General features: G+C 32.0%; 4 protein-coding genes and 1 long non-coding RNA gene across 8 annotated transcripts; 3 read left to right on the plus strand and 2 right to left on the minus strand.

The window, feature by feature from the left end:
- Nucleotides 1-24,827: 24,827 nt before the first annotated feature.
- On the minus strand, nt 24,828-27,205 carry LOC115702514 (uncharacterized). Its single transcript, XR_004008906.2, has 2 exons — nt 26,678-27,205; nt 24,828-25,076 (listed from the first exon to the last, which is right to left on the minus strand). It is a non-coding gene; the product is annotated as an uncharacterized LOC115702514 (long non-coding RNA).
- A 558-nt stretch (nt 27,206-27,763) lies between these two features.
- Nucleotides 27,764-51,964, plus strand: LOC115713148 (2-acylphloroglucinol 4-prenyltransferase). Its single transcript, XM_030641645.2, has 10 exons — nt 27,764-28,200; nt 28,624-28,748; nt 28,850-28,996; nt 29,968-30,196; nt 30,341-30,411; nt 30,555-30,647; nt 30,751-30,868; nt 40,151-40,213; nt 40,319-40,351; nt 51,643-51,964. The coding sequence occupies exons 1-10, from the start codon at nt 27,952-27,954 to the stop codon at nt 51,715-51,717; spliced, it is 1,203 nt and encodes a 400-aa protein (XP_030497505.2). The 5' UTR covers nt 27,764-27,951; the 3' UTR covers nt 51,718-51,964.
- A 2,829-nt stretch (nt 51,965-54,793) lies between these two features.
- On the minus strand, nt 54,794-56,635 carry LOC115695501 (uncharacterized). The gene is made up of 2 exons (XM_061106017.1): nt 55,989-56,635; nt 54,794-55,895 (listed from the first exon to the last, which is right to left on the minus strand). Exons 1-2 carry the CDS (start codon nt 56,633-56,635, stop codon nt 54,794-54,796), a joined length of 1,749 nt encoding a protein of 582 aa, XP_060962000.1.
- Nucleotides 56,636-57,019: 384 nt separating this feature from the next.
- LOC133029030 (uncharacterized) lies at nt 57,020-59,827 on the plus strand. Of its 3 annotated transcripts, none has more exons than XM_061106378.1 (5): nt 57,021-58,336; nt 58,493-58,696; nt 58,776-58,868; nt 58,961-59,062; nt 59,158-59,822. In XM_061106378.1, exons 1-5 carry the CDS (start codon nt 58,067-58,069, stop codon nt 59,332-59,334), a joined length of 846 nt encoding a protein of 281 aa, XP_060962361.1. In that variant the 5' UTR covers nt 57,021-58,066; the 3' UTR covers nt 59,335-59,822. The 3 variants fall into 3 exon arrangements, with proteins under 3 accessions (XP_060962362.1, XP_060962361.1, XP_060962360.1); XM_061106377.1 differs by having other exon boundaries at nt 57,022-58,378; nt 59,158-59,818; XM_061106379.1 differs by lacking the exon at nt 58,776-58,868 and having other exon boundaries at nt 57,020-58,378; nt 59,158-59,827.
- Nucleotides 59,828-63,880: 4,053 nt separating this feature from the next.
- LOC133031795 (uncharacterized) lies at nt 63,881-65,083 on the plus strand. Of its 2 annotated transcripts, none has more exons than XM_061105473.1 (4): nt 63,881-64,068; nt 64,290-64,373; nt 64,469-64,708; nt 64,816-65,083. In XM_061105473.1, exons 1-4 carry the CDS (start codon nt 63,883-63,885, stop codon nt 64,858-64,860), a joined length of 555 nt encoding a protein of 184 aa, XP_060961456.1. In that variant the 5' UTR covers nt 63,881-63,882; the 3' UTR covers nt 64,861-65,083. The 2 variants fall into 2 exon arrangements, with proteins under 2 accessions (XP_060961456.1, XP_060961457.1); XM_061105474.1 differs by having other exon boundaries at nt 63,881-64,062.
- Nucleotides 65,084-72,089: the final 7,006 nt, after the last annotated feature.

Raw genomic sequence — 72,089 nt, forward strand, 5'->3', positions numbered from 1 at the left:
AGCTAACAAACCATGGTTAACAGTTCTAGCTTTTCTTAAGATTTTGATTAGGTCATCCATGAATCTAGTAATGATTTACATTAAGTATACAACCATTACATCATTCTGAAATTGTATTACCATAGAAGGAATTAGGCAACGACTAGTAACTAATCATCAACATGCAACTCGAAATTTTTGGGGAGGTAAGTTTGGATATAATTCAAAAATCAAATTAATGATCTTTGAACTGCATATCTACTAACTATTTCTCCACCCCTATCAGTTCGCAAGACCTTTAACCACTTATCTTAATGGTTTTAACCATTGCTAGAAATTAATGAAAATTTTCAAACATTTCAAATTTCTTTGCATAAGGTATAATCTAGAGTGATCGTTTTAAGAATACAACGAAAAACTCATATCCACCCCGTAATGTACATCCATCTGCGAATGAGATGAACTACTTTCAGTGGATATAGGCATATTAACTCTTTGCAGAGATTGATCTTGTCAAATCCACCATGAACAAGATACAAATTCCATAGATTAAAAAAATGTGGTAGTGTCTATTGATGACAAAGGTTTAGTTACATCAAAGAGTTCTTAGAATACTGCAAGTGGATCCTGGTCACAAAATACCTAACTCATATTCCATACAGTTTTAATCCATTAATAGAAGATGGATATTAAACACTTGAGAAAGTGTAACTGTATTGTATTCTGGAATTAGAAATATAAGAAAATTTCTATTTGGAATCTAAAATTAAAGTCAAAGACTTAAATTTATACCAAATATAATGAGTAATTCTATCTTGGACCAGCACTACTAATACAAAATCTAAGTCAGATTTGCCCATACAAGTAGGAGATTTTAAGATTGAGGATTTATATCAATTGGGAATAGAATTTCGGGATTATAATCATATGCATCATTTAATTTCTTAAGAGAAAATATAATGACATGAAATGATTTATAGACCATTCATCCAATGATATATTATTGAGCTAATTCGAAATGAATAAGCTAAGAGGAATTAGGATAATTTCGTTTATAAATAAGAATCCAACGATGCTTCGATTAGCGAAAGACAAAGTAATCTTATTTATGTAATCTTCTTGTTTCATATTGTAAAAATACTAGTCTAAGGTGTCATCAATTGATGAACAGCTAGATGTTGCATATACAATATTTATCTTTCGAGATCTTACACTATTATGTATGTCTAATGGTGAAAATCCATTAGGGATTTATCTCATTAGAAAAACAAATATGTTAGACCAACAATGAAGATTCGAAATTAAACTACAACTTAATAACAGAAATTAACATGGTTCAATATAAATTCATACACAATTCAGAAATTATTAACATATAGCAAGTAGGAATGACTAGTGAAAATACTAAAACATACAATCCTATATAATTTACAAGGTTTTCAACAAACTGATACAGTGTCCCGGTAGGCGAGAGTCAAAGTATCATTTATTGAATAGAGTTGTCAGCTCATCTAAAATAGAAACCATTTTAGCAACCTTTTATTCGATCAAAATAAGAATCCAACGTTGTCCCGGTAGGCGAGAGTCAAGGTTATTCTTATTTTATGAGCTTCCACCATTGTTTCATGTTTTATGAGTTTATCTCTCAGTAGTCACCGTAGGGGACAGTCTAAATAGAGACAAAAACTCAAAAAACACTTATCAAATGAAATCTTACGGTGTTAAATGCGTTCAACGAATAACCATCCATAGGGGGACGAAGTCTAGCGTCTCGAGGTTATATTGAAAACATTTAACTTTTGTAAGACCAACAATGGAGATCGAATATCTTAATAATAATCAAGCTCATTATTTAAAGTGAGTTGTATTTTCTTTGATTCTCTTTATTTAATTTATTTATTTTAAATATATATTTATTTAAAATTTCTAATTTAGAATGTAAAATTCTAAATATAAATTTTAATTTAATATTTATAAATTTTACTTAGATGTATATGAAAATAACATGAATTATTTCCATCTTAGTAATAATTTCCAATAAATATTTAGAAAAATATTCAATTTAAGTTGTTACAAAATTAATTTAAATTAATTTACAACTCAAATTTAATTTTCTATAAATATATATTGCATTTCGAAAAATTAAAGTATTCAAGGATACAATTTTCAAAAATGCATGTTAAAATAAAAAATTAATCCTGGAAAAATTATTCTAATTTATTGTTGGCCCAAAATTAATTAATAAAATTAATTTACAACAAAAAATATAATTTTCCTATTTAATTAAATATATAAGAAAAATTTCAAATATTTAAGTATGATGATGAAAATCAACTTAAATATTAATTTTCTATTTAATTAAATAGACTAGAAAAATACTTCAAGCAAAAATATCATCGATCTAGATTTTTCTTTGACTAATTAATTCAATTTCTAATAATATACTTTAATTCAATTTATTTTAATTAATCATTAAATGAAAAAATTATTGATTTAAGTTGGTCTAAAATTAAAATAAATAATTTACAACTTTAATCTATTTTTCAAATAAAATTCGAAATTCCAGCATTTAAGAAATGCAATATCGAAATTTGATTAATAAAATAAAGAAAAAATATATTTTGAAAATTATTTAAATTTAGTTGAAAAAATAAATTTCAACTAAAAATAATTTTCTATTTAATTAAGTGTCATGAAAAAGAAATATTTAAGTATCATGGTGAAAATCAACTTAGATATTTAATTTTCAAATTAATTAAATGTATTAAATTCAAGAAATAAATAATTAAGTGTAAAGAAGGCTTAATTATTAATCTCTAGTTTAATACTAGGAAAAATATACTTAAAATAAATTGTACCAAAATTAATTATTTAAACAATTAATTTCACAATTTATAATATTTTCCTATTTAATATTAGAAATAATAAGTAGTCTAGAAATAACTCTCTAGAAAATATCTTATTTGACTAAGTATCTTTTCCACAAAATTTGAAAAAGTATCTAATTTAAGTTGTATTAGAAAAATTCTAGAACTTAAATATTTTCAAATTTAAATTTAATTAAATATCAAAAATTAAGTTGTAACCACTTAATTTGAAAATATTCCATTTTAAGTTAATATTGGAAAAGATATTAACATAAAAAATATCTAAAATATTCCATTTTAAGTTAATATTCGAAAAGATATTAACTTAAAAAATATCTAAAGAATCTTAATAACCAATGCCTAAAATTCCTCAACTTAATTTTGAAATTTGAAATTCAAAAGATATTCAGATTTAAGTTGGTTAGTTGTAGAAAACTAAATATCAACTTAAATAGGAATATTTAATGAAAAATTTAAATTAAGCTCCAGAAAGAATCTAGATGGTTATAATTCTATATTTAATTAAATACAAGAAAATACACATAGTTTAGCTTAGAATAAAATTCTTTAAACTATGATTTTCTTAAATTAATTTCAAGATAAATGAAATTAATTATGTTGCTAATCAATTTTATTAGGTTAAATTAGTTTAATTAACCTAGTACAGTCATTCAAATCAGGCAAATGGGCCTTCACAATTGGGGTGGTTTATGTGAGGGGGTGCTGGGTTCAGTATGTCGTACCCACTACTATGGCTCCCAACTCTCACACAAGGCCCAAAAGAGAGGAATTTAACCTTAATAAGAACAACTGTTATTAATTGAATAAGCCCAATAACTAAATGGGCCTAAATAAATTCTATCAAGAACTATGATAATTTATTTTAGCAACAACAACCTATATGCATCTATAATAAAATTAAACATATAGGCTCACACAGGCACACTTTGGATGGGTCCTATCATGTTGCTAGGTCATACACAGATGAAAGAAGATTGTAAATATACCTGTTACAATTTATTATCTTGACCAAGGGAGCCATCAGATCAATAGATCTGGCAAAAAGTAACCATGGCTATTTGCAATCAAGTAATAATAGGTTTTGAAAACTTACAAACAAGCTAAAACACATACTCCTGCAACAAGGTTAGCTGGATAGTTGGATGTAGGATTTATTTAATTTTAAATAAATAATTTCGAAAAATAATTAATTAAATAAATAATTTATTTTCGTAAAAAAAATTTAAAAAAATTTAAAATTTTTTCGAAATTTAAAAAAAATTTAAAATTAAACTTACAATTTTGAAAAATTAGGTTTCAACCAACCTAAATATCATTTCAAAATTTGCTAACTACTTTTAAACTTTAAATGTTATTTTATAAATAAAAATTAAATAAAAAATTAAAAAAGATAAATGAATATCTTTTTTCAGATTTTAAATGTAATTTAAATAAATAAAATAACAAAATTTAAAAGTTAGCAAAATATCTTATATCTATTTAAAATTACATGATTATAGTTATCTTATTTTAAATTTAAATAGGGTCAAATTATTTAAAAAAAGATTTAATTTAAAATTTTAAAATCTGACCTTAAATTTAAAAATAATATAAGATATAATCAAATTTAAAAATAAGATAGATTATTAAGCAAAAAAGATAGATACTAACTATTTTCAAATTCAAATTACACTAATATCTTGAATTAAATTTAAAAAATATTAAATTAATTCAAAATGATAATTAGAATTGAATTAGGAATAGTAATAGTATAAATACAGAACTACACAAAAAATCGGAAGTTAATTTCATGAAAAAGCATGAAAAAACAAAGAAAAACGAAAAAAAATGTGAGCTGTACGGACAGTTTTCGTGATCGCAGGAAAATTTCAGCACAGCTCCATTTTTTTCGAATCTTCAAAAAATCATAACTAATTCAAATTAAATCGAAATTGAGTTCTGTAAAAAAAGTAACTTGCTTAATTTTTTCCATACTATCCAATAAAAATAATTCTAGAAACAGAATCGCAATTATGTTTCACGAAAATTCACAAACATCAATCAATCATCAAATAACACTCAATACAACATGATACCATCCAAAAACAAACAAACAATCGTTTTAAAGTCCAAATTTCTTGCAAGTAAATCAATTACCATGGCTCTGAGGCCAGTTGTTGGAAATTATTTTACCAGGATCTTAGATCTACTCACAAGTATGTTGATTAACACCCTAAATATGAACTTTCTAAAACGATGAAATAAACACATATAAAATTAAGGAACCTTACATTGGTTGCAGCGGAATATAATGACTCCTTCCGTTCAGATATCTAGCCCTTGATTCCTTTCTATAGCAGAGCATTATCAATATCTGAACCTGGATCTCTTTCTCTGATTCTTTGATGCTGAAACTCCTTCTTGCTGAAAGTCTTTCTTCACGATCTTCCTCACTATGATTGAGGTATCACTTGCTGTGTGTGGGCACTACTCTCACACTAATATTTTCGAAATTGAAGAGGGAAGGAGAAAGAGAAGGGTCAGCCAAAGATAGGGAGAGAGAAGGCTCAGTTTTTTCTGAATCAGAAGTGTAGAAATTTAAGTGTAAGTTTCCTGAAGCCTTCACTGTCTATTTATAGCATTCCACTAGGGTTAGGTTTGAATTATTTGGCATTAAAAAAATGAAAAAATCAGTTTAAGTTTCCTACAAAAGTGGCTGGCCCTATACAAGTGGATTTGGGCCTCACTTTTTGCAATTTTGCAGTTTTATCTTTTCTGCATCTGATTTTCTCAAAAACGTCAATTTTCTAATTCAACCATTTAAATGCCAATTCTAACTATTTAATAACTATAAATAATTATTAAATAATATTGTCATTTATCATATTTATTTATTGAACCATACAAAGTATCATAATTAACAAATATGCCCCTAAAACTCTTTCTTTACAATTTCACCCTTACTTAGTGAAAAATTCACAAATAGACATAGTCTAATTTGAGAATTATAATTGATTAATCAAAACCAATTACATGAGTCTTACAAGCAGTATTATCTCAACTAGTGCGGGGACCATGGGTCTATATAACCGAGCTTCCAATAAGTAGATCAAGAATTTAGCACTAAAATTCACTAACTTATTAATTCTTCGTTGAATCCACGCATAGAACTTGGAATTGCACTCTCAGTATATAGAATGCTCTATATGTTCCACCATATAGACACATCATTAGTTATCCATTGTTATAATCCTAATTTGATCAATGATCCTCTATATGAATGATCTACACTGTAAAGGGATTAGATTACCGTTACACCCTACAATGTATTTATTCCTTAAAACAGTTGACCCCGTATAAATGATATTTCAGCTTATGTGAAATGAGTACTCCACCATTTATGTTCGTTTGGTCAAGCTCGAAGGAGATCATCCTTTGCTTACTATTCGCCAGATAGAAGCTATAGATTCCATGTTTATGCTAGCGCTCCCACTCAATTGCACTACCGTGTTCCCAAAATGTACGTATCACCCTGACCTAAAAGTAGGCTTAACTAACAAATCAAAGAACACGAATAACCTTTCAAGATTGAGCCTAATCATAACAGGATTAAGAACATTTGATCTAGGATCAACTAGGCAATATTGACTTGAATAAATATTACGGTAAGTTTAATAAATCTAAGTCAAAGTTCAATATCGGCCCCTTCCGATGCATACTCCATGCATCCAACCTGAGCTTTACTTTAACCAATGCTCTGGAAAGAACATAGCATTTCTCCAAATGCAAGTAAACTCTGTTGTAGATTATCATATCAGTAAAACCCTATGTCTGATAAATCTAGGAAACTTTATTCACATAGTCATGTTTACTTTCCAATGTGTTGACGGCACAATAAATAGGATCAAGTATGTGAAAAGGGTTTCAGATGAATTTATACATTATGTACATATAATCATGAGATAAATCATGTGAACCATGTAACATTAAATGTTATTTCTGATCTATATTAATAATTAAATTTGATTATATTGAAATGAGTTTTATTTAGGGCATAAAACCCAACAATTTTTACATTCTTCTTTCATCTGTGTATGACCTAGTAACATGATAGGATCCATCCAAATGTGTGTGCTTGTGTGAGCCTATATGTTTAATTTCTGTTATAGATACATATAGGTTGTTGTTGCTAAATAAAATATCATACCTGATAGATTTTATTTAGGCTCATTTAGTAGTGAGCCTATTCAATTAATAACAGTTGTTCATTTTAAGGTTAAATTCCTCTCTTTTGGGCCTTGTGTGAGAGTTGGGAGCCTTAGAAGTGGGTACGACATACTGGACCCAGCCCCCCTTCACATGAACAACCCCAATTGTGAAGGCCCATTTGCCTGATTTGGATAACTGTGCTAGATTAATTATATTAGTTTGACCTAATAAAATTGATTAGCAACATAATTAATTTCATTCTTCCTTGAAATTTATTTAAGAAAAACATAGTTTGAATAATTATATTCTGGAAAACTATATGTATTTTTCTTGTGTTTAATTAAATATGGAATTATAACCATGTAAATTCTTTCTGAATCTTAATTTTATAATTTCATTAAATATTCATATTTAAGTTGAGATTTAGTTAAATCTGTCAAATCAACTTAGATTTGAATATTTTTTTGAATTTCCTATTATAAATTAAGTTGAGAAATTTTAGAAATTGGTTATTAAGATTCTTTAGATATTTTTTAAGTTGATATTTTATAAATATGAGAACTTAAAATGGAATATCTTCTAAATTAAGTGGTTACTACTTAATTGGTAATATTTAATTAAGTCATTGATTGAAGAATATTTAAGTTGGATATTTAGATTTTTCTAAACAACTTAAATAAGATATTTTTCAAAATTATTCTATTTTTGAAATTTAATTAAAGTTTTTACTTTAATTTGTAATATTTCATTATTGAGATATGAAATATAAATGATTAAACAAAATACATTTTTTTTTTAAATAATGAGCTTTAATCAAGAGAAATTCGATCTCCATTGTTGGTTTTACATAGCTATTATTTTAGTGAGTAATCCTCCCTAATGGAGGAACATTCATTGGCAAGTTAGCGCCGTTTAATCTCGAAAGATAAGTATTCTTATAAGTTTTTTATATGGTTTATGACCACCCTAATGGTGGCGACTGTATAAGAGTTACAAGAGTATGAAACAATGGTAGAAGCTCATAAGATAGAATTTCCTTGACTCTCGCCTAAACGGGACAACGCTGAGTTCCAATCTTGATCGAATAAAAGGTTGCTAGAATGTTTGACATTTTAGATGAATTGACAACTCTATTCAATGGATGAGGCTTTGACTCTCGCCTAAACGGGACATTGTATCAGTTCGTTGGAAACCTTGGAAAATAAACTATGTTAGATTTAGTATTTTTATAACATATGTGATTATTTATTTTCTGAACTTGTGTATGAATTTATAGAACCAAAACCTTACTTCTGTTTATTGATATGTTGTAGTGCCAATATGAATAACCCTCATCCCGATCCACTCCTAGTTAGTATCCTTGCAAAAGAACTCAATAGTGTGAAAATGCATCCTGGTAGTTGCATTAACTCGCACCTATTGTTGATGAATTTGAAATTCCAAAAGGCAAATCTACTAGGAATTGATTTATCAAAGGAACAATGGGTACGACTCATACTTAATAGTCTTCCTCAGGAGTATGATAGTTTTGTTCTATATTACTTATTGGACAATCCTCACTCCTCCGACATGGACAAACTCGAGACTGAGTTGAGGGCCCATGAGCGGAATCTGATTGCAATGGGACCTCCTGGTATTGCAAACTTTAATCAGAGGAAGAAGATTAAGCATGAGGGCTCTAACAAAGCTGCTTCTTCAAGTACAATTATCAGACATCATGTTCTATCTGCGAATTATAATGGAAAGGGACATAAAGAAGAACAATGTCACCAGGCTTCTAGACAATTCAAACGAAGGTGATGCTTTTGTCTTTGAATCATGTGTTTTAGAGAATGACAAATCCACCTGGATTGTTGATTCTGGATCTACGAACCATGTATGTTCTTCAATGCAGCTGCTTGAAACTTGGGAGAATCTTCACCCAGATGAGTTAAAGCTTAAAGTTGGAAATGGCGAGTTGGTATCAGTTAAAGCAAGAGGAACAACCCGAATCAAGTTTCATTCAAAGAAGTTTTTACTTTTAGAGAATGTTTTATATATTCCCAATTTTAGTAGAAACTTGATTAGTGTTTCATATTTACAGAAACAATTTTATATATTGAGTTTTTTGAGTTCAAATTGTTCCATTTCTCGTAATGGATTTCATATATGTGTTGCAAACATGGAACAAGGGCTTTATGTTTTAAGACCTGATACTCAAATCTCACTGAATACTGAACTTTTCAATGTAGCTAAACCTAGATCCCTTAAGAGAAAAGAGATTGATAATGATGATCAAACTTATCTATGGCATTTACGTTTAGGTCATATAGGGTTTGATAGACTCAATAGGCTAACCGAAGACGGTCCATTGAAAAATGTCGTCTTAGGAGAACTGCCAGTATGCGAGTCTTGCCTAGAAGGAAAAATGACCAAACGTTCTTTCTCTGCAAAGGGAGAGCGTGCCAAACAACCCCTAGGGTTAGTGCATTCAGATGTTTGCGGACCTCTGAACGTAAAAGCCCGAGGTGGTTATGAGTATTTCGTCACTTTCATTGATGATTTCTCTAGATACAGTTTTCTTTACCTAATGCAAAGGAAATCTGAAACGTTTGGAAAGTTTCAGGAATTTCATGCTTTGGCTTAAAATTAATTAGGTAAAACATTAAAGATCTTGCGAACTGATAGGGGTGGAGAATATATGGATATGCAGTTCAAAGATCATTTAACTGAACTTGGAATTGAATCCCAATATACTGCCCCAAGCACTCCACAGCAAAATGGAGTTGCAGAAAGAAGAAATCGCACTCTCTTGGAAATGGTTAGGTCTATGCTAAGTTATTCAATTCTGTCTACGTCCTTCTGGGGATATGCTATTCAAATGGCAAACGACATTCTAAATGTTGTACCATCTAAAGTAGTCCCTAAGACACCCGTCGAACTATGGAATGGTCGTACACCTAGTTTACGCCATTATAGGATTTGGGGGTGCCCTGCTCACGTCTTGAGAAAGAAAGAAGGCAAACTGGAATCGCGAACTAAAGTTTGCATGTTTGTCAGAAATTCTAAAGAGACTAGGGGTGGACTATTTTATAGTCACAAGGATAACAAAGTGTTTGTTTCTACAAATGCTACTTTCCTTGAAGATAACTATATGAAAGACAACAAACCGAAAAGTGAAATTGTATTAGAGGAAATGCTTACAGATACTGTTCCTTCAAATGTTCCATCCTCTTCTACTCAAGAAGAGGAACATCCCACTCCCTCAGTTGTAGCAACTGAGAAAACTACTACCAAAGCTCCTGTTCAGAAGGTCACCGCTCCTCGTCGTAGTGGGAGGGTTTCTACAAAACCATCTCGTTATGGCTTGGATGGTGAAATCAATAGGGTCGTTGGTGACGGTATTGATGACGACCCATTAACCTATAAACATGCAATGGCAAGTCCGAACCGGAAGCGATGGTCAGCCGGCATGGATTCAGAAATAGATTCCATGAAAAAGAACAAAGTCTGGGAATATGTAGAACCACCTGATGATTATCGTCCAATTGGATGTAAATGGGTCTACAAGAAGAAAAGAGGCGCTGGAGGGGAAGTCGAAACTTTCAAAGCTAGACTGGTTGCCAAGGGTTATACCCAAAGAGAAGGTGTGGACTATGAGGAAACTTTTAGTCCGGTTGCCATGCTCAAATCCATCCAAATTCTTCTCTCCATTGCTGCCGCTTTAGATTATGAAATTTGGCAAATGGATGTCAAGACAGCTTTTCTTAATGGGCTTCTTGAAGAAACCATCTATATGGAGCAACCAGAAGGTTATGTTCTTCCTGGGCAGGAGAATAAAGTTTGCAAATTAAATAGGTCCATATATGGACTTAAGCAAGCTTCTCGCTCGTGGAATAAAAGGTTTGATGAGATCATTAAAACCTATGGCTTTCATCAGAATGAAGATGAACCTTGTGTTTACGAACTCAAGGAAGACCAAATAGTAGTATTCCTGGTCCTTTATGTTGATGACATTTTGATCATTGGCAACAATGTCAAGAAAATGACTCACATCAAGGAATGGCTTGACACTCAATTCGACATGAAAGACTTGGGTGAGGCAGCCTATGTTCTCGGTATTCAGATTATCAGAAACCGGAAGAATAGATCCCTAGCTCTCTCTCAAACAACTTACATTGACAAAGTTCTAGAGAGATTCTCCATGACTAATGCCAATGGGGCAAATATTCCTTCTAGATATGGTATTCGTCTATCTAAGGAACAGTGTCCTACTGATCCTTAAGAGATAGAAGACATGGCAAAAGTTCCTTATGCTTCTGTAGTTGGAAGTCCAATGTATGCTATGCTATGCACTAGACCTGACATCTGCTATGCAGTCGGAATCGTGAGCAGGTATCAGTCAAATCCAGGAAGGGAACATTGGAATGCTGTTAAGTATATTTTGAAATACTTAAAGAGTACAAGAGATTATGTATTAGTCTATAAGGGTGGTGCTCTGAATCCCTTAGGCTATACAGACTCTGATTTCCAGGGATGTCTTGAAGATAGGAAATCTACATCTGGGATGGTGTTTACTCTTGGGGGTGGAGCAGTGGTTTGGAGAAGTGCTAAACAAACTACGATTTCGAATTCTACCATGGAGGCAGAATACATAGCTGCGGCTGAAGCAGCTAAAGAGGTTGTCTGGCTTAGGAAGTTCTTCACCAGTCTTGGTGTGATTCTTGGAATGGAAAAGCCTCTAGTCCTGCTTTGTGATAACAGTGGAGCTATATCCAACAGTAAGGAACCTCGGAGCCACAAGAGAAGTAAGCATATAGAAAGAAAATATCATATTATCAGAGAATATGTGGCAAGAGGGGATGTACTGGTGGAGAAAGTGGACACGCAGGACAACTTAGCTGATCTATTCACCAAAGTCTTGGCAGTGACTGCATTCAAAAAGCACCGTCAGAATTTAGGGTTAATTGAAATGTACTGATTTATTTTATATTAGTGCAAGTGGGAGTTTGTTGGGTTTTATGCCCTAAATAAAACTCTATTTCAATGTAATCCAGATTATTCAATATCAGTAAAGTAACAGAAGTATTTTTCATTCATTTGTGTGTGTTTTGGTTCACTTAATCAATTGTTTGTCTATTTGATTTATAAATTCATCCAAACCCCTTTCACATACTTGATCATGTTTATTGTGTTGTCAACACAGTGGAAAGTAAACATGACTATGTGAATAAAGGATTCCTAGATTTATCAGAACACTGGGTTTTTACTGATATGATAATCTACAACAGAGTTTACTTGCATTTGGAGAAATGCTATGTTCTTTCCAGAACATTGGTTAAAGTAAAGCTCAGGTTGGATGCATGGAGTATGCATTGGAATGGACTGATATTGAACTTTGAAATAGATTTATAAAACTTACTGTAAATATCTATTCAATTCAATATCACTAAGTTGATCCTAGATCACATGATCGAAATCCTGATATGGTTAGGCTCAATCTCAAGAGTGTTATTCGTGTTCTTTGATTTGTTAGTTAAGCCTACTTTTGGGTCAGGGTGATACGTACGTTTTGGGAACACGGTAGTACGATTGAGTGGGAGCGCTAACATAAATATGGAATCTATAGCTTCTATCTGGCGAATAGTAAGCAAAGGGTGATTTCCTTCGAGCTTAACCAAACGAGATAAATGGTGGAGTACTCATTTCACTTAGTTGAAATATCATTTATACAGATTTAAGTGTTTTAAGGATAAAATACATTGTAGGGTGTTACGGTAATTAAGTCCCTTTACAGTGTAAATCATCCATATAGAGGATCATTGATCACATTAGGATTATAACAATGGATAACTAATGATGTGGTTATATGGTGGAACATATAGAGCATTCTATATACTGAGAGTGCAATTCTAAGTTCTATGTGTGGATTCAACGAAGAATTAATAAGTTAGTGAATTTAAGTAGTAAATTCTAGATCTGCTTATTGGAAGCTCGGATATATAGACCCATGGTCCCCCCACTAGTTGAGATAATATTACTTGTAAGACTCATTTAATTGATTTTAATTAATCAATTATAATTCTCAAGATAGACTGTGTCTATTTGAGAATTTATCACTTATTAAGGGCAAAACAGTAAATATAGATTTTGAAGGGCATATTTATTAATTAGGAAACTTTAATTAGTTTTATTATTAATAAAATAAATGACAATAAATTATTTGATAATTAATTTTAATTATTAAATAATTAGATTTGACATTTATGTGGTTGAACAATGGAATTGGCAGTTTTTGACAAAACAGGAAACTATCAATGTAGGAAAAGGAAAGTTGGAAAAGTGGCAAGCCTTGTTTCCACAATGCCTAGGCCGGCCACTATGCTTCCCTTTTCTCATTGATTTTTTCAATTTTAAATGTCAATTAATTCAACCATAGCCCTGGGTGGTCTTCTATAAATAGAAGACAAAGGCTTCAGTTTTAAAAACACATTATTCTGACAGAATTTTCTCACTCAAAATTCTCTCTGAGCCGCCACCCCCTCTCTCTCTCTATTTCTTCACTGTTTCGAAATCTATAAGTGTTAGAGTAGTGCCCACACACATCAAGTAATACCTCAATCATAGTGAGGAAGGCTGTGTAGAATTCAGAAACAACAAAGAAGGACTATCGGGCTCAGATCTTGATTATACTCTGCGACAGAAAGGAATCAAGGGTTAGAGATATGAGTGGGAGGAGACATATCACTACTACAAAAATATACTTTTTATCCCGATTTTTAGGGGCATTTTATCTCGGTTTTCGCTAAAATGAAAACCGGGATGTATGCCAGTGGGATAAAAGCTCTGATAAAAACCGGGATAAAAAATCACTTTTAATCCCGGTTATTATAGAAAAACCGGGATAAAAGACTATTTTTAATCCCGGTTTTCCTTTAAAAAGCGGGATAAAAAGTAATTTTTTATCCTGGTTTTTCTATAATAACCGGGATTAAAGGTTAAGAAAAATAAAAAAAATATATACTAAAACTAACAAGCAATGAACCACTACAGAGATTTTTTTTCCTTAACAATATTTTTGGTAAAATATACAATCAGTACAGATTTATAAATCCCAAAGTATCAGTACAACAAAAGCTACGAACCACCTTCGACAACCACGCGAACCACCTTCGACAACCGTGAGTCATTATCAACGACCAAAAATAGCGACCACAAAGCTTTGTCCACCATGAAAAACCATGACCCGTCGACCACGAACCTTCACACCTGAGGAAAGAGAGAAGGAGAGAGAGTTGATCGGCATTTCAAAAAAATAAAGAAAAAAAAAAAGAAAAAAAGAAGTAGAACAAGATTAGAGGACGTGGAGCATAGATCTCTCAAGAACAAAAAAGAAAAAGAAGTACCTGGAAGTTTCAAAAGGCATGGAGGTCGGATCTGAACTCCGTTGACTCGTCCTTCGCCAGAAAAGGGCCGCTGGCCTGTGATAATGCACGAAAAATATAAAACATGGAAGGATTGCAGCTTAGAGACACCATAGAGCCTATTTGATCTCCATGTGGGAAGCCGCTTAGACAGAGATAGAAGAGAGAGAGATTGGCTGGGAGGAAAAATAAGACAAACCCTAATAAAAATAGGGCTATTTACAAAAATATGGGAAAATGAATGTATGTTTTGATATATATGGCATAAAAACTTAATTACCCTAAATATGACATTTTTTTAAAAAAACTTACAAATATGAGAAAAAGTAATGAGGAATGCCATAAAAAACTTTAAATTTGTGTTTCTTTTTATTTTTTTTTCTTTTTTTAAAAAATAAAACACTAAAATAAAGAACAAATGATCTCAAGTGTAGATGTTGTTTTTTTACAGAAATTAAAATTATTTTTTTTATTTAAACTACTGTTTTTTTTTTTTGTTAAAAACTAATTATTTCATTAAAAGTAGCAGAAAAAAAAAAAAAACCAGTTTCATCAACATTATCCTAAAAAAAAAAAATCAGTTTCATCAACATTGAAAGAAACTACTAATTTCATTAAAAAAATATAAAAAATAGTTTCATTATGTTATTACAAATTTTTTATTTTAAGTTACTTTTTTATTATTTTGTTTCTAGGTTGGAAACTTACACTTATATTTTGTTTTTAATATTTGTATGCATGGTGTGTTGTTTTGATTATATTTGTGATTAATATATATATATATATTTTGTATTTTTGTGTGTGTATTTTTTTTTTATTTGATTGTCTGATGAAACTAGTTTCAGTTAACTTTATAATTAATATTTATATTTTGTTAGGATTTTTTATAGCGTCAAAACTGGTTTCATAGGTCGAAACTGGTTTCACATGTTTTAACTGTTCTGTAATGGGGTTGCTCCATTTTTAATGATATTATTGTATTTTTTTTTAGTTTGTATAAAACCAGTTTTATTATTGTATGATATTTGAACAACAATTTTTATTTTATTTTAAATAATCAGTTTCTGACACATATATTATTTTATTATTTTCATAACTGGTTTTTTTTAAGTAACTAGTTTTCATAACTGGTTTTTTTTTATTGTTGTTCATAATTGAGTTTTAAGTTTCAATTTTTTATTTGATTATTTCAGGAAATTGGTTTTTATTCGTTTGTTTTTATTTTGGTTGTTTTACTAACTGGTTTCTCACATTCCACTATTTTTTTTTTGTTATTCTTTTATGGTTTTTATTCGAGTTTTATGGTTTTTTTTTTTTTTTTTGTTTTTATGGTTTTTATGGTTGTTTTACACTTATATTTTTTTTTAATATTTGTATGCATGGTGTGTTGTTTTGATTATATTTGTGTATTTAATATATATATATATATATATATATTTTTTTTTGTATTTTTGTGTGTGTGTATTTTTTTTTTTATTTGATTGTCTGATGAAACTAGTTTCAGTTAACTTTATAATTAATATTTATATTTTGTTATGATTTTTTATAGCGTCAAAACTGGTTTCATAGGTCGAAACTGGTTTCACATGTTTTAACTGTTCTGTAATGGGGTTGCTCCATTTTTAATGATATTATTGTATTTTCTTTTAGTTTGTATAAAACCAGTTTTATTATTGTATGATATTTGAACAACAATTTTTATTTTATTTTAAATAATCAGTTTCTGACACACATATTATTTTATTATTTTCATAACTGGTTTTTTTTAAGTAACTAGTTTTCATAACTGTTTTTTTTTTTTTTTATTGTTGTTCATAATTGAGTTTTAAGTTTCAATTTTTTATTTGATTATTTCAAGAAACTGGTTTTTATTCGTTTGTTTTTATTTTGGTTGTTTTACTAACTGGTTTCTCACATTCCACTATTTTTTTTTGTTATTCTTTTATGGTTTTTATTCGAGTTTTATGGTTTTTTTTTTTTTTTTTTATGGCTTTTATGGTTGTTTTACACTTATATTTTTTTTTTTAATATTTGTATGCATGGTGTGTTGTTTTGATTATATTTGTGATTAGTATTTTTTTTTTGTATTTTTGTGTGTGTATTTTTTTTATTTGATTGTCTGATGAAACTAGTTTCGGTTAACTTTATAATTAATATTTGTATTTTGTTATGATTTTTATAGCGTCAAAACTGGTTTCATAGGTCGAAACTGGTTTCACATGTTTTAACTGTTCTGTAATGGGGTTGCTCCATTTTTATGATATTATTGTATTTTTTTTTTAGTTTGTATAAAACCAGTTTTATTATTGTATGATATTTGAACAATAATTTTATTTTATTTTAAATAATCAGTTTCTGACACACATATTATTTTATTATTTTCATAACTGGTTTTTTTCTAAGTAACTAGTTTTCATAACTGGTTTTTTTATTGTTGTTCATAATTGAGTTTTAAGTTTCAATTTTTTATTTGATTATTTCAAGAAACTGGTTTTTATTTGTTTGTTTTTATTTTGGTTGTTTTACTAACTGGTTTCTTACATTCCACTATTTTTTTTTTGTTATTCTTTTATGGTTTTTATTGCATTTTGTCTCTTTAATTTTCTTTGTTTCTTTTTTTCTCTTTGATTTTAATTTATGTTTCTCTTTGCTATATTCGCTACATAACGTATGTTTAAATCAATTCTATTTTTTGAGCAAGCAAATAAAAATTAAATGCCAAAATAAAGAATGAAATTAGAAGTTTGGTTATTCGGTATTGATATAAAATTTATACATTCAAAACTGGTTTTTAAATTTAGTATCGTTTGTAAAAGTTTAGTTATTAGGCATTGTGTATTTTTCAGTATGTTATTGATGAAACTATTTTTTTTTTTTTGCCTCTTTTAATGAAGTAATTAGTTTTTTTTAATATTGATGAAACTGGTTTTTAAAGTTAGTATCGTTTTTAGATTGTAATTTTTTTTTCATTATCTTGTTGATGAAACTATTTTTTTTAATCTTTTAATGAAATTATTAGTTATTTTCAATGTTGATAAAAGTAGTTTTTAAAGTTTGCATTCTTTTTAGATTATGATTTTTTATATTGTTTTTTTTTCATGATGATGTTGATTAAACTGATTTTTTTTTTTTGCTGTTTTTAATAAAATAATTAGTTGTTAACAAAAAAAACAAAATAAAAAAATAAATAGTAGTTTAAATAGAAAAAAAAAAACAAGTTTAATTTCTATAAAAAAATGAGATACAAAAATGTACACTAATTATATATATATATTTATTTATATATATACAAAGAGAAAAAAAATAGTTTGAAAAAAAAAAAAAAGAGAGAGACACAAAGAGAAATTAGAAAAAATAAAATAAAATAAAAGAGAAAATTAGAGAGAGAAGAGAAAGAAAAAAAAAGAAGTCAGACTTAAAAATGAAAGAAAAAGAAAGAGCCAAAATTGACTAAAAAAATATATAAAAAAGACAAAAAAAAAACTTTTTAAAATTTAAATAAGTAAAAAACAATAAAATAGAAAAAAAAATAAAGAAAAGTATAAATGTAAAAATATCTTTGTCAAATTATAAAAGTAATGTTTGAAAAAAAAAATAGTATTTGGTGTAAATTTTTCAAATAGAAATAAACCCTAAAATGTAAATGTAAAATAACTAAAAAAAAAATAAAACTATTTAACTTAGAAACAAAAACATGAAATATGGGTTTGGATAAAAGGTTTACAAAAATATGGCATATCAAATACCATAAAAAGTCTTAAATATGAAAAAATGTCATAGAAGAGTGGCAAACCTATAAATGCCATATTTTTGTAACTTTTTTACAAAATACCATATTTCATGTAATTTTCACATAAAAATAAAACCCTAAAAGTTATTGTTCCTTTTATATGTGTAGTCGGCCCAACAATTAAAAGGCCCAAATGTATGGGGACCTTTTATCCCGGTTATTATGTAAAAACCGGGATAAAAAGTCCCACTTAAAATGCTAAGTTGTGTTTGGCAAATGCATAAAAATAGCATTTTTAACACTGTTTTTTATCCGTTTTCCGAACAAGGCCCTTGTTCCAAACTTATATTTAAGACTCCAAATGTAAAAGTGGGATCAAAAGTTTTTATCCCACTTTTTATTTTTTCAAGTGTAAAAAGTGGGATTAAAAGTCCCTTTTGTTGTAGTGTATATTCCGCTGCACCCAATGTAAGATTTCTGATACTTTTATGTGTTTAATTTTCCATCGTTTTAGAAGTTCATATTTAAGTTGTTAAATCAACATACTTGTGAGTAGATCTAAGTTCCTGGTAAAATAACTTCCAACAAAAGACTCAGCAAGAAAATAATAACAACAATCATATAGTCTGTTATTCCAATATTATTATTTATACTCAGACAATCAGGATCAGATGATTACACATTACTTATATGATGAAATCTAAATTACCTACTAACATCAGTTGCAAACAAACATCAATATAAAGATATTTAATAATATAAAATTATTGTGCTAATATTAGAAGTCATATTCATTTTTGGATATGGTATTCATAATCAACGTTTGTACATTACTCTCATGCATAAGTCTAAGTCAATACAGTCATTCATCCAAAATGAACCTCAGTATAAACATTTAATGATATACTAATACCCATTTAATAATATAAATTATATCATTACCTCATAAAGTAACTATTTTCTGTGCTTGCTAATCAGACAACCTTGATGCTCTAACCCTATATCCACATGTCTCATTGCCTAATCAGGCAATGCCAATGCCTTAACTCGACATCCATATATATCTGTCATTGTCTAATTAGACAATCAACAAGTAGGAGCCTAACAATTATTTTTGTTTATAGTCATGACTTTTGATACCTAACCTTTTGGTATCCAAATATCATTGCCTAATAAGACAACCTTTTCATCATTGTCTAATGAGAAAATCTTTACATTGTTGTCTAATAACATAACATTTTCATCATTGTAATCATATAATCTTTACATTGTTGCCTAATAAGACAACCTTTTCATCATTGTCTAATCAGAAAATTTTTACATCGTTGCCTAATAAGACAATTTTTTTCATTACATAACGGCAATAATCGTGTTTTAATCTTAATATCCATCCATCCTCAATAATAATAATTGCATTATAACATAACATGCTATGTAGTACAATGTACTTTTTTTTTTACTTTTAATCCAAATTCATGCATGTCGGCCAACCCAAGTAGAGAAACATTACTGATGATCTTAGCCCTATGTCGCAACAACGGTAAACCAATAAGTGTCTATCCCAAAATACTGCTTAATGTTTGCATAAGATAACTTAGGGTTTTCTGCCAAATTCTGTGGCATAAACACCCTAAAATAAACTTATATTTTGGCTCTAAAACATATACCATATTATAAAGCTCATTGCAAGCTTCAAAACAGTATATAGAATGTCTAAAACAGACACTCGAGTAAAAAGTTATAGCCAAAATACGAATTTCGATCCTCTCGAAAAAACTGAAAACATCAGACCGTTTTATTCTGCTCCAAAAATGGTCTACAATTTTTCACAGGAACAAAATAACTCAATTTTAAACTTCTCAAAATCCCACCAAAACCTAACCAATTGATTCTAAACTTCACAGGACACATATATATTATCCATAAACCAATTTCAACGTAATATAAATAAAAAATGAGTCCTTAAATAAAAAATACCATTAAAGCTCGAGCGTTGAACTTTAAAAGCTCAAACTCAATTTCTACTTCAAAACTACCTCAAATCTAGCAAGTAAATATTGAAACCAATCCCCTATTATTACAAAAACAAAACCTCGAGATCACAAATCTCACAACCATTCTAAAACACAAAGTCAACATATAGAACTTCACTTTTCAACTTAAAAAGAGGATCGATTCTTACCTCAAGCTTTCCTTCTTCAATGATTCACTACCCAGCTACTAATAGCACTAGAAACACTAGGTTTTTGGCTGAAAAAATGAAGAAAAATGAGTGGTGGAAGTGGGGTTCTCGTCACACGAAGAGGAGCAGGAGAGGGTTTTCATTTTTTAGTTTTGTTTCATCAAACATTAACTTATATATATTCAGATAAGCTCATAGTGGATTATCAGAAAGTAAATGCATTCTTATCATTCCTAATTGTATTTTTTCCTTTCATCCTTTCGTTAATTAAATTTAATTTCCATCATTCCTTTTTGACCTCTTACAATTTCTTATATGTATTGTTTACTTAAACTTGAGAAGTCCCTTGTTGGAATATGTTTTACCAGGATCTAGATTTACTACCATGTATGTTATTTAACATCCTAAATATGAATATCTAAAACAATGTAAATAAACATATATAAAGTTTAGGAAACCTTACATTGGGTGCAGCGGAATATTAATGGCTCCTTCCGCTCTCTAACCCTTGTATCCTGTCTGTAGCAGAGTATCACCAAGATCTTAGCCCGAATGTCCTTCTCTTGATTCTGGATTCTTCACAGCCTTACACACTATGATTGAGATACCACTTGATGTGTGTGGGCACTCACTCTATCATTCAAGGTATGAAAATATGAAGTAAAGAAGAAGGTGGCTGGTTCGAAAATAAAAGGAGGACTAGATGGCTCAACTTTTCCTGAAGCCAAGAAATTTCATCATCTTTTAGTGTGAGTCATCACTATCTATTTATAGGCAACCACCTAGGTTTAGGTTAGGATTTATTAGGCATTAAAATAATAGAAAAATTAAGTGTAAATTACCAACCAAGTGGACGACCATACTAATGGGCCCCACTTTGGAATTTTTCCACTTTTGACAATCTTTCCTTTATTTTCTCAAAAATGCAAATTTTCTGATTCTAACCATTTAAATGCCAAAACTAATTATTTATAAAATTTTCATTTAATATATTTATTAATTAGACATAATAAAGTCTTTCAATTAATAAATAAGACCTAGAATCTCTTTTCTTCACAATTAAGCCCTTTCTTAGTAAAAATTCATAAACTAGACATAGTCTAATTTTAGAATTATAATTGATTAATTAAAATAAATTGTCTGAGTCTTACAAGCAGTATGGTCTCGACTAATATGGGGACCATGGGCCTATACAACCGAGCTTCCAATAAGTAGAACCAGAATTTACCAAGTAAATTCCCTAACTCATTAATTCCTTATTGCATCCACTCATAGAACTTGGAATTGCACTCTCAGTCATATAGAACGCTCTATATGTTCCACGATATAGATACACTATAAACATTTAACCATCTTTCTAATCTCAATAATCAAAGATCCTCTATAGATGATTTACACCGAGTAGGGATAAATTTACCGTTTCACTTCTTAATGTATTTTATCCTTAAAACACTTAGCTTCCTGTAAATGATATTTCAGTGAACTAAAACATAATCACTGAAACAAGAGCTCTTCCATTTACCTCTATTTAGCCAAGCTCGAAGGAAATCATCGTTTCAATTCTATGACCTGATAGAAGCTATAGATTCCATATCTATGTTTAGCGCTCCCACTACTATCATGTTCCCAAAATGTACGTATCACCCTGACCAGAATGTAGGCTTAACTAATAAATCAAAGACCATGAATAGCACTCCTGAGATTGAACCTAAGCATGTCAAGATTAAGATCTTTTGATCTAAGATCAACCAGTGATATTGACTCAGAAAGATACAACGGTAAGATTATGTAATCTTTACCAAAATCAATATCGGTCCCAATCCAATGTATACTCCATACATTCGAAACTAGTATACTTTGCCAATGTTCTGGAAAGAACATAACACTTATGCAAAGTGTAAGTACACTTCATCGATGATTATCACATCAGTATAAATCCAGTGCACTGATGAATCAGGGACTATGTCTTTTGAAGCATATAATAACAATCACATTCCACTGTGTTGACATTATTGTAATTGTAAATGACTATATGTTCTGGACTTAACAGATTTTGTATATATTCAACCATAAACATGAAAACTACATGTAAACATAAATGACTTCTAATGTTTTATTGATAACAAATCAGATTAGATTGAAATGCGTTTTATTTAGGGCATAAAATCTCAACATCCCTATCTTGACATCAATTCAAACCTTATTCATCTCAACTTATTTCAACCTGTATCGATTCTTCTTAAACTGACACAACTTTTAATTTTTCTAATCATTTACACGTAACCATCATTATAAAGTTAACTGATTCAACATATACGATAAAGGTAATACTACTCATACCGAGTACCCACAGCTAAGCTGAGAATATCCATTTCCCAATTCCTTAACTAACAATAATTGATCAAAGATCATACCTTGATCCTGAAATTCCCTTCTTACTTCAGTCGGGATCTTGATAACCTTCTCAAACACATCCAGAAATGTACACACCATAGGTACATTCTTATTTTTACTGACAATCTCTTGGTATGAACTACCATATTAGCTTATAGTGAGTCTCCCGTTGACAATGCTGATTCATTAGAATCTAAGATTCTTGTATTCTTTTACCGTTATTATCACCAAAGTTTCACCTTTTCAATTCGTACTTTACCATCACTGTCTCGTAGTCAATAATACCCTTATACTTAACCATCTACTTTTAAACTCATATTATATTCACTTATATATACTAGTTATTAACAACAACGTCTCTGTTATCTAATAAAATAACCAACATTCATTTGTCACTTGATAAAGTAATCAATTACCCTTTTATTGTCTAATAAGACAACCGTATTAATTCTACAACAGGTTCATAGAGTAATAACTTTATCACTCTCAATGTTACTTTATTAAGTAACCCAATATTTCTGGTCGTCTAATAAAGTAACCCATAATATATATATATATATTTTACGATCTCTACATTCGCTAGAGAAATTAATCTCGCTTATAGGAGATAATCAATTCTTTAATAGGTAACAACATATCATTCCCTTAACAATATAATACGTGGTCTAAGCCCCTACCATAAAATAAATTTAAACACAATCTTCCTCTCTAGGAAAACACCTTTCACTATCAAACATTCAGTAAGCTTATCAGCTGTCTTATTTTCGTTTTAACATAAACCTCAATAATCTAATACTTCTAACTGAGACCCACATATAGAAGGTCATCTAAATTCCTCCTTTCAATCATCGGGGTTATAACCCCTACCTCACTGAATATAGAGTGGAGGCCTCCAAGAATCTTCCCAAATGTTATTATCATTAATAACTAGTACTCAGTCAATCTCATTAATATATATCTTAATCACTTGGGTGTATTTCCTTTATTCACATGTTGTGTGCTCCTCTATTTTTCTGAGTGAGTCTTACCTTTCTTAGAATTTCTATGGCTACTCCATATACAAGATTCACCATCCATTAGAGCTTCAAAAGTATTCTCCATCATCATCATACCATAACTGTCAATGTAGATAGTCTTCTTTATCTTAACAATATTAGTATTCTTGTCATCATCTCCTTATAAATCATTAATTGAGTTATTCCTTAATTAACATGGTTCAATTCATGCTTCTTGGGATCTATTCTCTACTATATGAACATATTTTCTGTAACACAAAATAGCACAACTCACTTAATCATAATCGTCAATTCACCTCAAATCCCGGATAGACACAATCATACTTATCTGTTGTTCTACCTTCAGGAATTTTAAACCACCTTTAGGGAAAGAAGATTACATTCTTTAAACCACTTGAGCAATCACCCTCAATGGTTTCTCATATTCCATGACCCACATGACATACCAAATACTCATCTTACTTTCAAACCAGCTTACTGTTTTATAAATTTATTTAAGTTGTTTGTTTTGTCAACTAGTTTATTAAATAACAACACACATCACTTCATGATCATGGTAGCGATAAATTACTGTCTCTCCCAGCATTCCTAAACTGTCAAATTTTTCCATCGAATTGCACACATTTTCTTATTGGATTCTATACTCAATACTTTACCAGTCATTGCTTTGCACTGTTAATAATTCTCAAATAACATTAATACTAATAAATATTCCTCTACATATCAATCAGTCATATAGCTATACTGGATTATCTCAATTAATACATAGTCAGAGCAACCTACAATTAACTTAACTCAGGCTTATTCTATATACATATTGCTAACGATATCAGATAATAATTAATTATATAATGGGTAAATAATACTTACTATCTATGAGTCGAGCTTGTCTTCACCATAAATGTACATATCTAGCTAGTCTTCAGGATTTTTTCAACCTTGGCTGCCCTGATACCATATTGTAACGTCCTAATCCTTAGAGACGCCATGTGTGTGCGTTTATAAACTAGTTTATAATAATAAACTAGTAGTTTAGATAAATTATGATTAATAAAAACTTTACCAACTAATTTAAATTATAAAATCATGACATAGTCTCTTTTTACGATTACGGATCCCCTATTTAAAATATTACAAGACACGCTATTATTGTATTATTATAAAATATATTTAAAAGTTCAGAACATTTAAAATACAGTTCTTGACAACTCAGCACCACTTGCTGGATAAGCTGATATGTACATTTGCTGGAGAAAATTTTTAACTCATGGTTGTCTAAATAACTCTACCTATTACCTGCACCACGTAGCACCCGTGAGTCACAAGGACTCAGTAAGAAAGTAATAACAACAATCATATAATCTATTATTCAAATATTATCATTTATACTCAGCCAATCAGGATCAGATGATTACACATTACTTATAGGATAAAATTCAAATCACTACTAACATCAGTCACAAACAAACATCAATATTCGACAATAAAAAAATATTGTGCTAATAATAGAAGTCATATTCATTTTTTGACAAAGTGTTCAGAATCGATGTTCGTACATTTCTCCTATGCATAAGTCCAAGTCAATACATATATTCATTCAAAATTATCTCAGTATAAACATTTAATGATATACCAATACCCATTTAATAATATATATTATATCTGTTACCTCATAAAGTAACAATTTGTGGTTGCCTAATCAGACAACCCTGATGCTCTAACCCTGCATCCACATGTCTCATTGCCTAATCAGGCAACTCTGATGCCCGAACTCGACATCTATATATCTCTCTCAATGTCTAATCAGACAATCGACAAGTAGGTTACCAAATAATTATGCCCGTTTATAGTCATGCCTTTTGATACCTAACCTTTTGGTATCTAAATATCATTGCCTAATAAGAAAAGCTTTTTATCATTGTCTAATCAGACAATGTTTACATCGTTGCCTAATAACATAATCTTTTTCATCATTGTCTAATCAGATAATCTTTACATCGTTGCCTAATAAGATAATCTTTTTATCATTGTCTAATCAGACAATCTTTACATCGTTGCCTAATAAGACAACATTTTCATTACATAACGGTAATAACCGTGTTTTAATCTCAATATCCATCAATCCTCAACAATAATAATTACATTATAACATAACATGTTATGTAGTACAATATACTTTTTTTTTTATATTTACTCTGAATTCATGCATGTCGGCCAACTCAAGTAGAGAAATATTCTTGATGATCTCGGCCTATGTCGCAATAATGGTAAACTCATAAGTGTCTATCTCAAAACATTGCTTAATGTTCGCATTAGATAACCCATTTCTACCAAACTCCGTGGCATAAACACCCTAAAATAAAATTTATATTTTGTCTCTAAAACATATACCATATTGTAAAGCTCATCAATAGCTTCGAAACGGTATATAGAACGTCTAAAATAGACACTCGAGTTATGGCCAAATTATAAATTTTGATCATCCTGAAAAAACTAAAAACAACAGACGGTTTTAGTCTGCTCCAAAAACGGTTTACCATTTTTCCCAAGAATAAATAACTCAATTTTAAACTTTTCAAAACCCCACCAAGACCTAATCAATTGATTCCTAACTTCACAGAATACATATATATTATCCATACAACAATTTTAACATAGTAAAAATAAAAAACGAGTCCTTAAACGAAAAACACTAATAAAGCTCGAGCTTTGAGCTTTAAAGCTCAAACTCGATTTCTACTTCAAAACTACCTCAAATTCAGCAAGTAAATACTGAAATCAATCCTATATTATTGTAGAAATAAAACCCCGAGATCACAGATTCCACAACCATTCTAAAACACAAAGTCAACATATAGAACTTAACTTTTCAACTTAAAAAGAGAATCGATTCTTACCTTAAGAATTTCCCTCTTCATTGATTCACTACCCACCTACTAACATGGCTAAAAACACTATGTTTTTGGCTGAAAAATTGAAAAAATATGGATGGTGGAGGTGCACGTTCTTGTCGCACAAATAGGTTTCATTTTTAGTTTTACATCTTTAAACCTTAACTTATATATATAGGGATATGATTTTGTCCCGTTATTGTACTTTCACGGATTGTGATCCGTGATGTACGACAGCCGTCAGATGAGGTAGTTATTTGATTTGACGGTTGAGATTGATCTAAGGGTAATTAGGATTAAAAAGTAGAAACGTACCCTGACACTCATTTAATGTACCCTGAGACCCATGTAATGTACCACGAAATACATTCCGTGAAAGTATATCACGGGACAAAATCATATCCCTCATATATATTTAAATAAGTAAAAACTTTTATTAACAACAACGACGACCACAACAAAAATAACAACAACAACAGCAACAATAACAACAATAATAATAACAAAATATTATTTTATAATTTCTTAGCTACTAAGAAATTTCTACCTTAGGGTATTTAGTCAACCTCAAGTACTCCAAAACACCTCAGTAATTTTGAAATCGACTTATCTCAAAAATCCTATCAACCTTACTAATTAAAATAGTTGTGATATTTTTGGCTTCTGATCGAGTCTCCAGAGAAAAAAAAAAGACAGAAAAAAAAAGAACACTCAAGCAGAAGGATGGAAACAAACCGACTAAATTGAAAATAGTGTAGGATTCAACAAGACCCGACCAGAGCTAAACTGTAAGGCTGAGGAACAGCGGGGAGCCCTGGTCAAACAAAAAAATCAAGCGGCTTGGCTAAGAACTTTTAAAGAGAATTAATACACCAAAAAATGTAGTACTAGTGTTATATAGTCTTCAATTTCGTTAATTACAACTCTATAGATTAGATTACCCTTTAATGTTAATTAATAATAATTACTCTATAAACTATTACATTGATCCATCTTTTTTCCCTAACACAAGAAATAGTACTTTTACCGAACTCTTTAAAGACTTTATCAGCTAAATATAGTTTACCTTTCAACTATAACTAATTTCACAAGCGATCAATATTATTAAGCCTAATTATTCAGAAAAAAAAAATATAGTCATTAAGCCTAATTAAGTATTGCATAGTATTATATATGAATAATTATATATATAGCCACCTCTTATAATTTGAGAAGCTCATTAATATTCTTGAACCATTTTCTTTTCATTGCTATAGGATATTTCTTTATAATTTTCATCTATGGTGTTCTCATCAGTTTGTAGTTTTCCATCCTCCCTTGGAACTAATTTTAAATTAGTTCCTCGTAGTAATTTTAAGGCATCATCTTCTCATTATCATGAAATAAATAATTTTATTAATAATAAACCAATTAAATTCTCATATTTTTCTTCAAGACTATATTGCTCTGCCAAACCAATTGTACACAGAGAAAACAAATTCACAAAATCATTTTCACTCAGCCACCTCCAAAGGAAAAGCTCCATAAAGGTACACCTACATAACAACAACAATTAATGATAATTATTTGTCTTACATTATGATTCGCACTCTCAATTTTTTTCTTCTTAATTAATATGATACTTTTTCACTTATTTAATTTGTACTATATTAAAAAAAAAAAAAAAAAAAAAAAAAAAAAAACTAACTCAAATAATAGATAGTACTAATATTAGTAGAGTTTGTAAATAAGGAGTTAAAATTAATTTATATATTTTTTCAAAACTAACAATATATAATATGAATGATCAGTTTCCCTATGATTAATTGGGATTTTTTTGCATCAATATTTATTATTTGGTAGTTTGATATATATTTTGGGATTGAGTTGTTTTAGAGTAATAATAATAATGATGAAAAATTCCTAATAATAATAACAATAATAATAATAATAATAATAATAATAATTAATAGGCACATGGTGAAATTGAAGCTGATGGGAGTAATGGCACATCTGAATTTAATGTAATGAAAAGTGGAAACGCAATTTGGAGATTTGTAAGGCCATATGCAGCCAAGGGAGTATTGTTTAACTCTGCGTAAGAACTTCTTTATAAATTAATATATTAAACTTGGCAATTATATTCATATATTAATAATTAATCTCTAATTGGTTTTTGTATATATATATATGATGTAGTGCTATGTTTGCAAAAGAGTTGGTGGGGAACCTAAATCTATTTAGTTGGCCTTTGATGTTTAAGATACTCTCTTTTACATTGGTTATTTTATGCATTTTTGTAAGTACAAGTGGCATCAATCAAATTTATGATCTCGACATCGACAGGTGCGTATAACTAATTATACCAAATACACTTTATTAATTTATAATTACTTTGTATTTTCACATTCAAAATATTGTGTAATAAGGATGCACATTTCTCAGGCGGGGACCTTTTTTTAATGAGACGGGAATTTCCCGTCTAAATAGAGAATAAAGTGGGGATGGGGATTACTTTTTGTCCCCAAATATTAAACAGGGCGGGGATGGGGATCACACTCCTTAACCCGTTTAGTATTTTATCTTATATTTTTAATAATATTTTATAATTTATAATTTATGTTTGCATTTTTTTAGTATATTAGTATTTTTTATATGAATTTTAAGCTGTGTTTTGGATAATAATTAGTTTGTTGAATAATAATTAATGTGTAATATTTTAATTTTTATGTAATTTAAATTTTTGTATATTAAAAATTTTATTATAAACTTTATTTTTTTATTAGAAAATTTTCCGCTCCGTCTCTATCCCATCCTCAATGGGGAATAAACAGGGATAGGAATTAAATTTTTAACGGGAATAGGGATATAGGGGAGCACTCTCCGCCAATTCCACGCCCCGTGTGCATCTAAATATGGTGCGGTATTGATTATTTTATGAAATGTACAAATTTAACCACATCACTAAAAAAAATATATATCATTTGTATCTAAAAAGTAGTATATTTTTTTAATACATTAATTTCGTTTTTAGTTACAACAAGAGTACTGTAAACTAAAAATTCTTTAGTTACAAATTTATTGTTATTTTTGAGACTAATATACTTAAATAATGATCTTAATTTTAATTGTAATTTTTTTCATTTATTTACTGACAAATCTAAGATTTCTTATATTGCAGTACGTAGAGATAATAATGTCATATGCATACAGTCATGTATTTAATACAAAATATTACATAATATGATTAATGTTGTGAGACCAATTCAATTGAATTGAATGATATATATAATTAATGTTATAATTTTGATGATCAGGTTAAACAAACCTAATTTGCCAGTAGCATCAGGAGAAATTTCAGTTGAATTGGCATGGTTGTTGACTATAGTTTGTACAATAAGTGGCCTCACATTAACAATTATAACGAACTCAGGGCCATTCTTCCCTTTTCTCTACTCTGCTAGTATCTTTTTTGGCTTTCTCTATTCTGCTCCTCCATTCAGATGGAAGAAGAATCCTTTTACAGCATGTTTCTGTAATGTTATGGTATATATATCTATACATATATTAATTATCTATTATTCTTAGCTACTAGTTTCCACCACATTATTATATCTTAATTGTTACATATATATGACATTGTATATATTGTAATTACTATATAAATATCTCACTCATCAAATTATACAGTTGTATGTTGGCACAAGCGTTGGTGTCTATTATGCTTGTAAGGCTAGTCTCGGGCTTCCAGCCAACTGGAGGTGAGTTATTAATTATCGATTTCAAAATATAATGTAACGATCATTTGTGTTACAGAATAATTAGTTTTAATATTGAATCTCATATATGTAACCATATATTAAACTTTATGGTAAAATTTGTATTATTATTATGTATTGTGCAGCCCTGCTTTTTGTTTGCTCTTTTGGTTTATTTCATTGTTGAGTATACCCATCTCCATTGCAAAAGATCTTTCAGACATAGAAGGTGACCGCAAGTAAGTTTATTATGATCAATTTTAATTAATAAATGTATTTTTTTTCTTTGGTTGTATTTCTTTTATATAATTTACTATAAAACAATATGTGGATTATTTGTAGGTTTGGAATCATAACCTTCTCAACTAAATTTGGAGCAAAACCCATAGCATATATTTGTCATGGACTCATGCTTCTGAATTACGTGAGTGTTATGGCTGCAGCTATTATTTGGCCACAGGTATATAAATGGACCACCCTTTCATTTCATCTAATATTTGGAGAATTTTTATTTTTATGGTTTTTAAGGTAAAGTTTGCAAAAATGTGGCATTTTTCAAATTAAAATTATTTATAGAAGTGTTTATGATTTATTTTCTTTAAGAAAAAAAAAAATAGTATAACATAATTGGTTACCTGTTACTTTTAACTGTATTCTCCATATATTTCTAACTTTTTCTTTTATTTTTTGAAGTTTAATTTCGCATAAATTAAATTTTGTGAAGAAAAAAACTATATTGCACACAGATTCTATTAAAACAAATAACACTTTATCTTGCACGGGACCCTTATTTTATAGATGATTGTATTATTAGTAGGGATTATATCTCTACTCTTACATTGTCCTTGCTATTGGGACTTTTGAATGATGTTGATAATTTTCAAAAAAAAAAAACTAATAAATTACAAATTTTACGTGTCTTTATTCAATTTGTACAAAAATATAGTTTTTTTTTTTTAACAAAAATAGTTATTTTATGAGATTTTTTAAAAAAAAAGTTAATAAATATAGGGAAAACAGAATAAGGTTGTTGATGCGATTTTTCGTCAATAGATTTAAGAAGATTGTATATGAGCAAGATAAACACAAGTGAATGTCGATCAAAAGTAAACTGGTTTATTGAAAAGAAAATTAACGATGATGAAGAACAAAATTATATAGTGGTTCATCTCCTTTCAGTGGTAATTGGCTATAATCCACTTGTAATTTTATTAATCTCAATGCTCAACAATAGTTCTCCACAGATATGTTGTCTAAGAGTTCAATCCTCAAGTGAGTATTTAGAATGAAATAGCATAAGTTAGAGAGAGAGAGAGAGAGAGAGAGAGAGAGAGAGTCCCTTTACAACACCTTTATATAAGTTTACATTGTAGGGTTTAAAGTTTCTTAACCCGTCATATTTTTTTTCCTAAATATAATTGAGTTAAGTTTAAAATATAAAATAATATTCCAAAACAAATATCTCCAAAAAATGATAATTAATAGTTTTGGACAGGTTGTGTGTAACACCCTAACTAGCATAGGCGTGTTGACGTGATTTTAAACGTACTGTGCAGCTCGTTGCTAATCAACGAGGTTAATGAAAATCGTGATTAATTAAAATTTTGTTATTTAATTAAAACTTATATATATATCGTACAAAATATTTCGGGATCCAGATTACAAAACACTTTACAAAAGTTTACTAGCTCTTTACAAAATATTTGTCGCCCGGCGACTAACTACAAAAGCATTGTTGTCCCGAGGATCGTACGCTCCAGGCCTAACCGCCCTGACATGTACAATCTTCATTGGCTCGTCCTCACGGTTCCTCAGCTTTGGCCTTGCCCTTACCTACACATATACATAGCACTGTGAGTCGACAGACTCAGTAAGAAAAGCATAATATAATAAACATACTAAATCCCGGGTTATAACCAAGCGCCCATACACCTGATCATAACCCTAACTGAATTAGGGACGTCCATGACAACGTATGATTAACCGCGAATCCAGCCTATACTCGGTACTCTAGTACCGATGTGGTAGCAGTTAATCCATACTAACTGATAGCCTAGCATATATCTGTTGGCATCTTGGTGCAACTCTATGTACACCTCACTATTGCCCTGATATGCTAATCTGACGGCTATATAAAATTTGCCTAACATATATCTAATATGTTAATCTGATGGCAACTGACATGTGCGCTAAACATGTATAAGCATATGCATGACATTATACTAATCTTACCTCGATTCCGAATTCAGGTGTGCCGGTCAACCTGAGTGGAACAATCTGCTCGGCGAATTACAGGCTCCTAAATCATAATAACCACAACACTGATAAGTGACACGCTAAATCACTTCCCGGGAACTTAAACTCGAAATTAGAAGTTTTCCTATCGATAAATAGCATGGCAATACCCTAAACAACACAAAAATAGGAAGAACTAGGGTTCCCAAATTTGTCCCAACCGGTAGACATGTTCCTCAACCGGAATTCCGGTTCTAGGAGGAAATCCTGGAAGCCAACCGGAATTCCAATTCCTACAAGCCTCTCTGAACCGGAATTCCGGTTCAGTGCAGGAAACACTAAAAAATTCCATATCTCAACCAATTCAACCCCAATCCTCCCCAAACTTTCCAGACCTGTTCTAAACATCCTAGAGGACATATTCAAGGCAATAAAACATACACCCATACACAGAATCAAAATTTGCCATTAATGAGCCAAGACTGAGTTCAAAACTCCAAAGCTTGCTCAAACAACAAAACAACAACCAAATCATGCATAAATCAACATAATCAAACATAACTAAACCTCTGAAAACAACATCTAACAACTTCAGCAACTACAGCAACTAAAAACTCAATTCACCATAAAGCTCCAAGTTTTGAGTTCAAAACTCAAACTTGGCTAAATCTAACTAATCAACTAACAAAATCTGCTTGAATACACTTAAACAAACATGAATTAACTACTGAATCAACCAATAAACATCATCAACAACAGCAACAGCAACTAAAATCCCACAACATGCAAAAAATTTACTTTTTCTTACAACTCAAGAAATCAAGAACAAGTTACAAAAAGCTTACCAACAATTTGAGCTTACTAAAACCTTGAGAAAACAGCTTGAATCACAAAGAAAAACCCCAAATCCTTGCTGCTCAAAGAGGGCCGAAAGAGAGAGAGCTAGAGAGAAAATGGGTGATTTTGAAATTTTTTCCTTTTTCTTTAAATTTTGGTAAAATGAAATAACATAGTCTTTACTTAATTACTTCAGCCAAAAACCACTAATAAAAGCTGAATAAAATTATAGCTAAGTCCACTAAAGGACAAAATACAAATGGGGCAAAATGGTCCACACTAAAATAACATAAAAGGGATACTGAGGGTATTTTTGGGAAATTCTAAATTCTCAACCAATCCCGACATTCCCAATGTCTAAATAAACTGCCTACTATACTAAAATATTAAATTGTGATTCTAATGAGCCATACACCGTGTTCCATGTTGCCGGGCACCGAAAATACAAAATTATGAAATTCCACTATATGACATAAAAATGCATTCTGAATTCAAATAAATCAACATAAATAATTATTTAAATATCCATAAATAATTTTCATAATTAAATTCTAATTATCTGCTAATTTCTAAATTTAAACTAAGCGGTCTTTACATTGTGATGGCAAATGCCTAGCACAAAAGTATCTCTTTACATAGACTCAAGTTCGTATGAGTTACTTGGACTTCAGAGGTAGAACCAATGTTGAGCACTGAAAGTCGTTGGTCAGTGTCCTCATGACTCTAGCTCTGAAGGTTGTTGGTCACGTGTCATCACGACTCTAGCTCTAAAGGTCGTTGATCATGCATCCTCTATGTCCTCACAAATCTAGCTCTGAAGGTTGTTGGTCACATGTCCTCCGTGTCCTCACGACTCTAGCTTTAATGGTCGTTAGTCACGTGTCCTCACGACTGTAGTCATGAGTAGACCTCCACTTTGGACGTAACTCCACTTTGGCCATGAGTGTATCTGAGTGGACTCATCATGGTACCTGGGAAACTTGATCATGGCACCCATTGAACTTCGTCATAGTGCCCGAGGAACTTCGTCATTGCACCTGAGGAACTTTTTCATGGCACTTGAGGAACCTTGTCATGGTACCTGGGGAACTTGGTCATGGTACTCAAGAAACTTTGTCATGGTACTTGGGAACTTCTATTGACTCACTCTCATAAGTGTATTGAAATCACTAATATGGACCCCGGGATTTTTACTCCCATCATATTTTTCGTGGTTGATGTGTTGAACCCTAGAGGATTTAGTAGTGTCAAGATATGTGGTGGGAATGATTCGAGCTCCTCCTCTGACCCGTACCCATCGACATCTTTGTTGGTGTTTAAAAAATTATTGGATTTATTGTTCTAATGTCGTAAGTCTTAGGTCATTAATCCCAAAAGCTAGGACATTGTGATCTTCTGGTAGAGGAGCAACCATATTAAACTGAGATGCATATTCCCCCTATTGAGGAGGGACGTCATATGGTGCCTGGTATGGGACATCCCTTTCTGCATGCCCCTTGTTTAGGTGGTCTCTTAGGTTAGGTTTCCTTCTTTGGTTGAGGTGATCCTAAAAATCTGGGTCCCTTGCATCATGAGGTGGATGTCTAGGGTACTCCTTGTAAACTGAGGTGGGGCATTGTCATGAACACTGTTGGAATTATTTTTACCAGGATCTTAGATCTACTCACAAGTATGTTGATTTAACAACCTAAATATGAACTTCTAAAACGATGGAAAATTAAACACATAAAAGTAAGAGAAATCTTACATTGGGTGCAGCGGAATATATGTCTCCTCCCACTCAGATCTCTAACCCTTGATTCCTTTCTGTCGCAGAGTATAATCAAGATCTGAGCCCGAATGTCCTTCTTTGTTGAATCTGAATTCTACACAGCCTTCCTCACTATGATTGAGGTATTACTTGATGTGTGTGGGAACTACTCTATCACTTAGAGAATTTCAAAAACAGAGTAGGTAGAGAGAGAGAGAGAGAGTAGCGGCTTGAGCAAATTTTTGTGTAAGAGAAAATTCTATCAAAGTATTACAAAAACTGAAGCCTTTACCTTCTATTTGTAGAAGACCACATAGGGCTATGGTTGAATTACTTGGCATTAAAAAATTGAAAAATCAATGGGAAAAGGGAAGCAAAGTGGCCGGCCTAGGCATTGTGGAAACAAGGCTTTCCACTTTTCCAACTTTCCTTTTCCTACATTGCTAGTTTCCTATTTTGTCAAATACTGCCAATTCCTTTATTCAACCACATAAATGTAAAATCTAATTATTTAATAATTAAAATTAATTATCAAATAATATATTGTCATTTATTTATTAATAATAAAACTAATTAAAGTTTCCCTATTAATAAATATACCCTTCAAATTCTCTATTTACTATTTTGCCTTTAATAAGTGATAAATTCTCAAATAGACACAATCTAACTTGAGAATTATAATTGTTTAATTAAAATTAATTAAATGAGTCTTACAATTAATATTGTCTAAACTAGTGAGGGGACCATGGGTCTATATATCCGAGCTTCCAATAAGCAGATCAAGAATTTACAACTTAAATTCACCGACTTATTAATTCTTCGTTGAATCCACGCATAGAACTTAGAATTGCACTCTCAGTTATATAGAACGCTCTATATGTTCCACCATATAGACACGTCATTAGTTATCCATTGTTATAATCCTAATTTGATCAATGATCCTCTATATGGATGATTTACATTGTAAACGGATTTAATTACCGTAACACCCTAATGTATTTTATCCTTAAAACACTTAACCATGTATAAATGATATTTCAGCTAAGTGAAATGAGTACTCCACCATTTATCTTTGTTTGGTTAAGCTCGAAGGAAATCATCTTTTGCTTACTATTCGCCAGATAGAAGCTATAGATTCCATATTTATGTTAGCGCTCCCACTCAATTGCACTACCGTGTTCCCAAAATGTACGTATCACCCTGACCCAAAAGTAAGCTTAACTAACAAATCAAAGAACACGAATAATACTCTTGATATTGAACCTAACCATATCAGGATTTAGATCATTTGATTTAGGATCAACTTAGTGATATTGAATTGAATAGATATTACGGTAAGTTCTATAAATCTATTTCAAAGTTCAATATCGGTCCATTCCAATGCATACTCCATGCATCCAACCCGAGCTTTACTTTAACCAATGTTCTGGAAGGAACATAGCATTTCTCCAAATGCAAGTAAACTCTGTTGTAGATTGTCATATTAGTAAAACCCAGTGTTCTGATAAATCTAGGAATCCTTTATTCACATAGTCATGTTTACTTTCCACTGTGTTGACAACACAATAAACATGATCAAGTATGTGAAAAGGGTTTGGATGAATTTATAAATCAAATAGACAAACAATTGATAAGGTGAACCAAAACATACACAAATGAATGAAAGAATACTTCTATTACTTTATTGGAATTGAATAGTCTGGATTACATTGAAATGGGGTTTTATTTAGGGCATAAAACCCAAAAAACACTTACTGGCCAGCTCCTTGAGTCGGAATGGTAACTATCGTCCACAAAGGTAATTGCCCTATGATGCTGAGGACCCCGAGTGGCGACCTCTGTTGACAGTACATTCGAGTGCCAGTAGTTTGGGACCTTGACAAATAACTATCCTTATGAGGTGGAGAAGGTTATGCATGTTGTGGTCCACGATCCTTTGGATCCAGTCCTGGGTGAACATTGTTATCCTGGGAGACAGTGCACCATCTTTCCCATCCATGTCCCCTAGGTTGAGGGCTACGGAAAGCATAGTTCTCTTGTGAGTTCTCTCTCCTGTCTCAAGGAGGTTGAGGTAAGTCTTTATTTGGGGGGTGACTTGGAGGTTCCCCCTAGGTTGGGACCTTCGTCTCTACACTAGTTGTCGTGGTGGTGTTTTGTTAGCACAAGGAGGCTCATGATACCTTATTTGTGATAAAGGGAACCTGATTGGAGATGGAGGGTTCCGCCCATGATCCCTTCCTCTCTATCTACGATATTATCCCTAAAAGCAGGGGATAGTTGAGAAGGTGGAACCATGTTATTGCGTGTTGTGCCTCGTTCCTCGCGAGATTTCTCTCATGGAGGAGGTGGAATGTTCTTTTGAGGGGAAGCATGCTCTTGCATGTCCATCCGGGTTTGATGTTGCATAGGAGGAGGTGCATTGTTCTTTCTATTCTCACGACCTGGGGTGGTTGCCTGTTGACGTTTTTATGATGGAGGACACTCATTCCTCCTGCCATGGGCATTGTTCTCACGAGAAGGTCGTTGTGGTACGGTATTACGACTAGTATCTCACCTTTGGGTCGTTATTGTTTGTGACCTAGACCTTTCTTAGCTTTTAACAGGGTAATGAGTCGAGTGACGCCCACGAGGTTATGTCCTTCTTTTCGTACCAAGATGCCTCTCAACATAGGCTCTGCGGCATGGTTGTCCCACAACCTTTTGGGCCTCATGCCTTTCTTGCCACTCTCTGTTGAGTCTAAGAGTCTCTTCTAGGTGTCGACGCAACACCTCATTCTCCATGAACACCTCACGAACATTAGCGGCTCATTGTACACCATGGGACAGTGACTACAAACTGTTAACATCTCGGACTTGACCTTCATCGTCGGGCATGGGCTGTTTACTTAGATTCTGAGAGGTCCCTTCACCAGCGGGGTCAACATGTTGAAATACTTTTTGGTGGTCCATGGTGTTTTATTCATTCAAGGGGACCTTAATGTCCTATTCTTCATAGTATGTTCGTCTCGTACTCACCATGGTCGCGATTGGTGATTGACTCTTGTGTTCACTGCTCTCAATGAAAGCACTAAGCTGTTGACGTAGTTTTTTATCAACGGGTCTGAGAAGATCGTAAATGAGCAAGATGAACACAAGTGAATGTCAAACAAAAGTAAACCAATTAATAAAAAAGAAAATTAACGATGATGAATAATAAAATTTTATAGTGGTTTACCCCCTTTCAGCGATAATAAGCTAGTCCACTTGTAGTTTTATTGATCTCAATGCTCAAGAATAGTTCTCTAGAGTTATGTTCTCAAGAGTTGAGTCCTCAAGTGAATTTTTAAATAGCGTAAATTAGAGAGTGTTAGAGTGTCCCTTTACAATTGACTTCATAACCTTTTTATATAGGTTTGCATTGTAGGGTTTAAGGTTTCTTAACCCGACATATTTTTGTTCCTAACTATAGTTGAGTTAAGTTGAAAATATAAAATAATATTCCAAAACAATTACCTCCAAAAAATGATAATTCTTGTAGATATTCTTAGACTAGCTCTAATGGTACATGCCTAGCACGAAAGTGTCTCTTCACGTAGACTCAAGTTTGTATGAGTTACTTAGACTTCAGAGGTAGGCCCAACGTTGAGCACCGAAGGTCGTTGGTCACGTGTCCTCACAACTCTAATTCTGAAGGTCGTTGATCACGTATCCTCACGACTCTAGCTCTAAAGGTCGTTGGTCATTTTTTCTCATGTGTCCTCATGAATCTAGCTTTGAAGGTCGTTGGTCACGTGTCCTCATGGCTCTAGCTTTAAAGGTTGTTGGTCATGTGTCCCACGATTCTAGCTCTAAAGGTCATTGGTCACATGTCCTTTGTGTCCTCACAACTATAGCTTAGAAGGTCGTTGGTCACGTGTCCTCACGACTCTGGTCATGAGTGGTCCTCCACTTTGGACATAACTCCACTTTGGTCATGAGTGGACCTGAGTGGACTCGTCATGGTACCCGGGAAACTTGGTCATGGCACATGGGGAACTTCTTCATAGTATACGAGGAACTTTGTCATGGCACCTGAGGAACTTTTTCATGGCACTTGAGGAACCTCATCATGGTACCCCGAGGAATTTGGTCATGGCACCCGATTAACTTTGTCATGGTACTTGGAGAACTTCGTCATAGTACCTAGAGAACTTCTACTTTGGTTATGAGTGAACCTCCACCTTGGACATAACTCTACTTTGGTCATGCGTGAACCTGAGTAGACCCCGAGGTTTGCTTGAGTGGACTTCACTTCTATGTTTTCTATGTCTAGACAACTAACCAACTGAAATGTTAGTTAAGAGAGTTGCAGAAGTCACTAGACTTGACACAAGTGAATATATTAAAAACAATATAATTATATAATTTATATAAACTTGTAATAAATAAGATGACTCAAAATAATAAACATTTAAAAGCTTGAATTACTCAAATAACTTATAAAAGTTCATGCCAAAGGGTAAAGGTGGAAAAGAGAGAAACTTCTCCCTTTCTAAGATTTCGATCCTCTAAACTATAAAAATTCAATTAGAATGAGATTCTAATCCAACACCTTTTAAAAATTTGAAAAAGTTGAACGCATAAATAGAAATTTTGTAACTTTTTATTAGAATTTAAAGTGAATTGCATACTATTCTCTTCATGCATCATATCTAATAATTAAATAATTGATAATTAATTCCTACCTAGAAAATTTAAAATTTTATATATATTACAAGTTATAATTTATTCTTATTAGCACTAGAATACGTGTCTCAAAATTAATTGGGACCCGAATTTGTTAAGGTTTAATTAGTACTATATATATTCAGATATCATACCGTATATATTCAAGAAAGAAAAATAAATATTACAACAAAAAAAATATTTTATTATTACTTATACTTGATTATACCCTTGCAGTTTTTCAACAGTAACGTAATATTGCTTTCTCATGCATTCATGGCAATTTGGGTATTATATCAGGTTTGTTAAGGAACTTTGATGATTTTTTATTATATATTATAATGTTAATATAAATTAATTATTAAAATTCTTTTAAAATAGTTAATTATTCATTATGTTTTATAGGCTTGGATATTGGAGAAATCAAATTACGACACGGTGAGCATATATATATAAATATATATACTGTTTATTAATTTTCTTATTATATATATAACATGGAAGAAGTTTCAATGGTTACATTTTTTTAAGTCATTAGATTACTATTAAATGATTGTGATTAATTTGAAAATAAAATAAAAATAAATAATAAATAACTTGTAACCTGAAAGTAACCTAATAATTTATTTCCTTATAAAACTTTAATTAAGATTAATTATATTTTAAAATTAAATTAATTATAATTATTAATTAATTTTTTGTAGTTTATTACTATATAAAGATCTTTAAGCAATTTATTTTTTTGCACTTAAATTATTTAAAATTTTATAGCAAAACTTTTTATAATTTAAAATTATACACATATAACTTCATAATTTAAATTTTATTATACTTATAATCTTAATTTTAAATTATTACACTTAATTATTTAATTTTTTTATTTAAATATTTAAAAAGTAAAATAAGTTGAAGAATTTTTTAGAAAAAAAATTGCTACACTTGTTATCGATTGACTAGCTTGAGGCCTCATACTTAGTTCATCTAATTGTAACAAAATAATTAAATATCATTTAATATAATTAATTATTTAAAAATTTATTATAAAAAGAGAATTTTAATTTGTGTAGAAAGATGTTTAATTTTTATAAAAAAATAAATTTTATTGTAAATATTATAATTAAATGACTTAATTGTTAAAATAATTAGAGTAAGGATTTAAATATGAATAAAAAAAATTATTTATAAATATTAATTGCTAAAAGAAGTTTTGTTAAAGATTTAATTAATTATTTTAAGAAAATAGTTAATTATAATTAATTAATTCTAAAAAAGAATGTTTACCTATTAATAACCTGCTATTACAGGTCAAAGAAAAGTGTAACCATATGGTTACAATAAAAATGTAGTCATTGAATAGTCACCCTATATAATATATAGGGGGTGTTTAGAATGGGTTAATGCTAATAAGGGAATGGTAATGTGAAACATTACCTTGTTTGTTTTGAGTCTTTAGCCTTGGAATGTTATTCCCTTAGTATTATAACTACCCTTGAGGAGGGTAATGTTGATACTTTAAAAAAGGGTAGGATTGAATCATTACCTTCTATTATATTAATTTGAATAGAATTTTTGAATTAATTAATAAATTTAAATACCAATAATATTATCATTTATTATAAATAAAATATTACAGTATATATTTAGTTTGTGAGATCGGTTTTTTTTAACTGAGTTATTTTTATATTATTAGCAATAATATATGTATATTCATTATACATAAATTTTATGCGGATAGTGTACACATAAATGACATAGCAAACAAAAATAAATAATATAGTGATAAAATATATAGAAATATTCATTTTAATTAATAAAAAATACAATAAAATTTAATAGGGGCTTTTTCATTTTTACACTTCAAAACAGTTTTTTTTTTGCATTTTTGCATTTTTGCATTTTTACGAAATTCTACATATAAACATCTATTGCAACTAATGCTGCAACCTAAATTGCAACAAAAAATCGTATAAAACCCATATTGCAACTAGCGCTGCAACCATTCTAGAAACCCAAACTGTAAATTTGAAAAAAGAGTTTAAAAAAAAAAAGTATATGGGGTAATTCTCCAATTTAATATTTACTAATTAATAAATAAATTTCTTTAATAAATAATTATTTTATTTTTATATATAATTAACATTAAATAAATATATAAAAAAATATTTTTATTTTTATTTTTTAAAATAATATATAAGATTCCTGTACTCAACCAAACACTTTAATTTAATTAACAAGAATATGATTACATATTACCCTACACAACCAAACACAGTTTACACATTTTCCTATAATCATATCCTCCTTCATAATATTCTCTATAATCAAATTATTTTGAATACCTCGTACCAAACGCCCCCATATAGTAGTGATTACGTTAATTAGTATACTTATATTTTTGTATTTGTGATTCTTAGGTCTTTAAATATACTAACTTAGGCATTATCGCTGCAATTCAAATAAGTCTTGAATGTGGAATGCATATTGTGAATATCAATTAAAGATATGTTTAGTAAATTTGAATCAAGAAGCTATAAAATATTTCATTTTGGTGGTATGTGTTATTAGTTTAGTTTTGTTAATAGGTAATTAGACGCCCTTAAAACTAACAATTGAATATGATATGTTTTTTTAGTATTTGTACCTAAAGAAATTTGGTTTGATGATGTGAACAACTTTTTTAACCAGTGGCACAAAAAAAAAAACCCTAGTCCCAGAAACCCCAAGCAAATAGCATCACCTCCTCATAAGGTAATCTGGGCATAGGCCCCGATGCCTAGAAGAACAAGTGGACCTTGACATGATCATTTCTAAGTGTTTTCTTAAATAGTCTAAGTGTGAGTCGTTATGACACCAAAATGGGAATTAGAAATCAAAGATGTCCCCAGACATCATAAAATACCACTTGGGTGTCCAAGTGAACACCCAGCGTCCACGTGGGCTCTTCTCCTGAGTTTTTAATGGTTCTAGTTCAACACCTCAACGCAATGGGAAATCGATTCCGTAAATGCAATAGAGTATGCAAAAGGTTAGCCACACTCTAGTCCCGAGCCTTAAAAATCACATAGTGTGAGTAAGTCACCTGGTGGACGCTCAAGTGAGCTTTTTACTTCGTAGGTAGCACGAAAACTAAGGTTTTGGTTCTAGGGTCCAAACTGTATTCTGGTTCTCAAAAATTAACCAAGGAACAACATGTGTAAATGAGTTTTTTGCATCTAGATCCCAGGTGGGGTACACACAGCACCCACCGCCTAGATGAGTCTTCCCTGACTCCTCACTGGGCACCTAGTGGTGGACAATATGTCCATCCTAGTCTGGTTCCGTGGGAGAACTAGTATTTAGACTTGGTTTCTACTTAGAAGATCATCAAACAGCTAACGAAGGAAATTTGAGCTAGGATATTTTGCACTCACCGCCCAGCATGGGCCTTATGCAGCTACCAGCACCAAGGTGAACCTTATGGCACCTGGTGGGCGCCCAGGTGGATATGGCTAGGTTTTAGGGCATTTAACTCTTTTTTTTCTTTCAAATGAGAGTAAATACAAGTGTTAAAGCATCAAATGAAGCCAAGAAGACATTGTGCACTAGGGGCGCTAGGTGGCCCTAACCCTAGTACTAATGCCCAGGCGAACACCTAGTGTTAGGGGTGTTTATAAAAAAATTACGAACCGCCTAACCCAAATAAACTATCCAAACCAAAGGAATAAACCGACAAAAAATGCAACTAAAATAACCCAATAAAAATTTTAACCACCCGATGAATATATTGAATAGATTAAAATTATTCTAAATTGTCAAATTAATCCAAATAAACAATAAACTATTTTATATATTTTTATACAAAGATTTATATAATGTAATGCATAAATTTTACTAGTTATATTATTTTGTCTTTAAATTTTAAACTTTATAGTGTTTAACTTAAAATTTAGATTTTACAGTTAATAATTTTTATTGTAATCGGATATTAAAATTAAAATTTAAAATTTACACCATATTATTACTTTTTTTATCTATTTTTGTCTGAATATTTGTTGTATAGTTTAGTATTTATTCAATTAATACTTATCTTATGTTAAAGTTATTAAAATTAATTTAGACTATAATATTTTTAAGCTTGAAATATAAATAACATACTTTTAAAAAAAATTATTTGAATACTAAAAACAAACAATAATAATTGTAGAAAAAAGTGAAGATCGATTTGGATAGGTTAACTCAACCAAACTAACAAAATCATTCGGTGAATTAAAAAAAATTATGTTTTCAATTGGGTGAGTTACAATTAAATATTTATAACATGATATTTATAAAGAGCTGGTAAAAATATGCCATAACCTGACCAAATTGACCACTGTACACCCTACCTAGTGCACAACAGGGGTTGCACATCTTTTTTCTCACACACAAGAGTAAGGCGACAGTAAAATCCAATTCTAATTCAAGATATGTTTTGGAATCATATGTGTTTTGCCACCAAGTGAAACAAAACTGCTCACCAGATCGTTGGTCTAGGAGACAATTGCACTTTACATAGTGTTTTGGGCATATCTCACTCAATACAACTTGAATTGATGCACTTTTAAGCGTATTGGAAAGCTCTTTCGAATTGATGTTTTGCAAGGAAAGAAATATTAATTCAGACTCCTTCTCATAAAAAATCGAGTCATGAGGGAAATACGAATTTAGGTATCAGAGCCACAGAATTCGATTAATAACGGACCTCGTTCAATCTCGAAGATCAACAGACATCATTCAAGTTGAGATGGGTAAATCTTAACTATTCATCAAGAAACAATATTAATGTGCTAGATCAAGTCTTGAAGATCTACAATCAATATGTGGATGGTGTGCCATCATTCAATGATGCAGATCAACTTGATGAGAATATTCTCTTTATTTGAATATTTTATTATTATTTTAAATATAAATATTCAACCTCCTTCTTCTAAAAAGGGATCACTTCGTTCATTTTTTACCTTTTGTAATCTTTGTATAACTATAGACAGGGGCGGAGCCAGCATGAAAAATTAGGGGGGGCCAAACTATATTGTAAATTTAAGTGTCAAAAATTTCAATGTTTTATTAAATTCATAATTGAAATTAAAATACAGAACGTATTTCTTGCATATCACGAAAATCATCGATAAGTGAATCTATACTAAATTTTTTGGCGATTTCTTTTTCAATATACACGAGCAAACAATCACTTAAAAATTCATCTTCCATCTTGTTGCGAAGTGTAGTCTTCACTATATTCATAGCTGAAAAAGATCGTTCTGTGGTAGCTGTAGAAACCGGAAGTGTAAGAATAAGAGTTATCACTTTATAGACAATTGGAAAAATCTCTGCTTTTCTAGTTTTTACCAACCACTGACATAAATCAGAAATAGTTGCCAAAACAGCAAAATCAGGAAGTTCTCGTACATGAGCAAAATGTTCAAATTGCGTCCTTAGTTGTACCATCTCGTATTCTGTAAAATCTCTTGGGTAAAATTTTTGTACCAACTTGCAAATATCATCAATTCTGAATGATGTGTGCATCTCTCGGATATTTAGGCCCAGAATGAGTAACTCACCTTTGTATTATTATTGAATTTGTTGTTTAATTCTTGTAGTTGAAAGTACATCCTTTGAATTGAAAAGATCAACTCTGTAATAATGCTCCACTGTAATTGCATCTTGTTGACCACGACTTCTTCCTCTTTTTGTAGTATAGTGAGCATTAAAATCTAGGACAGGTATATTAACACGTTCACAAAAAGATTTCACCTCATAAACTAATTCATCCCATCCATCTTCTCTCAATTTCTGAATGAGAGTCTTAGTAGATGAAACAAGATGCATTGCATTTAAAATATCTTGAGGCCCGAAGTTGTAAAGCTTGACATAGTATATTAGAAATCTCAGAATTTTTTTCATAAGATGCAAAATGAAAACAAATTCAAAAGAAGTTAATGACTCATAAAATTTAGCATCCGCATCTCCCTCGTTGAGCAAAAGTAGTACCATCTTCAATAATATTCAATAAAACTTCACATGTTGCACTAAACATCTTTATCAAACTAGAAATAGATTTTAAATGAGAACTCCAACGAGTATCACACCTTACTTTGTAAAGAACCAATTTGATTGAGTCCTTTCCCACTTTCTAGTTCATCAATCTCAAGTAAATGAGCAATATTTGTAGCATGAGCAGCTTTTAGTTGGTCATTGCGTTTACATGAAGCACCAACAATATTAACAATAGAATTTAACTTTGTAAAAAATTGATGGACAGGAATAACTTCTCTAGATGCAGCAACTAATGCCAATTGCAAACGATGTGCAAAACAATGAACATAGTAAGCATAAGGACATTCACTTGAAATTAAAGCTTGCAAACCATTCCATTGTCCACGCATATTACTTGCGCCATCATAACCTTGTCCACGAATAGATTGAACATCAAGACTATAATTAGAGAGTATAGAGAAAATACCTTCTTTTAATGTTATAGCAGCGGTGTCTTTGACATGAATAAGCCAACGTTCTTGCACATAACCATCTTTATCAACAAATCTTAAAACAATTGACATTTGCTCTTTCTTAGATTCATCTCGTGCTTCATCATTATTACAGAAAATTTTGCATCACCAATTTCTTCACGAATCGCGTTTCTCACTTTATTTCCCAATACATGCAAAATTTGTTTTTGCGTTGTTGGTGATGTATATGTGGCATTTCGTGGAGCTTTATCCAAAACTTCCGCTACCTTATCATTATAGGAAGTTATGAAACTCGATAACTCTAAAAAGTTTCCAGATTAATTGAAGTTTTAGATTCATTATGACCTACAAAAGGGCATGCTTGAAATGCAAGCCACCTAATCCCTCGATTGATGTTTTCAAACGAAGTCTATTGTCGGCAATTTCTTGTGATGTGAAGTTTGCAAACCTTCTTCCAATATGTATTGGTTGGTTCATGAGATCTGCAAGTTTGCTTTCTCGAATTTCTATGAGGTGAATTTATATCGTCTCCGATATGTGCTAAAAATGCACAATTTTTTTCCTCTTACCTTTTTCCCTGATCGAAATCCATTAATAGTAAATGCATCCAATCTAGGCGGTGCATCTTTAGAGTGAAATAAAAAGCATGGTAGACAAAATGCGGCATACACTTTAGGAGAATATTCCAACCAAGATGAAATAGCTTAAACCAAGATGGTAGAAAAGAACGTGAATGAGCTTCTTCGATTTTTGATAGGCTAGAGAGTATAATCCGATATGGACCGGCTTTAATGTAAGCTGCGAACTTCGTCACGCTTCTCTGGTGGATACTCCCATATTAGCGGGCGTATTCCGGATCACGCTCCAATAAATTAATATCAAATCCTTCTTTAATGTCAAGTCTTAAAGACTTTGTTGGGCGATTTTTTGAATTTTCATGATCTACATCCACTGATAGATTTGATGAGACATCAGATGTTGAAACTTCAACATTCTTTCTTTTAAAGAATGCATCAATTGTAGTTGATTTTTTCATCTACAATTAAGAAGAACTATACATATTAATATTATTAACAAAATATTATCTATAATAATTAATAAACAAAACTATAACAATATAAAGAGCTTATAACATGTGTATATGTATGTATATATTTTTATATTAATCTATCAAGTATCACTTCAGACCAAAAAAAATTAATTAGTAGAATTATTTCTTTTCACTGTAAGGCACCTACTCAATTTATATATATAATTATAATAAAAAATAAATGACAATTAAAGTTATATCAACTATTTATATACATAATATTTGAGAGAAAGAACAAGATTGAAATTTGAATTGAATATTTAAAATGCATATATCATTTTCTATAAGATACCTTTACTTGTTATTTGATATCTGCCACTGTTCTTTGATGTAGACTGCTCTTTAATTTATTCTTGTAAAATTGTTATAAAATGGTAGCTCATGTAATAGATATGAATAAGAGAAGAAGAAGAGATTAGTAATACCTAAATATCTATGAGAAAGGAAGAAGAGAATAATAATACATAATTATCTATTTTGAAGGTTTTTAAAATTTTTTAGTTTGCTTTTTTTTTATTTAAAAAAATAATAATAATAAATGACTTAGAAAAAAAAAATAAATAAAAAAAGAAACAAGCTATTCATTGCACCCTCTAACTCTGTCAAGTGGCGCCCACTTTTCAAAAGAAGGGCTCAATTTCATAAATGCATCATATATATAGTAAATAAAAGTTGTATAGCCGTATAAGTTACTTTATATATTCAACTATTTCTTTTTTTTTTAAATAAAAAATTATTTAATTTTGATGGGACCACCATCTATTATAATATACATATTAACTAAAAAAAATTACATTAAAAATAGGCAGTAGACTACTATATCCTAGGGGGGCCATGGCCTCTACACTTCAAACCATACATCCGCCCCTGACTATAGAGCTCTAAAAAACTATGTATTTTTTTTTTTTGACTTTAGACCAAACGTTCTAAGTCAAGCTTTTGTAAGCATTTTTGCTATCAACACTTAGAATGAGTGCTCTAAGTGTTGATCAAATCAATAAAATTTTAGGTAAATATAACCCCATTACCAACGAATAGGGGTGACATAATATAAAATTGTTGTGTTAACCGTTTAATTTTTCGTTCTCTATGTACGACTGTTGCTTATCAAATGACACTTTCGTTAACCATTTTTTGAGTCAATAGTTACTTAGGAGTTTGGAGGCGAGGAAGTTGAGTGTGAGGTTGTCCAAGCCTATAGGTTTTTAGAATTTTAGAGATTGGACGCAGCGTTAGCGTGCCAAGAACCAGAGGTGCAGAGGTAGAAAGAAGGCGAGAGAATTCAATCGGAGGGGAGGAAAAAAATACAAAAGGAAAAGAATATATATTTTTAATTTGTTTTTATGATGCGATTATTGGTCAATGGATATAAGAAGATCGTAATAAAGCGATCAAACACAGGAATAATTGATTTCAAGTAAATCTTATATGAACAATAATGAAAAAAATGATTAGCACCGAATTTATTGTGGTTAACCACTTTTTGACTATAATAGGCTAATCTACTTAGTACTTATATTGATCTCTATGCTCGACAATATAGTTCTCTAGAATTATATTGTCCAAGTGTTTTCTTCTCAATCGAGTTTTTAAGTTTGCAAGGGTTCACAAAGTTTCTGGAGTTCTCCCTTTACAAATAAATGAGTTAGCTATGTATAGGTACAATATCTCCAAAATCTTCCTTTAAATTTGGAAGATATTTACAAATATTAAAACACTTAAATTTATATATCTATTTGCTTTGATATCAGTTAAAATTTTAATATAATATTCATAAATTAAAATAAAAATCTAAAGTCCAATTTAAATACCCCTAAAATAAAGGAGATAGTTCAATTATCCTCTTTTATGCATATGTAGAATTATTCATCTTTAGAAGTGTTGTTGAGAAGAGTGATCCCTTGATTTACTCATCTTATACCCAGACCTTGCACATCACTCTAGGGCTCTAGTGTGCATGGAATTCTTTCTCTAAGTTGGAGCCCTATCTCCTCATTGTAGGACTCTAATTTGACATTTTACCCGAAATCCAAGCCCTCTAAGCTCTTTTAGGGCTTGAAATTGTATTGATCAGTTCTCCCAAATCCGAGCACTGCATCCATTCTCTAGGGCTCAAATTCTCTGAGTCTAGGTGGCTACATGTCTGAGCTACCTGTACCATCTTGAGGGCTCGAAATTTACTTTGTCTTTTTGTGGCTCCCATACCTGAGCCATTTGGTTCACTTAGGCACTCGAATTTCTCCTCAAAAAAATATTCCATATCGGCTCTCTAAAATCTTTGCATATACTTAAAGAAGTTGGATGGATATATTATAACTTATAACTTGATTATAGAACTCCTAGGTGCATATGTGGAGTTGGCCTTGGCACTCCATTTAATCAATGTAAGTAATTTGATATGTTATTTAAATCATATATCAAACAATCAAATTAATATTCATTTAACTAAATCAATTTTGATTTATTTAAGATTGATTAAATATGTAATTTAATAGTATTTTCGATAGGTACTTGTTGAGAGTGTGCCTCACAACTTTTTCTATATAAATATGCACTACAAAAAAGTTAACTTTTAGTCACAACAAAAGTTGTGACTAATTATAAATTATTATTCTTATGTTGTGACTAAAAGGTCTGTGGCTAAACGTATTAGTCACAAAAATTATAATTTATTGTGACTAAATGTATTTTTAGTCACAATACTTGTTGTGACTAAAATTAAATTAGTGACAACTTGTATCTAAATACTATGTTTTAGTAGTCATAAGTAAGTTTTTATTGTGACTAAAAGTCACATTTAGTCATAAAAAATTTATGTTGTGACTAAAAAGTTGTCACTAAAAATAATAATTTTTTGTAATGTATATGCCTGAATATCTTTTATAGACTAATTAAACATTTTTGTGAAACTAGGGTATAGTGTTTTCTTTATTTTAAATTATTAGACCAATCAGGGATGGATATGTGATATTAATGAGGTTGTTAAAATAGGTATTGACAAAAATAATAGAAATTGGTAATTTAAATAGAATTTTAGTTTTACTAGCAACAAATAAATATTTATACTACAAATTTTTTTATTTTTATTATTAGAAAGAAAATATTTATGGGGTATACATGGAGAATTTTAGGTGAATGCATTATTATTGCCGCTATAGTTGGGCCATTATTTTTAGGGAAATTACCCCGTATACTATTTTTTTAACTTTTTTTTCAAATTTACGGTTTGAGTTTTTAAAGTAGTTGTAGCGCTAGTTACAATAGGGGTTTCTATACGATTTTTTGTTGCAATTTAGGTTGCAACAATAATTGCAATAGGGGTTTCTATGTAGATTTCGTAAAAATGCAAAAAAAAAAACTAATTTAAAATGTAAAAATGAAAAAACCTCTTATTTTTTTAGTACGTATGGATATATTGTATTCCAATTTTTATTATATAACATTGTATATTATAAATTTTAGTTAGAGGAGACATTTCACCAATTTCAAAAAATATCAAATAATCATTTACAATATTGAAAACAGAACTCAAGTTTTACGCGTATAAAAAAAAAGTATGTGCAACTAACTTCTAAAATTTATTTTGAGCACTGTAAACTTTTTTTAAAATTTCATGAAAATTAATAGGAGCTCTACCTAATATTATAGCATGGTAAGTTGATTGTGAGAGAAATAACCTAGAGCTATCATGTCTTCTACAAATATGGGATGATCGTTCACATAGAACCGATCTTCCATATCTACAAGAGGGAGGTTAGTTCTCACATAATCAGCTTCCCATGCTCACTTTTGACCAACATGATAGGCCCATTTTGTATAAACCAACTTACCAACATGTTGTGGTTCAGTTTAAGCAAAATCGATCTCTCATGATTGATGGTAGACGTTCAAATTAAAGTACTAATAGATATTTGTTATAACTATAATATGTATCCTTATATGAGCTATAATTTCTACAAGCACCAAAAAAAAATTATTATCTTAATTTGTGCCCACAAAATGAATAAATTATCTTAACTTGTATACTTGAGTTCCAATTTCTGTTAACTTGTACACCTTAAATTATCTTAGATCATAATAATTATATAATATTCATTTTGTTACATATTTGAAATTAAGTTATATGATTGTTTAACTTTTGGTTTATAATGCAGGAGACGTGCCAAAAATACTATATATTCCTTTGGATAATTTTTTCTCTTGAACATGCCTTCTATTTGTTCATGTAGTCAATATGTACCCTTAAATCTCAATTTCTTTTGAAATAATTTACAATAAACTCTTTGTAAGGAATAAAGGATCTGTCTTCTTATGTTTCAAAAATAAAGACAACTATTACTAATTTTCTTTTATTTTTATATTGTTTGGCTCAAAATATATTTGATGTTAGCGAATGGTGTGGCTCACCACTCAAGTACTAGCAACATCTGTTATTAATTTTGTAAGAAATTTATTTGAGCAGATGTTTGTTTTTTATGTGTCTCTATACAATCTTTTCTTTCAAAATATATATACAAAGGATAATCTTTATTTAAGAATATTTTATTTAAACATTTTCAGTCCTCTTTTTTTCTACACACTTTTCTGTGTATGACGCTAGGGTTCGAGTGGCATTTTGAAGCTTCAATAATATTGAAGTGTCATTTGTTCATCTTGGATCATGATGAGTGTGAAGCTTTGTATAATTCCACGGATTGCGAATGCGATGAGGAAGATGAGATAATTGAAGCGGATCTTGTACTAGGGGTTGCCTAAAGTGGTTCAGTTCAGATAGTGTAGCAAAAACCTTGGAGACACTACACCAAAAATAGAAATAGGTGACATTTGATTTTGTGACATTTAGTGAAAAATGTTATAAAAATATTAATTTAGTGACATTTAGCAAAAAAATGTAACTAAATATATAATAATTTCTAAACTTAGAATTTAATAACATTTTTAAAATGTCACCAAAAAAGTTTTTTAGTAACATTTAAAAAAAATGTAAGTATAACTAGATTTTAGTAACAATTCAATTAGTAACGTTTATAATAAATGTTGCAATAATACTAATTTAATAACATTTGGCCAAAAATGTCACTTTGGTGAGAATAAATAACATTTTAATTGGTAACACTTTTAAAAAAATGTGACTACAAGTATATTTAGTGACATTTGATAAAAAATGTCATTAATTTGTCAATATTTATCTTAGTATCATTGTAAAAATGTCACTAGAATATACTAATAGTGACATTTGTAAAAATACACAAAATATTAAATTTAGTGGCATTTTAAAAGTGTTACTATAAACAAAAATAGTGACTTTTTTAATTTATTATTATTTTTAAAAATTTTCATAAAATTTATATTTATTTCAAACATTTATAGTAAAATTTTAAATGTGTATATATGATAAGTACCCAAATTCATTTTAGGAATTCTTTTTAAGTTTTCATTTATGAAAGATTAAGTAAATGAATAATAACATAGATGATTATAATAATAAAAAATTTGCATAAAAAAGTTAACGTACTCTGTATATAAAATTATTAAGATAAAATAAAAATATAATTTAAGTAAAATATTAATAATAAAAATTATATTAATCACTAAGATTCTTCATCTTCATCCATCACATTTGTACTAATTGACACCGATGTATCAATAGTTATATCTTCGATATCATTTCTTACTAAATTAATATCTCTATCCTCAACATCAAAAGTTGTACTACAAGTCTCACTTTGCAAATAAGACTCCACATTCTCATCACGTGATTGCACACTCATGTTGTAATAATCTCTAGGATTAATTTTTATAGCAACATGACATACTTTGTGTTTGAGGTCTTCCACATACATTACTTGTTCAGCTTGAGATGCTAGTATAAATGGCTCATCTTCACGCATCAATTTTGAAAGGTTGACTCTTGTGCAATCTTTTTCCTTTTTAATACCACTTCTTGAAATCCAATCACACTTAAATAACACAACACGATTTCCCGAAGAATAATCTAATTCTATAACATCAGTTAATATCCCATAAAATGTAACATCTCCGAAAATAGGATTTGGATCGCTGCTACTTGCAAAACTTTGAGTCTTGGCAGTCATAATAATTCCACTATTTTGAGTTTTTAGCTTCTTCTCAACTTCTTTTGTGTGGAATCTAAAACCATTTATTAAATATTTTTTGAATTTAATGAAAACATTGTATGGTCCTCTAGCCAAACAACGTAAATCATCAGAAACTCGATTATCCCCATTATCATATAATTCTTCTACCTGATTTAACAAATAGTAATAACTACATTTAATGTGTGTATGATTTATTAAGTTAAAAATTATGAATAATATTAAAATACAACTTACCTTTTTGGCAAACCATGATGAAAATGACTGGCTATGAATCCGATCTATAGTCATCGTTCTTTGACGAAAATTTTGTTGTGCAATAATATTACGATGTTCCCTACAAAATGAATTATTATTATACATATAATTATATATGATATGAACAATAAGATTTTATTATTTGAGATATGGCAAATAATATACTTACTCAATGAATGAATCTACGACATTACAATTGAATAGCACATATCGATGTACCTTAGTTTTAGTATCCTCGTTTAAACTCTTAGTATATGCTTTTCCCAAAGGTCGACCTGTCATTTGGAAAATAGGAAGCAATTCTTCATTGGCTTCCATATTACTATAATTTCTAGGCTTACGATTAAATTTTGTCTCCACACTTTCCATGTATCTTGAGCAAAATGTCAAACATTCATCAGCTAAATATCCTTCGGCAATACAACCTTCTGGTTTGCTTCTGTTTCGAACGTATGATTTCAACTTTGACAAGTACCTATATTTATTCATATGAGCATTAGAAAAAATAATTAAACTTGTTCAAATTTAATAAAATAAAAATTAATTAAGATTTTACCTTTCAATAGGGTACATGCAACGATAAACTGATGGTCCAGCAATTCTTGCCTCATATGCTAAGTGTATCACCAAATGAACCATTATATCAAAAAATGACGGAGGGAATAATTTCTCAAGATTACAAAGAGTGACTGGTATTTCCTGTTCAAGTTGCATAAAATCTTGTGGTCGAGCAACTTTTGTATACATCATGCGAAAATAGTTGCTTAAAGCAGTTATATGTAGACGAACACGCGAACTTGATATTCCTCTCAATGCTAGTGGTAGTAATTGAGTCATAATAATATGAAAATCATGACTTTTGAGTCCATAAATTTTTTGTTGTTTTATATTAACACATCTAGAAATATTGGCAGCGTATCCATCTGGGACCTTAATTGTCTCTAAAAATTGACAAAAGACAATTTTTTTCATTTTTGCTTAATGTAAAACAAGCAGGCGGAATGACAGTTCTCTTAGATTCACTCTCCTTTGGATGAAGTTCAGATTTAATACCCATAACTTTTAAATCAAGACGCGCATTCAAATTGTCTTTATTTTTTGTATCTAAACTCAATAAAGTCCCAATCAAACTTTCGCATACATTCTTTTCAATATGCATCACATCAAGATTGTGTCTTAATAAATTATCCTTCCAATATGGTAATTCAAAAAATATACTCCTTTTCTTCCAACCATACGGCAATTGAGGATTAACAACTGTCTTCCCAAATTTAATTTTGTAGCCTTCTAACATATCCAATATCATTGAACCAGTTAATAGTGTTGGAGCCATTCTTTGCTCTTTTGTGCCATCAAAAGACTTTTCATCGTTTCTAAATGAGTGGTTATTTTCTAACCAACGACGGTGACCCATATAGCAATGTTTTTTACTGTACTTCAACCACAAAGAATAAGTGTCTTGATGACAACATGGGCATGCATATTTTCCTTTTGTGCTCCATCCTGATAAGTTTGCATATGCTGGAAAATCACTGATAGTCCATAATAGTGATGCCCGTAAATTAAAGTTTTTTTTTGTAGAAGCATCAAAAGTTTCAACTCCATTTTCCCATAAATCCTTTAACTCTTCAATTAATGGCTCCAAATATACATCAATATTATTTCCAGGTGCTTTTGGACCAGGTATGAGCAAGGACATAATAAAATTTGGTTGTTTCATACACATCCATGGAGGAAGATTATATGGTATCAAAATAACTGGCCATGTACTGTGACTTACACTTAATGTCTTGAAAGGGTTCATTCCATCAGAGGCTAGCCCAACTCTAACATTTCGAGGATCTGCTGCAAAATTCTTGTGGTTGTGATCAAAAGTCATCCATGCTGGAGAATCGATTGGGTGTCTCATACGACCGTCATTATTACGATCTTTATTATGATGCCAAGTCATAAAATCAGATGTTTTTGATGACATAAATAATCTTTGTAATCTTGGTATCAAAGGAAAATGGTGCAACACTTTAGCCTCACTCCTATTTTGTTAAATAAAATGGTGTTATTGTAATTTAACAAGTATCTATGAATTAAAAAAATATATAAAAAATATTATGTGTTTAATAACATACCTTGGTGTAGAGCAAACTTCACATTCTATGTCATTTGCATGTTCCTTTCTATACAACATGCAATCTTTCGGACAAGCATCAATTTTTTCATAATCAAGTCCTAGGGCAGTTATTAATTTTTTTGTCTCATAAAAAGAATTGGATAATGTTTCACCTTCTGGTAATGCTCTTTTAAATAACTTAAGTACTTTTTCAAACGATATGTCACTCCATCCACTTATGCACTTAATATGAAATAATTGAATAACAAATGAGAGCTTTGTAAAACTCGTACAACCTGGATAAAGTTCGGTCTCACCATCTTTCACCAAATTGTAAAATTCTTTTGCTTTTGTATTTGGTTCATTGCTTCCACCATGAAGGTTGTCATTTTCAAAATCATGTTCTTCTTCACCAATAATATTATGTTGAAATGCATCATGAATAATTCCTTCCATATCAATGGTATAATTTGACTCACGAGTATCAATAGGACTCTCAATATTCTGTGCAGCATGCGAAGAAGTCTCTCCGTGCAATATCCATTTAGTGTAACCCTTCATAAATCCATTGCATATGAGATGTTCAAATGCAATTATTCGAGTGACAGGTATTACAAGGCCACACTTTGCACAAGGACATAAAATTTTTTCTTCAAGACTTTGCATTTTTAAATGCAAAATCAAGAAAAAAATTAACTCCTTTTTCATATGAATCACTTAATCTAGAATGGTGCATCCAACTCTTATCCATTTATAACTATAAGAAAAAAAGTATCAAATTAAAATATTAAAAGAAACTAGTTATTAATTTAAAAAAAAAAATTGAACAAGATGACAAATACATTCAATTCAATCATATATATTATTATTGAAGCTTACCAATAATAGGCAAAAAAAAGAGTGACTCTTAGCTTGTCAAGGTTAAAAAAGACCTTTCACACTTTTACTAGTGTAACGTGTGGTTGAGGAATAAACACCAAAACAATATGTTCATTCATTAAAAGGAATACAAATTTTTATTTGGGAAAGTCCTGCATTCAACCAAAAAAAAAAAAAGACCTAAATTAATAGCGCCTAATGAAAAATGGAAGTTACCACTCTTTCTCACTTATATACTTTCACTACTCTGTCTCACCTATACACTTTCACTACCCACTTACATTCAATTACAGAGAAAATTGATGATCAATATTGTAGTTGAGCAAATACTAACAGGTATGTTTTATTTTAATTTCATTATGATACAATTTCTTTCTCTCACTGAGTATTACATATGAGATTATTGGCATAGGTATTGATTGTATGGCTAATAATTAAATTCATTTGGGAAGCTTTGATTATATTTACACTCGAGAGTTTGGGGTAGCTATTAGGTTAGGTACGTACTGATATTTTAGCATAGATATTGATTGCTCGGTTAACGAATTCATTTGGTAAGCTGTAATAGAAAAGGTAAAACTCTAATAAGATTACGAGATATATGCTTCTATAATAGTTAGTTGTTTTATTCATTATTCTTTTGGTGTAATTTTGTTATTTTGAAACTCGCGGCACATACATATATGCATTTAGACTTGTATACAATTTTCATAAGTAGTGTTAAAACTATTTCTAACCACAAATGTATGCAAATTTGGTGAATGTTTGCATTATTTATAAGGAAAATATCTCATAGACATGATCTAAAAAAATTAAAAATAACTGATGTTCATTATTTAAGATTACATATTTTAGAAAAATATAAAAGTGATTAGAGTACCAATATTGCTTTTTTATTTTTTTTATTCATTTGATTGATCCTTGTTGCTTGATATATATACACATTATGGAGCAGGTAACCTTTATTCTGCTATTCTCATAACATCATCTTTAAAATTATTCCATACATGAGAATTTCTTAAATAATGAAAAGTTAAAAGCAATTCACCAATACAACTTACTTATCACATTAGGCTTTAAACTAAATATACTTCAATTATATGCGTGTGTGGTACTGTGAGTTTTCATTCATGTTATAGAATTGTCATTAATCCAAATGTGATTTAGAATGAACCATTTCATGGATAACTAATTCTTTTTTGTCATAATAGTGAAACTATGGATCCATACATGCGATACAGATTAGCCTCTCAAGATACTGTAGAATCTTTTACAGACATGTTGACAAATGAAAGTACTGAAAAGAAGACTCGAGGTCCTACACAAATGCATAAAATTTGGGGAAATCGCGATGATGTGAAGATAAAAATTACATGTAATAGTTTTGGACAGCCACATGATGAAAATGCAGACAAACTTTCAAGCTTTATTGGAACAATAGTACGAGATGGGAAAAATGCTCCAATTAATTATAAAAATTGGCATAAGGTACCTGCTAAATACAAATATGAAATGTGGAAAATCGTACAGGTATTAATTATATTTTAATTTGAAATTTTAGGTTCCAAATTTATGTATTTTTAATATTTATCATATTTCATTATATTTTAAATGTGTTAAAAATTAGTGTTATTATTCTTGCAGGAAAAATTTGACATTCCTCTTAATGCTAAGACTTGGACTTTTAGACTGTTTGGTAAAAAGCTTAGAGAGTGGAAATGTTTTCTTAAAAATACTTATTATTTAGACCACTTATCATTTGAGGAGCAAAAAAAATGCAAGGACAAACGAGTGTATAGTGATCAATGGGAAGAGTTGATCAAATATTGGGCAACAGATAATGCAAAGGTATTTTTGTTTAAACTTTAATTAACTTGCCATGTATTTACTTTATTTTGAACAAATTTACTCTTTAATGTTGTTCTAGAGAAAAAGTGCTAAAAATAAGAGTAGTCGTGCAAAAAAAGAATACAATCATACAACTGGCAGAAAGAGTTTTGCACAACTTAGAGCATTACAGGTAAAATGAAGAAGTATTTATCATTAAAAGTTAAATATTGTTTTAAAATTAGATTTTTATTGTATTTTAATTAAAATAATATCTTTTTGTAGAAACCAGATGGTGCAAGTACCCCAACACGTGCAACTATGTTCAAAATCTGTTATGCAAAGAAAAAAAAGAGTGTTATAAGTGAGAAGACAAAAGAGGCTATGGTATGAGACAATTATTTTAAAATAATGTGTTATCTCTTGTTAGCTAGTTTAATTAATTTAATCTTAATTAAAATGTTTAATTGAATTGATGTTAGCTACAACTACAAGAAAAACAGCAATTGAATGAAGATGCATCAAAAGAGAAGACTATGAATGATACTTTTTCTGAAGTCATGGGCAGAGAAAAGCATGGATCAGTACGTGTTGCCCCTGAATTCGCCCAAAATACGTGGACCAGTCGAAATGGGACACGTGGATCAGATAACTTGTAAATATTTGATAAGTCTTTGTACGCCACAAGGAAGCGCCATGGGCATAGGTCCCGGAGGAGACACCCGGAATACAAGGTACTCCCGGAAGCTCGCATAGCATGAAGCCTCTCCGGGATGTGTCAGGCCTCTCCTGAGTAATCAAGTCGCATTTAATGCCGCATGGGAGGAAGCGTGTTGGGACTGTAACACGCAATAAAGTCTGACGGCACAACCCCCAAACAGCAGCGCTACAGTAATGATCATTTAAGTCTAGCGACGGCTACTCTGCGAAGAGTCACGTCAATCACAAGGAAAAAAGGACATTCCTCATAAAAACCCTACAGCACCTAGGGATTTGACCATGCATCACCCATGGTATATTCATTGGAAATACCCAACTTTATGGATACTTACAGATACATGTGTAAGAACAATTCTAGGGATTACCCCACCAAAACACTATAAATACCCCCTCAAAGCTCATTTAATGGGGTCGAGAATCTTGGGTTGCATAAGAGCAAGAAGAGAAAATACTCACCAAGAACATTCTCTGTATTAAATACATCCATTAATAACAAAGACTCGTGGACTAAGGCTCATTAACGCCCCAACCACGTAAAAAATCTTCATCTCACTTTCTTACAGCTCTTTAATATAATTATATTCTAGTAGTTGCCGAAAATCTCGGTCAACATTTTGGTGCTTTCATTGAGAGCTGAGGAAAGCTGCTGCATAACAAGCATTTGACTTCACAACAATGGTGGAGACAAGAAGTACACGTCATCCTCGCCCTCTGGAAGATGCTCAAGATCCAAATGAGGAAGATGTAGCCTCAAGAGCGGCAGAGGAGTCCGAGGAAGAAGAAGAAGAAATAGTTCCCGACGAGAACTACGAGGAAAACCTCGATGAGTATGCCTACGACGGAGGAAGTTACTCGGAGTTGGTGCTCCTTAGACAAAAAGCTATCGATCATGAAGCTGAGATCGAAGCTCAGAAAGCGCAAAATCAAAAAATGCAGGAAGTGATGCTAGCCATGCAGAAAGCCATGGAGGCAGCTGGCATTCACGTGCACCCCAAGGCAATGGCCGCTGGGCTCGACGGAGAGCCAGCGACGTCCTCGCCTAATTCCCAGCAGCAAAAGCCTAGGGAACCTAGCCCTATAAGGCACCCTGCTGAGGAAAATCAAACAAAAAACCCTACTTCTACCCCTGGGCGAAAGAAAAAGGTACAGGATCCGCGAAAGGTCCGCTCAGATTTCCCTAAAGGGAAAGGTCCGCAGAGGGGCAAGCCCCAAAGAGGGAGTCTTGGCCCTCAGGATCGAGGGGACCGGAAAAGCGTTTCCGTGCACCAGGAACCAGGGGGTAGAGGAAGAAGAGGGCAGAGATGTCCTCCCATTGATCTGAGAAATCAAATCAATGGGAACCAAGGTGACCTCCGGGATCACCTTGACCAGAAAAGATACAGGCCCGTGGTTTCCTCGGGTACGTTAAACGAAGGAATTATGGCGGAACTCGCCATACTTCGAAAGGACATTGCTCGAGTCTCCCGGAGGCAGAAGGGAGACGACTCCGACTCGGACAGCGAGGATCGGGAGCCATGTGCCAAGCATATCCTGGAGGCGGAGCTCCCTAAAAATTTTAAGATGCCCGAAATGGCGGCATTTACCGGGAACTCCGACCCCAGTGACCACCTGTCACGGTTCAACCGTGTCATGACAGTCATGCGGGTCAGCAATGACGCCAAATGCCTGTGCTTCCCCCTCACTCTGAGCGGATCAGCGGAGGAATGGTTCAAAAAGCTGGAACCAGGATCCGTGGGTTGTTGGAACAAACTCCAAACCAACTTCCGGAGACAGTTTGTCGCCGCCAGGAAGGTTAACTTGGAGGTTAGTGCCTTGACCAACATCAAGCAACTGCCCACCGAGACCTTGAAGAATTACATCAAGAGGTTCCGAGAGGAAGCCTCGAAGACCAAGAAGGTTGATGACGGACAACAGCTTGCGCTTCTCCAAGCAGGAATCCGCACTGGGACTCCCTTCTGGAATGAGTTGCAGCAAGAAGGCGCTGCTAGCCTCCAGGACTTCCAGAAGAGGGTCCAAAAATATATTAACCTCGAAGAAGCCCAGATCGTGGCTTACGGGGGCTATTATCCCACCGGGATAGCAGGATACATGCCGGGAATGTCGCCCTCGGGTACTGTCCCGACCGCAACTCCACAAGTAAGTGGCATGGTTCTCTCGTTACTCCGGATACAGCGGGTGGCCAGGCTTTGGCACCGGCATCTTCCCATTACGGCAACCCGTCCGGGGTGAATGGACGAGCTCCTTCACAGGCTGCCCCGACTGCTAGCTTAACAGGCCCTACCCAGGGGTCGAGGAGCAAAAGGTCCTCCAAAGGCAGCACCCGAACGGGAGAGAAGCGCCACAAGAAGGGGTACACACCCCAATACACTCAGTACACAGAGCTCGCGGACTCTCAGGAACGTGTGTACTTTGCCACTAGGCAAAATACGCACTACCGGAGACCCCAGCCGTTGTACAAAGATAGCTCCCGGAGAGATCCGAGTAAAAGATGCGAGTACCACAACGACATAGGTCATAGCACCAATGAGTGTAAAAATCTCAAAGACGAGATTGAAAATCTGATCCGCTTGGGCCACCTCTATGAGTGGATCAAAAATAGGTTGCCCCACCTTAATCCAGGGCAGGTGGCCGGGGGTATGCCTCCGGGAACGCCAGGGGGTACAGCAGGAGTATTGCCTCCAGCTGCTCCCGCAGGTGACACCCAGCATATCCCCGGGCTACCGCCCCGGCCTAATGGACGGGTAGCCATGATCTCCGGAGGTCCCCATATCGGAGGAAACACTCGCAAGGAGCGAAAACGATATGCCGAGGCCGCGAAACACAGTGAGGTGTGGGAGGTTACTCAACTCCCAGCTCAAAGGCCTCGGCTAATGGACCAACCCATAACGTTCACGGAAGAAGACGCCAAGACGGTGCGTTTTCCTCACCACGACCCGCTGGTCATAGAGACCCCCATCGCAAATAAAGTGGTGGCTAGGGTCCTGATTGACAATGGGAGTTCCGTGAACTTGCTCTTCAAAGAAGCCTTCACTGCGATAGGGTTGACCGACCGGGACCTCTCGCCTAGTGGGTCACAGCTCACGGGGTTTAACGGGACGACGCTAATCCCGATGGGAAAAGTAAGGCTCCCGGTTACCCTGTGCCCGGATACCCCCCAGAGCACATTTAAGTATTGCACCTTCGTGGTGGTAGACTGTCCAACAGCCTACAACGCGATCCTAGGCCGACCGGCCCTAGTAGACTTTGGTGCGATTACTTCAATCCGACGCCTGTGCCTGAAATTCCCTACCCAGGAAGCCGGAGTCGAAACTATGAGGGGAAACCAGGGAGAAGTCAGGCAGTGTTACAATGTTGCCACCCACTTACCAGTACTCATGGTCCGGGGGTCCCCTGAGATAGAAAAGGCTGAAGAGGATGAGTTGGATCCTCGCATAAGGTCCGAAAGGGTCGTGGAACCAATGGAGGACGTCGAAGAAATACCAGTGTGCGACGACGACTCCACCAAAGTACTCCGGATAGGGAAGAGCCTGGATCCGGAGGAAAAGGATAAAATAATAAAAACACTGAAGGGCGCCATCGACATCTTTGCATGGCGCCAAGAAGACATGACCGGCATCAGCCCTCATGTCATCACCCATGTACTCAATGTCAACCCGGACATGCCCCCTGTACAACAAAAGAGACGCCCGCTCGACTCGGTGAAAGCCGAAGCCTTGGACCAAAATACGTGGACCAGTCGAAATGGGACACGTGGATCAGATAACTTGTAAATATTTGATAAGTCTTTGTGCGCCACAAGGAAGCGCCATGGGCATAGGTCCCGGAGGAGACACCCGAAATACAAGGTACTCCCGGAAGCTCGCATAGCATGAAGCCTCTCTGGGATGTGTCAGGCCTCTCCTGAGTAATCAAGTCGCATTTAATGCCGCATGGGAGGAAGCGTGTTGGGACTGTAACACGCAATAAAGTCTGACGGCACAACCCCCAAACAGCAGCGCTACAGTAATGATCATTTAAGTCTAGCGATGGCTACTCTGCGAAGAGTCACGTCAATCACAAGGCAAAAAGGACATTCCTCATAAAAACCCTACAGCACCTAGGGATTTGACCATGCATCACCCATGGTATATTCATCGGAAATACCCAACTTTATGGATACTTACAGATACATGTGTAAGAACAATTCTAGGGATTACCCCACCAAAACACTATAAATACCCCCTCAAAGCTCATTTAATGGGGTCGAGAATCTTGGGTTGCATAAGAGCAAGAAGAGAAAATACTCACCAAGAACATTCTCTGTATTTATGAGAAAAACATTCTCTCAAGTGTGGAATCTGTATTAAATACATCCATTAATAACAAAGACTCGTGGACTAAGGCTCATTAACGCCCCAACCACGTAAAAAATCTTCATCTCACTTTCTTACAGCTCTTTAATATAATTATATTCTAGTAGTTGTCGAAAATCTCGGTCAACAGTACGGATGTATGGATTTGGAGTATGTCCATCAGATGTATGGAAGGATAAATCGACTTGGAAAAGAAATCAAAATGAATATGTAGATGTTCTGGAGGCAAAAGTAGATGATCTAGAATCTGAAGTTCAAAATCTGAAAACTATTTTGAACAACCAAAACAATGGCAATGGCGCATCTTCACTTCAGGTTAAAGTTAAATTACTAATTTTTTTTTCTTCAAATCATTTTAAATATTAACCTGTAAGATGTACTAAATGAAATTTATTTATATATGTAGGTGCAGGCTATACATCATAGTGATAAAGCTACATCTTCACATTTGGTTTAAGTTTTTTTTTATTATTATATTAACTTTAATTTAATATAACAAATCAACTACATACTAATTTTGTTAATTTATTGTATATTTGCAGGACACAAATGTTAATACTGCACTTGCAAAAGAAACTAGAAGTCAATGGTTCTCATCTTCACAATATGATACTCTAATTATTGAGGTAAATAGTACTACATACTATTGTATACTAATAATATTTAAATGTATCTATTAATATTTCTTATATATATCTCTATATATAATTTTTATGTGCAGGTTGGAGAACTAGTCAATATTAAGAGTGTTACTAGTGAGCCTGAAACAATTGCTATTGGTATCGTTTGTAGCAATGATCCATCAAAAGAAGTTGGAGGAAAAAAGATTGGATCCTCTTTTTCTGAAGTTATTGTTAAAGTTTCTATTAAGCCTGATGAACAATTGATTAAACCTTATGGTCTTTTTAAGACAATTGGTCAAGTTGTTGGGGCATCTATTGCATGGCCAACGACATTTCTGGTATTTTTTTTTTATATATATATATATAGCTTAAGAATAATAGTTTTCTATTAATTTAATATCATTTTATGTGTAGAAATATTTACATGTTCAATATTTTTTTACAGATTCCATTGGCATCAGACAAACCATTTTATGATTCGATGGTGTGACTAATTAATTGTTATATAAGTATTCTAAACTCTTGTAAATATTTTTTTTCGTTAATGTTTATTTCAATGTCTTTGTAACTGAAGTTTCATAATACTGGTGTTGTTTGTGTTGTATTTGTTTATTTTTATGTTTATCAAATAATATTATTGTATTGTTGGTTGTTTAAAAAATGCATTGACATTTTATTTTGGGACATATGTAATATTTATAATTTACAATATATATTTTTGTTTTGATAATAGAATAAATTTGTTTATATATAATAAGGTAAAAGTTGTGTAAATATATTTTAAATAATTTATATCTATAAAATTGAAAATGGAAATAGTTTCCAAAAAAAAAAACAAAACGAAATGATTTATTTTTTTGAACAATACCAAATGACACTTTTATATCAATTATTAATACATTTTTTTTATCAAATCAGCCAAATTATCGTTTCAAATATATATATACAAATTTATAATTTAGTAACATTTTTGTTAAATGTCACTAATATTTTAGTAACAATTTTAAAATGTCATTAAAATTATTTTAAATATAAAAAATAAATATATAAATTCATTATTAGTGACATTTGCAAATGTAATTAATTATTATTTTAGTCACATTTGAAATGTTATTAAAGTAAACTATTTAGTAACACTTTATCTATCCTCACATTGCTATATCTTACATTTTTTATAAATGTTACAAAAGCTATAAATGTTACTAAAATTATATAATTGTGACATTTTGAAGTGTTATTATACATAATTTTTGGTGTAGTGAGAAAGATGATTGCAACCAAGGTGTTCAATTGTGAGAATAATATGATTGATGCGATCAATGGTTTATGGAAGATCAAGGGACAATTAAAATTAAGAATGTTGGAAACCATAACTTTTTTTTTATTTGGTCAATAGACGCAATTAAAGTCTTTGGTGGTGGTCCGTGGCTTATAAAAAACAACTGTTGGTTTTGGAAGTTCCAATGAGTATCAGCGACTACACTAAACTCAATTTCGATCGACTTAAATTATGGATTCAGTTTCATCTGCAACCCATATGTTATATGACGGAAGATATGGATAGAGAACTAGGCAGTTTAATCGAGCCAGTAACTGAGATTGATATCAATTCTTCGAGTGATTGTTTAGGGAAGTTTCTACGTAGCATTGATATCACCAAAGCTTTTGAAAGTGGAATTTATCAACGGTGAACCAAAATTGCAAATCTCGTTGAAATATGAAAGTCTCCTATTATTATTGTAAAATTATTAGTGAGACTATCCTTTCTTCCTCCTCCTGTTTTACTTTTGGAAAGGAGAAGCAGCGAGTGAAAGGAATGAAATTGATTTTCATTGATTCAAGGAGTTCAGTATAGTATGAGCTTTATATACAATTCAGACAACCAAAACTAACACAACTCTAACTAACTTCCTAACTAACTAACAATATGCACTACACCTTATAACTAACTAACTTTGATACTCCCCCTTAAGGTGGAGTGTATATATTGCAAATTCTCACTTTGTCTTTGAGAATTTGGAATTGGTTTTGCTGGAAGTATGAACTATTTTAATAACTCCTTGTTGGACCTTTTCTCTCACCAAGTGACAATCAATTTTTATGTGCTTGGTCCTCTCGTGAAAGATAGGAGTAGCAGCTATTTGATGGGCTGCTTTATTGTCACAGCGCAAGATGGCTGGTCCTATATGATCGATGCTTAGTTCCTTTAATAGAGATATTAGCCATACCAACTCACAACTGGTATTTGACATGGCTCTGTACTTGGCTTCAGTTGAAGACCTTGATACAATGTGCTACTTTTTACATTTCCAAGACACCAAAGATCTCCCAAGGAACACACAAAATCCTGTTGTTGATCTTCTCGTGTCAACACATGCTGCCCAATCAACATCCGTGTATGCTTCGAACTGAATCATTGAGTTTGCTAGATAAAAGAGTCCCTGTCCAGGGGTCCCTTTGACATATTATAGTGCTCTTAAGGCAGCATTCATGTGATTCATTCTAGGAGTGACCAAAAACTAGCTAAGCTTGTTCATTGTATAGGCTAGATCAGGTCTAGTTATAGTGAGATATTGGAGTTTACCAATGATTCTCCTATACAGTTTAGGATCAGCAAGTTTGTCTTCTCCTTCTTGGCTTAGTTTGAGATTTACTTCCATAGCGGTATTAGCAACTTTACATCCCAATTGTCATAAGTTTACAAGTAATTGAAGAGCATAGTGTCTTTGGGATATAAAAATTCCTTCATTGTTTCTAGCAATCTCAATGCCAAGAAAATACTTTAGTTCTCCAAGGTCTTTTAGCTTGAATCTGTTGTCAGAGTGACTTTTAATTTCTCCACTACAGCCATGTTGTTGTTAGCTAATATGGCACCATCCACATAGACAAGTAGGATTATGATACTTGATTCAATCTTTTGAATAACAAAGAATGATCAGATGTTGAATGTTGAAATCCCTATTCAATGAAGGTTGTAGAAAACTTCTCAAATCATTGTCTAGAAGCTTGTTTTAGACCATATAGGGACTTCTTTAATTTGCATACAACATTAGGTGGCAACTCCCCCTTAGGACTATACCCTGGAGGTAAAGTCATAAACACTTCTTCATGCAAATCTCCATGGAGAAAAGCATTATTGACATCAAGTTGGTGTAAAAACCAACCTTGAATGGTAGCAAGAGCAAGTATGAGCTTGACAAAAACAAGCTTTGTGACAGGGGCAATTGTTTCATTGTAGTCAATACCTTCTTGTTGATTGTACCCCTTGGAAACAAGCCTTGCTTTAAATCTTTCAATTGAGCCATCAATATTGTACTTGATTTTGTAAACCCACTTACACCCTATGGCATGTTGACCAGCAGGTAAACTAACTACAATTCAGGTGCCATTAGCTTCTAGAGCTTCAATTTCAGTGTCCATTGCAGCATCCCAAACAGGTATGCCTCGAGCTTGGTGAAAAATTTTTGGCTCAAAATGGCTGGAAATAGCTAGCACAGTTGCTCGAAACTTTAGTGATAGCCTGCTGTAGTCAATAATTGCATAAAGAGGGTGAGCAGTAGATGCAGTATGTACATGAGATTGCACACTGTTAGTGGATAAAAAGCAGTGATAATCTTGAAGATATGATGGTTTTTTGGTATGTCTAGTCGGTTGAGTACTGGTAACATTTGCATGTACATTAATGATATGAAGTGCAAGAATGTGTGGTTGAATTTCATGTTGAGTACTGGGATGGTTTATGGATGATTGATGTTCAGGTTGAGAACAAGGTGAGTCTGCAACATTTTGTTGGGAAGCATCAGCAGGAAAAAAAAAAAAGGTAAAAAAAATCAGGTGAAACAGAACCCTTTAACACAAAAGGAAAAATTTGCTCATGAAAGATAACATCCCTAGAACAAAAACATCCTATTTGTATTAAGATCAAAAAGTTTATAAGCTTTTATCCCATTGGGAAAACCCATGAAAATACAGGGAATGGCTCTGAGAGAAAATTTTGTTCTTGCAGCCTCTAAGGTAGAGGCATATGTAAGACAGCCAAAAGCCCTTAAATGTTCATATCTAGGGACTTTGGATTTGAGTATCTCAAAGGATAATTTGTGTTTAAGGTTAGGGGTAGGGGTTCTGTTTATGAGATACGTTGCAGTACTTATGCAATCTTCCCAATATGGCAATGAGATATGAGACTGGAAGAGCAAAGCTCTAGCAACATTTAACAAATGTTGATGCTTCCTTTCCATAACAGAGTTATGTTGTGGCCTTTGCACACAGGAATGATAGTGGATAATGCCTAAAGAAGAGAATAATGCAGGAAACTGAAGTTCTTTAGCATTATCAGACCTAATTCCTTTTAACTTGTGCATTGTATTGGGTTTGGACAAGTTGCAGAAAGGTTGGAATGGTTGTTTGTGCATCAAATTTATTTTTAATGAGATGAATCCAAGTGTATCTAGAGAAATCATCAACAATGGTAATGAAATACCTAAAATCTTCAACAGTTTGAGTATGGTAAGGTCTCCAAATATCAACATGAAGTAAATCAAAACAATATTTAAAAATATTATGATTGCTAACAAAAGGCAACTTTCTTTGTTTAGAAAAATGACATATGGAGCAGTGAAAATCAATTCAATCAGAATACTGAAATTGCAAAGCTTTATTCAATGAATGGTTCTTTACACAAGAAGCATGGCCAAATCCATAATGCCATAAAGTTTCATTGCTAATTTTTGAATCAGCCAAGTAGGAATTTTGTTCCGGTTTCTTTTCTTTTTGGTTAGTCTTGTAATTGAATATTACAGCATTGATTTCTGCATTATATTACAGCTTACTAATAATTATCTTGTAAAATGCTCCGGAAATTTCAACTTTTTTTACACAAGCATATATATAATATTAGCATTAACTTCATCATTTCAAATATTTATAAACTTGTGCTATGTTATGTTCAGTAAGAATGATTGGAGATGAGAACGAATGAGAAGAGACTAAAATTGTATCTTGCTTAATTAGTATGAGGGAGAGAAGTGGAACAAAAAGATGCATTTTAAATTTAATTGTAGAGTCGTGCCTTTCCATTGCAAGAATTGAAATTGTTAACATTGACTTGTTAGGGTTTATAAAACACTTAAGAAATATATAAATCACAGATCCAAACATATTCCTAAAAGTGCTTTAATATAGAAAACCCTAAATCATAAATCTATAAAGCCTTTGCTAAATTAAAGAAGAAGAAGATGATAAAATATGAGCGGAAGCACTAACCTGAAGCCATTGTTGGAGATTGCAGAGAAGGTTTTGATCTTCCAAGAATACACTATTTTCTAGAGTATTTTCTCTGATGGGGAAGGAGAGAATACAGAAATCCTAGTGTTTCTTGGGGACCACTACCTATTTATATACTCATCTTAGAATGAGTTTTAGGTATTTATAATTTGGCCCCTCAACAAATTATAAATTAACTTATGGTATCTACACATTAATTCCATGACAATTTAATACCCTTTTGATACCCATAACATAATTGGTCACTTAATTTTGTATCACACTTTATAATAGCATATACATTATACATATGTGCCCACATAGGATTTTTAATCCAACAATCTCCCACTTGGGCAACATATGTTACCTGATAAATGTATAACCTTATGAGCTCAAAATTTGCTATTACGTAAAGGTATTCACAACAATCTCGTCCATCAACTATACCCATATAGGATCAAAGCGATTTTCGTCATATCAATCATGACTAAACCCATCAATGGTCACATATACAAATATAGCCAAATGACATAGATCAATCATGGATGTGTAGCATGGAAATTACATGCAATGTGAACCGAACATGCCTATTTCCAACTGGTCCTCCTTAAACCAAAGTGAGGTCAAACTTAAACATAACAAAACAGAGTGAATAAACTGAAAACTTTATTTCTGATCAGAAAATAACCAAATACATAAATGTCTTAAACAAACATAAAGCAAAGAAAATACAAACTCCCCCTAAATCATGATATCTACACCCATATGAGCAGTGTGCTCATGAAAGACCTTGGGTGGTAATCCTTTTGTGAGCGGATCCGCTATCATGGAGTTTGTCCCAATGTGCTCTATGGATATTTGTCCACTCTGCACTCTTTCTTTCACAACTAGGAACTTTATGTCAATATGCTTTGACTTGGATGAGCTCCTATTGTTATTGGAATACAGCACTGCTGATTTATTGTCACAAAATATCTTAAGTGGTCTTTCAACATTCTCCAAAATACGCAGCCTAGTGACAAAGTTTCTCAGCCATATTCCCTGATTTGATGCCTCATAACACGCTACGAATTCAGCTGCCATAGTGGAAGAAGCTACAAGTGTCTGTTTGACACTTTTCCAGGATATAGCTCCTCCAGCTAACAAGAAAATGTAGCCTGATGTAGACCTTCTGCTATCTTGGCATCCAGCGAAATCAGAATCAGAATACCCTACGACCTCCAAATGATCTGACTTCCTGTATGTGAGCATGTAATCTTTTGTTCTCTGAAGATACCTCATAACCCTCTTGGCTGCTATCCAATGGTCCATACCAGGGTTTCTTAAATATCTGCCTAACATCCCAATAATGTACGCAATATCTGGACGCGTACATACCTGAAGATACATTAGACTCCCTACAACTGATGCATAGGGAATCTTTTTCATTTCCTGAATTTCAAGGCTGCTTTTAGGGCATTGTCTAAGACTGAATTTGTCTCCTTTAGCAACAGGGGTATCACCTGGTCTACAATCTTGCATGCCAAACCTTTTGAGTACTTTATCGATATAGCACTTTTGTGATAATCCAAGAATACCCCGAGAACGATCTCGACGTATTTGAATTCCTGATACAAAAGAGGCGTCACCAAGATCTTTCATCTCAAATTGCTTAGATAAAAATCTCTTGGTTTCGTACAATAAGCCTATATCATTAGTAGCAAGCAATATGTCATCGACATATATAACCAGAAATATGTATTTACTCCCACTGAACTTGTGATATACACAATCATCAATAATATTCATCTCAAAACTAAATGAGATAATTACTTGATGAAACTTGTGATACCACTGACGAGAAGCTTGCTTGAGTCCATAGATGGATTTCTTTAATTTGCAAACCATATTCTTTGGGTCACCAACCACAAAGTTTTCTGGTTGCTCCATGTAAATTGTCTCATCAATGTCGCCATTGAGAAACGTTGTTTTAACATCCATCTGATGTAACTCAAGGTCAAAATGAGCAACAAGTGCCAATATTATCCTAAAAGAGTCTTTCGATGAAACCGGAGAGAAAGTCTCTGTATAATCAATGTCTTGTTTCTGAGTATAGCCTTTTGCTACAAGACGTGCCTTAAATCTCACCACATTACCATATTCATCCTTCTTGGTTTTAAGTATCCACTTACAACCAATTGGTTTTACACCTTCTGGTAATGGGACCCAAACTTTATTGTCTTGCATAGACTTATTCTCTTCATTCATGGCATCAATCCACTTTTGAGAGTTAGAACTTTTCATGGCCTGATGCAAGTTGATTGGATCATCTTCCATCATTCCAATTTCATCCTCATGTTCTTGAAGAAATACAAAATAGTCATCTGAAATAGCATTTCTTCTCTCTCTTGTGGATCTCCTTAATGGCTCTTGTTCTTGAGGGTGTTGAATTTGTTCTTCTGGAACAATAGCCTCATC

Source organism: Cannabis sativa, chromosome X, assembly GCF_029168945.1.
Source record: "Cannabis sativa cultivar Pink pepper isolate KNU-18-1 chromosome X, ASM2916894v1, whole genome shotgun sequence".
Classification (NCBI taxonomy): Eukaryota; Viridiplantae; Streptophyta; class Magnoliopsida; order Rosales; family Cannabaceae; genus Cannabis; species Cannabis sativa.

What these genes read in the sequence shown, in the direction of transcription:
- LOC115695501 (XM_061106017.1), bottom strand. Translation starts at nt 56,635, where the DNA reads ATGCAAAGTCTTGAAGAAAAAATTTTATGTCCTTGTGCAAAGTGTGGC. An exon ending in GAAGTTTGCTCTACACCAAG is followed by an intron (nt 55,896 to 55,988) that starts GTATGTTATTAA and finishes TTAACAAAATAG; the next exon opens with GAGTGAGGCTAAAGTGTTGC.
- LOC133031795 (XM_061105473.1), top strand. Translation starts at nt 63,883, where the DNA reads ATGTATGGATTTGGAGTATGTCCATCAGATGTATGGAAGGATAAATCG. An exon ending in CATCTTCACTTCAGGTTAAA is followed by an intron (nt 64,069 to 64,289) that starts GTTAAATTACTA and finishes GTATATTTGCAG; the next exon opens with GACACAAATGTTAATACTGC. An exon ending in ATGATACTCTAATTATTGAG is followed by an intron (nt 64,374 to 64,468) that starts GTAAATAGTACT and finishes TTTTATGTGCAG; the next exon opens with GTTGGAGAACTAGTCAATAT.
- LOC133029030 (XM_061106377.1), top strand. Translation starts at nt 58,067, where the DNA reads ATGGATCCATACATGCGATACAGATTAGCCTCTCAAGATACTGTAGAA. An exon ending in AAATGTGGAAAATCGTACAG is followed by an intron (nt 58,379 to 58,492) that starts GTATTAATTATA and finishes TTATTCTTGCAG; the next exon opens with GAAAAATTTGACATTCCTCT. An exon ending in AGAAGACAAAAGAGGCTATG is followed by an intron (nt 59,063 to 59,157) that starts GTATGAGACAAT and finishes AATTGATGTTAG; the next exon opens with CTACAACTACAAGAAAAACA.
- LOC115713148 (XM_030641645.2), top strand. Translation starts at nt 27,952, where the DNA reads ATGGTGTTCTCATCAGTTTGTAGTTTTCCATCCTCCCTTGGAACTAAT. An exon ending in GGAGTATTGTTTAACTCTGC is followed by an intron (nt 28,749 to 28,849) that starts GTAAGAACTTCT and finishes TATATGATGTAG; the next exon opens with TGCTATGTTTGCAAAAGAGT. An exon ending in CAATTTGGGTATTATATCAG is followed by an intron (nt 40,214 to 40,318) that starts GTTTGTTAAGGA and finishes TATGTTTTATAG; the next exon opens with GCTTGGATATTGGAGAAATC.